This window comes from Nelumbo lutea, chromosome 2 (genome assembly GCF_056320005.1).
Source record: "Nelumbo lutea isolate HS-2025 chromosome 2, American lotus-T2T, whole genome shotgun sequence".
In the NCBI taxonomy this organism is placed as follows: Eukaryota; Viridiplantae; Streptophyta; class Magnoliopsida; order Proteales; family Nelumbonaceae; genus Nelumbo; species Nelumbo lutea.
Window position 1 is genome coordinate 69,868,259 of NC_142685.1, and position 72,089 is coordinate 69,940,347.

General features: G+C 36.6%; 1 protein-coding gene and 1 long non-coding RNA gene across 5 annotated transcripts; both read right to left on the reverse strand.

The window, feature by feature from the left end:
• Positions 1-11,991: 11,991 nt before the first annotated feature.
• Positions 11,992-17,914, reverse strand: LOC148871420 (uncharacterized). The gene is made up of 3 exons (XR_016107751.1): positions 17,752-17,914; positions 14,605-14,949; positions 11,992-14,535 (listed from the first exon to the last, which is right to left on the reverse strand). It is a non-coding gene; the product is annotated as an uncharacterized LOC148871420 (long non-coding RNA).
• Positions 17,915-20,267: 2,353 nt separating this feature from the next.
• Positions 20,268-30,096, reverse strand: LOC148871421 (E3 ubiquitin-protein ligase RHF2A-like). Of its 4 annotated transcripts, none has more exons than XM_088972307.1 (10): positions 29,926-30,093; positions 29,084-29,221; positions 28,921-28,967; positions 25,252-25,314; positions 25,052-25,160; positions 24,790-24,913; positions 24,522-24,714; positions 24,283-24,390; positions 23,759-24,127; positions 20,268-20,571 (listed from the first exon to the last, which is right to left on the reverse strand). In XM_088972307.1, exons 2-9 carry the CDS (start codon positions 29,210-29,212, stop codon positions 23,812-23,814), a joined length of 1,089 nt encoding a protein of 362 aa, XP_088828433.1. In that variant the 5' UTR covers positions 29,213-29,221; positions 29,926-30,093; the 3' UTR covers positions 20,268-20,571; positions 23,759-23,811. The 4 variants fall into 4 exon arrangements, with proteins under 4 accessions (XP_088828433.1, XP_088828432.1, XP_088828431.1 ...); XM_088972306.1 differs by having other exon boundaries at positions 29,767-29,997; XM_088972305.1 differs by having other exon boundaries at positions 24,522-24,913; positions 29,926-30,096.
• Positions 30,097-72,089: the final 41,993 nt, after the last annotated feature.

A 72,089-nucleotide genomic window follows, 5' to 3' on the forward strand; every position in this document is an offset into this window, starting at 1 on the left:
TGTATTGGGGGTCTGACCGGTTTAAGGGATGGAGGGGTCCTAGACCGGCTCCCCTGAACCAGTTTTGAAAAAAAAAATAAAAAAAGTAAAAAAAACAAGTACCAAAATGCTTGATACACCCCTACCGATGTATCAAGCGTATTGGTATTTTGAACCTTGGTATTTCTGTATTTCTAAGTATTGATATGCCTCTGCCGATACGCAGAGGCGTATCGATACTTTGAACCATGTTTGCCATTGGCAACTGACGACAAGCTAATAGTCTCTCTCTCCAAGAATTGCTTTGGGAAATCGCTAGATGTGCAAGTCAATGTTTTCAATATGCCGCTGATCCGGTCGATCGAACCATTCGAACCGTCGTCCGGTCAGGATTTCGGGTCTGGTTCAGTCAAGACCTACTAGACAGTAAAAAACCATTGACTTAGTTAAGAACCGTTCGACTTGGCTGATTGAACTGTTGACCCATTCGACCTGATGACCAAATCGCAGGTTGCACACTTAATGCGCGCAAAACTTTCAAAGGCCATAACTTCACACTCCAATGTCTAATTGGGGTGATTTTATTTTGATTGTGGGTAACTTTTCAAGATCTATGCATCCCAAAGAGCCAAAAAATCTCTTTTTTGGCTTCAAATTACAATTTTTAATATTTTTATAAATAAAAAATAAAAAATATAAATTAAATATAAAACAATACATATAGCATATCTAAAATATATTTATACATTATTTATTGCTAAAATATATATTTAACACACATATATATACATGCGACAATGTGACACACCTGAACCGTTCGACCCAGTAACTTGTGGCCCAGAGGCAAAAATGATTCGACCTCCAGGTCAATTTTTAAAACATTGGTGCAAAATGTGCTGGATTAGGTTGGATTGAGGTCGACCCTAACCGAACCTGAAAACTTGGAACCGGGTTGGATTTGGGTTGGTTGATTTCTATGCTTCCTTTTGTCAAATGTTATTAATTCCTAGAGTCAGTGGTCCATGTTAATCTAATATTAGTATTATTATACTCATTATAATATTTATAAATAGTTGTCATGATTTTGATGCATATCATAAAAGTTAAATTCGATATATAATATCAACTTGTATCTATTTATTTATCAACTTATGTATATAAATTAAAAAAAATATTTGCAATGAAAAAATGTATAAATATAACCTTAAATACTTAGACATACTTACATACATATTTATAAAATATTTAGACATACAAATTTAAAAATTTATACTTTTCAACCCTAACCTTAACCAAAACCACAGCTCAGCCCAATTCTTTTGGGCTGGGTTTGGACTAACCCAATCCAAGTTACAGCACACCACTTATCACATATTAGTGCTTGTGAATGTGAATGTAAATGATATTTCTTTCGCTGACATGACAATGGTTTTTGTTTTAGAAAACAAAATCATTGACATTACATGGATACCCTCTTAACATTTTAAAACCAATAATAACCCCTCATGTCCATGTTTAAATGTTTAAATAAAGAAGAAACATCAATGTCCACTCCAACCAAGTGACCAACAACTCAAACTTCAGTTATACAGTATTGTTCAACCATAGAAGTAAGATCTCATCCAGATAAGGTCAGATCAAGCTTCAAAGGTATCAGATTTCAGACTTTCAAATGCCACCTGAACTTTTTATAAAAAACACCTAAACCTTTATTAACAATTTTGTATGTTGAGATTTCAAGGGTTATATGGTTTTTTAGTGCATGGTTTTTGAACCGTTGTTGATTCAGATGGTTGGACTATTTAGCTTGGGAATTGTCTAGGCAATCGGTTCTATTTTCCTTCAAATCTAGTCCTTATCCAAAAACCATTGAATCAGTCAATGACCCGCTAACTTAGGCGGTTGAACCGTCGATCCATCGACTCATTTAATGGTTTTGACCATTTTTTATTTTTAATTATTTTTTTGTTAAAATAAACCATCTATTCAAAACAAATGATCAAACTGTCGATTCAAAAACCAATAGCTAGAATGATTTTATTTCCATGTCATTTTTTAAAACCATGCTCTAGTAAGCTAGCATTGAACAATCTTGTCTTGTCGCATACTTAAAAAGAATCAGGACCGAATATTGAATGGGTTCCAACTACAACTATAGCTATATATTAAATATCAGTTTAATCATGATTTTTAATATAGTTATTATTTAAGCATTATTCGCAGAACTATCGAGAAATCACCATCCATTTATACGCGTTTATATGATAGGGCTGTAATTTGTGGCCCCACTTGGGTGACATCTTCCAATCTGGGTCAATCTGACGGTGGATTCGCATTAAGGGGATGTTGGGCAACAATATGATTTTGTTGTTCAGGTTGCATTTGGGTGCAATTTTATTTGCACTATTACGATTACATGAGAGTGCAAATGAAAAAAAAAAATACAAATTCTGGTTTATTTTGGTTGTGGGTTTTGTTTTATTCTGCCTCCAATCTTATTTCACTTCAATTATAATCAAATAAAATAAGATAAATTTTGGGACACAAATAAATCATTTTGTACTACCATAATTTTACATCAATGCAAATTTGTACTATAACCAAATAACTCAAAAGCTAAAGATTATCAAAGTCAAAACTCTTAACAAGGATTGATTCCTCCAATGGTGGCTTCATATCCATCTTACATTAGATGAGACATGTTAAAAAAAAATCTTTATAATAAAGCACAAATGTGCAATAAACTATTCCTTCTAATACCAATGGGATCCCATTTAGGGAAGTCCCATTCACAATAGAATAGGCATTCTATTGGACTCTCTCTCTACATAACAAACCAATTGATTATAGGGAACCAGTCAGATTCCCAGACTTCTCTTGTCTGTTTTCTGGGTAGATGATGTTACACTTGATGCTCATGATGCAGAAGATCAGAAATCAGAATGCATGTGGAGTTATGTCAATTCATCCTTGATCAAATTGTAGTATCAGGCCTATATATTATCATGATTATTTAGTAGCAATAAACACTTCATGTACCCACAACTATGTTTTTATTATGTAATGATCAACTTAACACCACGTTTCTCTCACTCTCTCCTTTCAACAACCATTTGTTATATTATACCACTCTGATAGATCTATTCTGCATTTTCTCCACTTTTTAAGAGTCAAATTGTAAGCAATATAAAACCATTTTCAAGATCATGCAACTAGGGATTGTCGGCTTCTACTGTGGCCTTTGATGTTTCTCCAGCCTGTTCATCAAAACTTTTAGGCTGCATTTGGATCATAATAGGGAATGGAAAGAGAAGGGAGTTTAGGACTGCATTATTCTGTGATTTGGTAGATTTTGCTTTTCATGGCTTTCAGCCGATTTTTGACCGATTGGTTGGACCGGTGATTCGGTCATAATTTGACCTTCTGACCCAGATGGTTGGACCGATTACCCAATCCGTTCAATGGGTTGTCGTTTTTGCATTATCTTTTTGAATTTTTCTATCATTATAATGTTATCGGGCAATCTGTTGACTTAGGCGATTAAATCAAGGTTTTAAAAACTGATCCGGAATTGGAACTGCTTTGGCCACTGGTTTCTAGGTCAGCAGGTCGATCGTCTAGTCCAAACGGACAGCCCATTGCAATTTTGAAAAAAAAAAATAGTCAAAACAAAAATGGCCAAAGTCATTGTTTGGGTTGAATGGTCAATGGTTAAAACCGTCTGAACTAGTGGGTAGAACCAAGTCAACAGTTTTTGGTAAAAAAGTGATTCACGGGTAAAATGAAACCAATTGCCTGAATGATTTCCGGGTCAAATGATCCGACCTTCCGTATCAAGGATGATTTGAAAACCATGAATTAAACCAATGGCTCATCTACCCGAAGGGAGAAGTGATTCATTCTCCTGACGAGGTTTCAAATTCAAAACATTTGTTAAAAGTTTCCAAGTTTACTACTTTACTAAGAACGATTAACAAACTGGTAGAGAAATCAAACCGATTAAAAGTTTGCAACCCTAATTCAGGCCCTAGAATTCGTTCATTTTCAGTATCAGTAGCTAACAAAACCTACCACAACAACTGAATGCAAGTAAAGTGCACTGACATTTTTAACTTGGTAAATCAATCTCTTTGGCTTTAAATAAAGGAATAAATGAAGTCACAGATAGGACGAATTCATGTTAGGTGGTGCAGTTATGTCAGAATGAAAATCCTCTCGAACGCTTGTGACATAAAAATCCTCTCCAACGCTTGTGTCTTGTGTGTCGGTGGCTGCTACAAGTTTCCTTCTCATTCTTTGTTTTGCTGGTGTGTCTCCCTTTGAACGATTCTTTGTTTTGTCATCATGTGGCAGTGGAAAGGGCTAACTGTGTGTTCTGACACATTACGAACCCAGATTCAATGTTTGATAAAATGGCGGAGAGGAATGGATTTGAATTTTGTTTCTGCCTCCTTTCCATAAAAATGAAATGACTAGCAAACGCTGATAGGAATTCTAATTCCACTAAGAGATACAATTTTTTTCTCTGCATTTTTCCAAGTTCCATGACACCCAAATGGCAGAATCCAGAGATTTTGCAGAGCATTTGCTTGATTGACACGACCAATTCCATTCCCAATTACAATTGGACCCAAATCCAAACAAATTGAGCATCTTATTTGTTGAACTGGGGTCCACAAACTAAGACCTGATTCATAATTCAGGTCCCATTCAAGCCTGATTAGCAGGGACAGATTATAACTATAAATGAGTACATGTAGATTCCAATTTATGAAGGAAACTGAGAATTCAGGTTTGTTTTAACCATTTCTGTATAGTAAGATCTAAACTTTATTATTTTCTATAAGGAGTTGTCGATTTTCATATATCCAACTACTACCAAGTACCAACTATATTTCCTTGGTCGGATCTGGATCTGGATTTTTTGATTTTTTTCCACTTCATATCTAATAAAGTGGGTATAATTCATAGGTATCATAAATGAGCTCCACCTATCTTTTGATTTGGGAGAGGCAAAACTCGTTGGAGCAGCCTTTACTGTCTTACATTGAGAATATCTCCCTATGAAATAAAACACATAAATATAGAGATATTCTTAATGCAAGGTTCGTGAAGGCTGTGGGAATGGTGTAGGCATGGATTTGCCCCGATGGAAGCCGATCTTGGTTTGAGAGGGCTTAAGACTTGATTGGACGGTTTGAGCTGAACTGCTTTTAAGAAGCCACTAAAAGAATTTAATGGAGAGACATGCAAGTGGCTGAAGAGTAGTCAATTTGGGTTTTTCAAAGTCCAGATTTTTCCACCAAACATTGCTTATAGGCTTTTAGGGTGAGCCCCATCTTGCAAAACTAAATGCAGAAAAAACTTCCTCATATAGGTTGGTCTTTTGCTGAGTACAGTGAGACCTCAGCTTGAGATTTAGTCAGGGGCAAATTAGTTGATTTTAAAAGAATTTATGAATATATTTTTATATAGTCATTTTTTATTGGGTTTTATACAAATTATATATATATATATATATATATATATATATATATATATATATATATATATATATATATATAATGTTCATATAATTTGAACAAAAGATATAAAAAAAATGCATGTGTTATAGGTTGAATGATCTAACCCATGATTAAACCGATAAAACTGTGACCCAGTGAGTTTTCCAACTTTTGGATGGTCGGAGTCTTATCACATTAAACCATGGCAAATTGCTGGTGTCAAACTAAGACAAAATGTAAGGCTTTAACATGCACTTGACCCACCACTAAGTGCGTATCACTGCCATAGTTTTGCATCAGTGTAAATTTATTTGCATTGCAACTAAATACAGCCTAATTTATTTGTGCATATAATCAATATATTCATGTATATCCTTAATCATTCGATTCTGTATTTATGCATTTTCATCCCAATAGGTGTTTCAAAATTACCCCTCTGATACACTTTAGTCTTTGCAACACCAATGCTTAATCCATTTTCAGTATAGAAGGTTTAGTTAGCTTTCCTCTTTTCATATCTATGTTCAGGACAGAACAATAAAGATGTCAACTCCCCTATACGATGTAACAACTGGGAAACCGATTTCTTTGACAACCAATCCAGCCAGTCTCATTGATGTCACTATATGACTCTCTCAGTTCTTAAATACTACTCATTCACGTTATAAACAGACATGAATCAAGGCATCCAATGCTGGTCCCCTCTACCCGGGATCTTCATAGGCGTAAATTAGATATAGACCTAACCTCCAGCATTTTTTTGTGCGAAACGGCACTCTCAGACTCGAACCCATGTTCTCATGCTTGTAAATCCAAACGTTTACAATTGAACCAAGCAATAAACAATGTTCCAGCCCAACCCGACCTGAATCAGTTGGGCCCTGTTCTCTTTGTTAGATCACATTAGAATGCAATACATTTAGGTTGTGTTCGGTACTACTAGTGTTTTAACCTGCAATGATTTTAGTTTAAACACCATTTATACTTAAAACCCAGGTGCAGGCAGGATTCGATCCTAAGTCTCTATTATAGATATTTGATTGTTTTAATTCAAAACGTCACCAATCAAATAGAAAATTGACCCTTGAACCCAAAACACCTATTAGCACTAGTGTGGCTTATAACCCAAGCCCAGCCCAGCCTATAACCATTATCATTGGTGCTAAGCCCGGTCCAGCCTCACCCTTAATCCGACTGACCCGATTAATTGGAATAGGATGATTAAACCTGACCCACCCCATTTTATGAATGGGGTTGGATTTGGGATTTGGGATGGGTCAGCTGATCCTAACTTAGACCCGAAACCCTCAATTGTTTCTAATTGGATTTTCTAGACTGTGTTAGAGTTTGCAAATATCGTCGAAAAATGTTTCACCATATTAGAAACCATCATAATGATGCAAATGCCATAAAAAATATACATACATATGCATATAGTATGTATGCATTGTAACAATAATGATAAAACTGAACCAACCTCGACGCTTGAGTTTAGGAAATAAGAACATTTGGCAAAACGAAGTAGAGGAATTCAGATCAACCTAAACACAGCATGTAGTTTTCAGGTTAGGTTGACCACAACCAGACCTAACCTGGCCCAACTTGCACCCCTATAGCTCACCCAGGCCTGAAATATACATATATTATATTACATTCGAAGTTTGTAGCCTCAGAAACCTGGCCCAGGCCCCCGTTAAACTGGACAGGGCTGGAATATGCTCTTATCATAGGTGCTAAGCCCGGCTAAGGCCTGGCTCACAATCACCCCTGAAAAGAGTCGAGTTCTGCACTCCTACATGGGTGTTTCCTAATACTAACCAATGAGACAATCCCACATCAACTTAAAAAAGAGGGAAACTTTCACTAATCAAGGTTATTAGAGCTACCACCAAACCTAGATTGGACTCTTTAACTTTGACAGGGACTCTGTTTCTTGTTTCTGGTTGACTTTCCCTTTTACACTTACATGGAAATTATTGATGTGGGATCATCATCTCACTGGTTGGTATGAGAAAACATTCAATACAGAGTTATTAACCAAATATAACTCATTCAGTTTCTTTGGTTACACTCCCTTTCTTTCTATTGTCCTCAAGTTTTCTATCCATGCCTATCCATAAGACATTACAGCTGTACATTAGGAATATCTCCCATACTTATATATTGTCATTCATGACAAAATATCTCTAATTCATGGCTATAATATCTTGTGGGTAAGTGTGGATAGAGTTCTTATAGGTAGGAGATCCGGTGGTCTTTATTTGACCTTCATTTCATATCACTTAACCTTTGCTTGATCTCCACTTTAGTATTTTGATAGTAACAATAACTTCAGAAAAATAGAACTTAATTTACAAGGCAAATCTTTTATAGGCCAGAGGTGTACTTTCTAGGGTTAAACTCATGGTGACATTAGAATTAAACCTAGAGAGCACATTGGGATTGGGTATTGGGACTTTTTATGTACTTTCTAGGATTAGTTCTAAACTACTAGGGTTAGTTGAATATTAAATTAATTTGATTCAAATTCAACTGATTAATTATTTTAGGTAATTAATATTTATATAATACAAATATTTTAATTATATGAATTATATAAATCTATAAATTATTTATATTGTTTAAATATTATATATTCAATCGAATTCAAATATTTATTGAATCAAATCAGATCATATCCAAATTCATTTTGATTAATTAAACAGTATGAATAGGATATTTGAATTCAACCAGTTATAATATTTGAATTATCCATATTCATTTTGGTTTTGTCAAATCTCAAATTTGAAATCATATTTTTGGATACCATTGACACCTTTATTGAAGAAGTTCTATTACATTGGGCTCAGGTTCAAGCTCAAACCCATTAATAAATTCACAAATGTTCAACCCAACCCGACCCAAGTTGAAACCCTATGTTGGGGTTGTCTAATTATCATCTTCTAGTCCACTATTATTATTATTATTATTATTATTATTATTATTATTATTATTATTTTACTATATTATTATTATTATTATTATTATATAAGAACAAATTATTTTGGTAAATGGGGCACAAATGTAATAAAAATATGAGGAAGAAAATAAATTTTGAAAAGGCAAAAATACATACCTGTAATGATTTTTGTTAAGTACTGGTTAAACCATTGGATCAAAACATTCAGCTGGGATATCAATAGAGTATATCTGAAAATTATTGTGTTAGATTCTAATAACCTCTCATCTTGGTTCATTGAGAATGATAATGGAACAACTGGAAAAGATATGGTATGGGAAGAGTTCTGACCAATCAAAACCCACCCATGAATTTTGATAAATAACACCTGTTTGGTTACCACGTTTATGATTCCAGTTGACTGATTAGAAGTTTTTCAGATATCATATCTTTTCCATATCATAGTTGGAACCCTAGAACCCGTTTGGCTACCACGTTTATGATTCCAGTTGACTGATCAGAAGTTTTTCAGATATCATATCTTTTCCATATCATAGTTGAACCCTAGAACAACTCGTCGTTATAAAAGCAAAATGCTTAGGTCTGAGGCCCCATAACTTGTCATGTGTCCCATGGATTAGGGCTATGGGTGGCCATTTTTCAGGTCAGTCGGATCACCCATTGTTCCCCCTTGTTCATGAATCATGATCTACCATTTCATGGCCCCATCCTAAAGCTTATTGGGCCAAAAATGGGCTTGAAATATATTGCTTTCTTGTATCAAAATTTTCTTTTCTTGTATAAAAAATGGGCTTGAAATATATTAGAAACTTCGCTGAGTAGAGATAAAAACAAGGATGCTTCTCTGGAAAATTATCTACTTCTTTGATGGTTAGAGCCATTCAGTGAAGTTGGTCTTTTGCCAAAGTGAATCTCCAGCATAAACTCTACCTTTAAACCCAAAAAGATTTTGTTATCCCAACAAACTGGCTGCTACCGTACTTAGTACCACCACATATAGGAGAGCAACTTGGGTGGGCTTATGTTAGGATTTTGTTAAAATTTGAATGGGCCTGAAATCCAGGCGGTCAGGCCTGATGAAATCGACCATAATGACATTGATATAAGTAGAGTTGTTTCATCAAATTGATGAAATCGACCAATCTGATCTGAATTGGTCAATTTTCTAATTATTTTGGTTTAATTTTTATGCTAACTTGAGAGGTCAGGTTGGTTTTGATTTGATCATTTATAAATTGACTAAAACTGAACCAACCTGACTATTAATATATATTAATATTTTATATTTTAAAATTATGTTTTTTAATATGAGAAAGTGAGAAAATTTCAATATTCCCTAATTTAAAATATTTTATGTTGTAATTTGATTTTTTTTTAAATTTACTTTTTAATAATACCTTTACAATTCTTTAAATTTAACTTATAAATTTAATTTTTTTAACTGACTGACCAAACTGAAAACCAACTCAATCTGAAACAATCCAGGTTGGCTGCTTTTGGCCATTGATTAATCGGTTTCGGTGACTAACTCCCCAACCCGATCAGGCCAATTCAGTTGGTCAAATAACTTAAAACCAAATTGAACCGAACCGAACTAATCCATGAACACCTAGGCATAAGAATACAATTTAGGCAGGGTTGGATCGAGAATTTGTTAAAACTTGAATAGGCCTGGCATGAAAGCCTAGGACCAACATTGTATGAGTTCCTTAAATTCGGTACCTAACTTTAACCCCTAGCTACTGAAGATTTTCTACTTTTACATAGTAACTTGGTAGCAGTCTGTTCTTTAGAAAGGAATTGACCTTGCTCTGGGGTCGGAGTAACTATCCTATCCATTAGAATTTGATTCAGTTCGATAGACGATCCAATTATAAGTTGGTTTGAATGTTGTGTTTTAATTTATTTAAGCCATTCAATATCTGATTGTGATCCGAATCTAATAAAGAGATGATGTGATAAAGAAGATGTTGAAGAAGAAATAGGCGGAGAGGAAGCCATGGATGTGCTGACTGGGAGAAGCCATGCCAAGACGAGTTCAGATTTGTGCCTCACAATGGGGTGCCCCACAACGTCCCACAGCACATTCCCACCAGGTATTGGAAACATTTTCCGATGATAACATCATTATTTCTGGTACTACCATTGGAAGATGTTTCCAATACATGACGGGGATGTGCTGTAGAACATTGTGGGGTGCAGATATGAACTCTGCCAAGACCAAGGCAACAAAGAGATGGCTGGGGCAAATCACTTGGGACTCAAAAACAGTAAGGCTCAGTTTGGAAGGAGTATAAATACAAATATGTAGAGTGCAAAATCTTATATTTTGTATTATTTTGTATCTATTTATATTTATACTCTTTCCAAACTGAGCCTAATGGAAAAAAATAGATAGAGCCCTAGTTAGCAGTGAGTGGAGGATTGGATATCCAATATATTTTTAGAAATTTTGCCTTTTTGGCTTTGGATCATACTCCCCTATTTCTTAATTTGGAATTGACCCAAAATTTTGATCTAAGCCTTTTAGGTTTGAGGCCATGTGGGCAGATAGACAAGACATGAAAGAACTAATTTAAAGAATTCGGAATACCCACATTATAGTGCCGGTCTCGAGGAATTTATTTTGTAAAGAAGAGAAACTTTTTAGCATAGGAGATTAAAAAATGGAACAAGTAGGTTTTTTGAAATATCCATTAAAAAAAGAGAGAATTACTAGAAAATCTAAAAGAAATGCAGAAGTTGATAAGAAAAAACCCATCAAATGGGGCTTTGGTCAATAGAGAGGTTGCCCTTAAAAATCAACTAAATAAAATCTTATTACAAGAAGAGGTGTCCAATTGGATCCAGTTAGATAGGTAATAAAAACAACAAATACTTCCATATTCTTAAAATGATTAGGAGAAATGCACACAAACCATTTAAACCAAGAAAGTAGAGGTGGATTCTAGCCGAGCCAAACCGAATACTTGGCTATTCGAGTACGACTCGTTGAAATTCAGTTCGAGCTTGACTACAAGCAAAGTTTTTTTTAAATAAAAATTATATATATAAAAACATTTTTTATTTTACATACAACAAAATAAAAATTATTTATTATATATATATATATATATATATTTATATATTTATATGTATATGTAGTATGTATGTATGTATGTATGTATGTATGTATGTATGTGTGTGTGTATATAATAAAAGACTATTTATTTATTATACTAGGCTCACGAACCTCACGAGCCAAGTTTCACTAGGCTCGAGCTCGACTCGAAACTTGGTTTAAACTGAGCTCGAATAGCTAGCTTGTGAGAAGCTCGACTTGTGGCTACCCCTACAAGAAAGGAAGATGGTAGTAAGGAAGTGAGGATTTAAAAAATTTGTTTTTCACAAAGTTCAAGGAAAATTCAAGCCTGAAGGACTTAGAAAACAATGATTGAGGTGATATGGTTTGTCAATCCATGCATTAACCCAGAGCAAAATGAAAATTTGGGAAAGGATGCTTCCTTAAAAGAAATTTGGAAAGTTATAAACTCAATGCAAGATCTCAAGTTCCCAAATCTGGACGGTCTTATTGTTTTATTCTTTAAAAAATATTGGGATATCATTGCAGAATTAGTGAAAAGGATGGTATGGGCTTTTTTCATTATGGAAAATGACAAGAGAAATAAATACAACATTTGTAGCCCTCATGAGAAATGTGGCCACCCTTTCACGGCTATGTTGACACCGTCACCCAAAATCGCGTGAAAGATGGAAGCGGACAAGAAGGAGTGTCCCATACAGACAAGGAAGCGAACTTTGCCGGGGAAGGGGGAACCCCCAAAGACCTTGACAGACAACCTCATCCCAGCAACCCTAGAAGCCCTATCTGACCCGAACATGGACATCCAACTATAAATAGGTACACCACGCTCAAAGTAAGGGATTTTTGGACTCAAAACTCAATCAAGCACCCTTCTTGCATTCACCTCAGTCTCGACTAACCCACATACCTCAGTTCATCATGACCAATCTCTTTACCACTCACTAACTTGAGTGTTAGAGTGCCTACCCGAGGAACAACTCCTCGGGCCTTTGATTCTTCCTGTGATCGTACACTTCGGTGCGTGGCTTCGTCTTTCCACCTCAGCCTCATCCAATTGGTAGGATTATCTGATTGCAGCCTTAGTTTGGTAAACCTATGATTGGACAACATCAGATTGGCATCGTCTATGGGAACTGTACAAAAAGCTGATTCCCTAATGGCGTCGTTCGACCGCTATGCAGGCCACTCTTCGTCTCAGGAATCTCTCTCATTCCGTACACCTCTACCTCGAAAACCTCAATCATAGGCTATGGTTGACCACGAAACCAAAAGCTTCCATGACCTTTGCCACCACATAGAAGACCTCATGTGGTGTGGATAACTCTGTGGGTTCATTGACATCAAAAAGCATAAACCCATAGAGGAGCCACACCATGCTGAGGCACCCCTAGCCTGAGCTCCTCCTATCGGGGTCATCGGCATCATCTCGGGTGGAATGACCTTCGAGGTAGAGAATAGCTAGGCATGGAGGACCCACATCGAGGAGCTGGAATGTAAAGAACTTAGAATAGCATTGTACAAACTGTTGACAAAAACTCGTGTTGAGCTCTAATTGCCATCGGATAACATTGTACAAACTCAAAATAAATAAAAGATTTTTCTTCAAAGTGTGAATGAGAAAATTCCTGCACATAGTCTAGCCAAAATCTAAACGGCTAGGGAACACCAATCCATTGCACACATGCGCCAGCCCAACCAAGCTCCAACGAACAAGGTTATTGACCCATTGCGGCACAACATACACCTCGTCAAAGGTCCGATTGACTTCAAACGACTGAGGCTTGACAATCACCACATGAGAGACCTGACCAACTATAAATGGTCGAGGCCAGGACAATCCCTACCACAACGGCAAGAGGACGACCATCAAACTCTGTGCACCCGGCCAACCGATAGACGAAACAGAGCTAGTCAAAGACCATGGCTAGCCTAGTCAAAGAGCATAAGGCTCTCCAAGACCAAGTGCCACTAAGCTTCCAATACCGTTGAGAGCTCGGAAGAACCTTGGCCAACATGAAACCAAGGCCACGAAGTCGAAGACCTCGGCAAGCTCAAGACCTCAGCTAGCATGATGCCAAGTTCGTGAAGTTGAAGACCTCGACCATCTAGTGCCAAGGCTAAGACCTTGGCCAACATGAGACCGAGGCCACGAAGCCGAGAACCTTGGCAATCCCAAGACCTCAACCAACATGAGACCAAGGCCGCGAAGTCGAAGACCTCGCCAAGCCCAAGACCTCAACCAACATAAGATCAAGGCCACGAAGCTGAGAACCTCAACATGCTCAAGACCTCGACCAACGCAAGACCAAGGCCATGAAGTTGAAGCCCCCAGCCACAGCGTCAAGTCCGAGACCTTGACTAGCCTGAGAACAAGTACAGGTGCATAGCCTATGGACCCTACCGACCAACCTAATTCTGTAAAGGAGCAACTTAGAAAAAGAAGAGAGAAGCGGGTACAATGATTATAAGCCCAACATACCGGGATAAATACAATGGCCCTAGAAAACGAGGGGGGAAGAGACAATACATCAATTTTCCACTAGGAGGTCCTCGACACGCTCTTGGGTGGTGGCAATGATAGCATCTTCATGAGTAGGCTTTTAGGTATCGAACAAGCCAAACTCTTGAACAACCCCAACTACCTCTAGGAACTGTCGCATCACCCGACGCTGACAAAGAGTGAATCTCTCTTGCCAAGAGTCGGTAGTGTAGTCATCTAGCTCATTCTGATGGGCCTACGAAGCTCTATACTTGGCAAAGCCCTCCTCCTTCACCTGAGCTATCTTTGCCTCGGCCTCATCAATCCCCTTCTTTCAACACATCCTGCACCTCCTTGAGATCATGGATGCGACCCTTCAGCTTGTGGACGGTCTCGCCCCTCTCCTCGATGCCCCGCTTCAGCTTGGCCAACTCCGTCTTTGATTGGGCGTTCTTGACCTCTTGTGACTCATAAAATTGCTGTAGCCTATGGAGAGGTGGTCGACAAGGCCGACAACTAAACAAACCGACTGTAGGGAACCGAATAGTTAGTACAAAAAAAAAGAAGAGAGACTAAGAACAAGTAAAGCAAAACTCACCGCCATGATTTGATGGAGAGCCACACTCTCCAAGAAGTTGCTGGTGTGGCTACTGGCTTCTTTGTTGCACATACAAACTGGCTGACCCTCAACTGAAGCATATCCCGGAGCATCCTCCCTAAGATGAAGACCGCTTGAGTGGAGTCGTGACCTCCTCAAAGTCGACCACTATGACCTCCTCTATCAACCTCGGCCTCTTCGCTTGTCAAGATGTGCACTCTGCCGAACGGCATTGGAGCTCTGTAACCTTGCATTAGGCGCCCAAGGTTCTAGCTGCCTGTGCCTTCATCGCAGTTGTGACTTGCATTTGCCAAGCTCTCTCCTTAACATCAACTATGTCTAAATCTGCACAAATCACTACAAAATTAGAACCAAGTAAAGACAAACTCATAAAAAAAAGAGACCACACAATCCAAGAATCGGACTGAGATTGTTCGGTTGAAGGGCACATCAGTCCAGCCAAGGTCAGCAATCGGGGTGATGTGTACTCCCTGATATGCACTCGCACTATCCTCCTTACAACAGTTACCTCTTCCTTCAATAGCTCATCTTGGGAAGGACTCTTATCCTTGTTTCCTCAGAACGGATAGGGTGAAGGAGAACAATCAACCTCCTCGACACTTCACGAAGAAGAAGCCCTCTTTCTAGTGTTTAATGGAAGAGGGAGCTCTGATGAGCACCTTGGTGTTCGGCCTAACCGATAGTTAGTAGCACCCTTACTTGTGATTCTTCAGGTGGAGGAAGTACCTAAACATCGATAGGGTAATCTCAATTTCCTAGAGACTGTAGTAGCCCAACCATGTAGCAAAATGCGTTCGGCATCAACTGAACATGGAGGACCCAATACCACCTCAGGATAACTACTACCCCGAGATCTAAAGGGAACCTAAGGCCTACGATCAGACTATATACGTAAACACAAATCTCCTCAAGACGGGACAAAGTGGCCTTCTCCCCAACCAAGACACCTCAGTTCATACTCCTTGGGAATGCAATACACTTCTCAGATTCGAGCCAAGTCAGCCAGAGGGCTTGCCCTTCTGGCTTCGCATCGACTTTAGCAACCTCATCAACACTAGTCTCCTAGGCACCAACCTCTCAGACCTCAGTGTTGCCCTTGTCATCAACCTTGGCCGTATTGATGTCGGTCTTTGGTACCCTAACCATGATTGCCTCGCGTCGAGGACTACCCTCACTCTCTTCCCCTGAAGTGTACCCAATAAAAAGGGAAGATAGGGAAGACACAGTGGAAGACATTTTATTAAAGAAAAATAAGAAGCTCGGGACACCTAAAATACCAAGCAAGGGACGTCAGCCAACTCCAAGGCATAGACTCTCTCCAAATGACAAAGTGAAATGGCTCACCTACACCCTTTTTATAAAGGCATCCAATGGTCTAGATCAAATCAGATCAATGGTTTAGGATCGCTGCCACACTTCGCTCACGCATGACCTCGGGAAGATGAAATGACGCATCTGCCAAACCGTATGAAAATGGTATGAACGTCAAACCACCTAGTCTGCCCACCAAACAGCCTAACCATGGACCAGCCGGCTTGCAAAGTGGAGTTCTTCAGCGAGGACTTTAGAACTCAATGTATTTGTATTTGTACTCTTTACTAGGTTCAATTTGAAAAAAGTACAAATACAAATATGTACAATATAAATACAGACTTAGAAATATAAAATATAAGGTTTTACACCGTACATATTTGTATTTCTCCTCTGTCCAAACTGAACTTTGAAAATATATCTTTTTGGGAAGCAAAAGCCAAAAATAAGATTTCTTGGGAGAAGTTTTAGCTCAAAAAGAGATATGCTAGAAAAATGAGCGAAATGGGTTATTGGTAATGGACATGCATATTTAATCTATGGAATGACACTTGGGTTGGCCATTCCTCTTTGAACACCCAATTTATGGGCCCCATTCAAAGTACTGATTTGAAAGTTAAAAAGACTTAGGTAATGTATGGCATCGGTGATGATTTCTTAAAAATCACTGCCATATTTAATTGGTCGATTTTGATAATTTTCAAGAAATCAGCCAAAAATTGATTATTGAAATCAGCCCTTTTCAAGGATTATCTTTTTTTGTGATTTCCTAATTTCTAATTGATTCTGATTTTTGGAGGATGACATGGCATCCAATATGGCATCAAATAATGGCTTTAATACAAAACAATTGGCCCTTAAAAATCAGTACCAAACATACTCAAGGCCGATTTATCAAAAATTGATTTACAATGGCATAAATGATACCAAACAACAAATTTTAATAATTTTTCAAAAATCACCGATTTCTGGATAATTGGCAAGGAAGAATGATCATCGATGCCACACATCACCTCTTAATGAAAGGAATTAGGCCTGATTGGAATGAAAACAAAGTGTGTGATATCCTCAATGAAGAATTATGGGCAAAAGTAAAAACTATCTTTATTCCTTCCGAGGGGAAAGATGATTGGCTAATATAGAGAAAATGCAAATTTTCAATCAAGAGCGGTGGGAGGAGATAGGAAAAAGTAGCCAGGATCAACTAGGGAAGACCAGGACTGTGTTGAGCTATGTTCTATGGTGGATTTTGAAGAACAAAATCGGGAAGATTTTTAAGGATAAAATCCTTCCCCCCCCCCCCTACCCCACACCCACACACACCATTATCATTGAAAAAACTTTATGGGAAGCTCACGAGTTTGAGGAAAGTTTTAGTTCAGTTTGGGAGGAGTACAAATACAAATATGTACAGTATAAATGTATATAAAATAAAATAATAAAAAATACAAGGATTTCCACTCTACATATTTGTATTTGTACTCCATCCAAACTGAGGTACAATTATAAATACATACGGTGTAAATACATATAAAATAATACAAAATGTAAGGTTTTGCACTGTACATGTTTACATTTGTACTTCTTCCAAACTGAAGCTTAGTAAAATTTTAAGTAAAGAAATGAACAAGATTTGGGTTTATTGGAACCCTTCAAACCAACATCAAAATAAATTTTGATGCTTCCTGTAAGGAGAATGGCTCGATAATCATTGGTTGTATTGCACGAGGTAATAAGGAAGTCTCATTTCGCGTTTAAGTAAACTGTTAGATTTCTGTTTTATTAACACTACTGGAGCATGGGTTATGAACTCACCTTGCATCATCGCGTTTGGCAAATAACAATATCGCAATTGAAGGTGATTCAAAGCTAGGCATTGATAGTCTGAAAGGGGCGGCTGAACCCTCATGGAGCATAGGAGTTGGTAGAAGAATACTTTTATATAGGAAGGGTACATGGGCTGAACATCCAGTATCCACGAATCTACAGACAAGTAAACTATGTTACCGATTGGTTGGGGAACGAAGGGAACATGTCAAATGTTGCTAATGCTTTGAGGACTTGTTTTAATTTCTTATATGTTTGTATGTAGCCTATTTTCCTGTATTGAAAGAGATCGATTTCAGTCAGTGCAAGACACGTTCGAACACCGCTGGAACAGCCTTTATAGCCTTGCATTGGGAACATCTCTGTACTTCTGTATTTTATTTCATGAGAAGATGATATTCCCAATGCAAGGCTATACAAGTTGTTGGAACAGGCCTTGGCTTCATATTGGAAAAATAAAGAACCCAACATAAATCCAATTGACTTTATTTAAATTTATCTGTTTTTCTGTATCTACATCTAATTTGAATTGATCTGTTGCAACCCTAAAGAAAATGCTTAACTCTAGGTCGCCCAAGCTGCATTCCTAATTTCGGTTGATCAATTTATCTTTCTTTTTGTAAAAAGGTTGATCAATTTATCTAAATGGATTGATTTCTAATGTAAAAGATGTTCAAATTTTGGTTATTACTTATATTACAAGGTTTTGCACTATTTTACACCTTTCCCAAGCTGAGCTAAAAGTACAAAGGAGATAAATCCATGAAAACCCAAGACAGTGAAAAGAAAGTGATCGACCATTCACCAAAAATCTAAACTATCAAGTGGTCTCTTAAGTAAATTAATGTCAACCATTCAAGTGATATACCAAGATTTCAACCAATTGGCATCCAAATGATTTACCAAATCAACTCAAAAGCCTAGGCTGATTAGAAGCATTGGGATATCAACCAACCTAAGGCATTGCTGCCAGTTATCTGCTTTGTCAAATCAATAAATGAATAATGAATCTCGACCATCTAAGGTCGCATCTGGAAATTTTGAACTTTGATCTAAAAAATAAACGGTTTTCAGAATAAATCTATGGTGCCATGAACCAAAAAAAACATGAACCAGTAACAAAGCGGGCATGTCATGATCGAATCTTTAATGGTAAGTACACCTTGTAAAACATGAACCGATAAAAAGTGAAATAAACCAGATGGCAACATGATTGCTTGAAATTTTGATTTAACACGCAACAAATGTTTGAAATGCACCATTTTGGACTCTAGCTCTAAATTATGAACAGTGAAAAATTGATGTTTATTCATGTTAGTTTACTTGTTTTAGGGTTAGGTTAAGGTTGACCTCAACCCGACTTAGATGCAGGTTCTTGAGTCCAACTATTATAGGGTTGAGGTCCAACCCCAACCCAACACTAGTTCTAATAATTAGGAATCTTGATAATTCATGGTATTTTACTTGCTTATTGCTAATATATAATAGAAAATTTTGATCCCTGTTCATGTTACATGACAAATCTAGACCCAACCTGTACTGCCCTCAACTGTGAGAAGGGTTGGGTGAAAGACGGTTTTAGGGTTTGGATTCCAAAAATCTAACCTTCTAGGGTTTTGGGGTAGGTATAGGTTGGGAGACCTAGAGAGCAGCTAAGATTTAGATTTTATAATACCTGTTGATATAACTAAAACAAACTAGAAGTCAACATGAGTTGCAATTAATCAGGCCACGCGGCAGTCCCAAGTATGAGTTCACATCTGCGCCTGCACCCCCACAAGGGGTGCCCCACAGCGCAACCCCACTGCATATTGGGAACATCTCTCGATGATAATATCAGAGCCAATGATGTCATCATCGGGAGATGTTCCCAATACAAGGCGGGGATGAGCTGTTGGACGTTGTGGGGCGCCCCACAGATCTGAACTCCCCAAGTATCGAATACTTGTGATTTGAAAAACTTTGAGTACTGATTATAATGGTTGGTTATGGGTTTATGTGTATCAATTGTTTATCATTTTGAAATGGATTAGTGAGTTTAGAAATTGTAATGATTGAGCATGGTTTAAAATGGTTAGGTACAGGCATGTGACAGTTTGTACTAGTATTGGTTTCTAAAAAGTATGGATTTGCAGTGGGGTTTGTAAAAGCTGAGTACAAGTGTAAAAAAGTTCAAATGGCTTACAGCAGTTGGATATTAGTTTGTAATAACCGAGTATTGAAAAGGACATCATACATACCAATATGTGGTGGATACTGTAAAATTTTTGCCGAAACCCATGATTTCTATCATGCCATGTATCAGTATCACTAAAACACAATACGTATTCAGATCGTATCATTACTTTAGACCTTGGTTTTTCGACTTTTTCCCAATCAAGGGCCCTGTTTGTGTAAATATGCCACTACTTTCCATGTCCCAAGGATACCTAGTTTCTGCAATGGAATATATTTACACAACAAGAATTATGGCTCATAAAAATTGAATGGAGTCATTCAATCAGTAGACATTCAAAACAGGTTTGAATTCCTTTTACTTCTCTGATTAAGCAATGTTCAACCGTCCATGAGGCATAATTAGTAAAACATATTTAAGAGTAAGTTTGATGTATAGACAAATTTACAAGTAAATATGTATTTATAGTCCAAGTGGGGAGATTTTTCTTTTCCTACTATTTTTATTTCAGAATCATACCACAGTAGTAAATGCTCTTTAAATATCGATACATTACCCACTGGCCTAAAGGATATGATCATATGAAAGTGCATCATGTCCTCAGCATCCCATGTCTGGATAAGTCAGACCACCTAAGAAATACAAAAGGAAACTCAGTTCATAGGGTGGAAATCCGAGTTTTTGCATGAAATAAGAGAACAATAAAATTGAATCAAGACAATCCACAATTGGTTAACTTGATTAGACCTACATAGCTAAAAATAAACCATAAATCAGAGAAAACCTTGTTAACTCAAGGATCCCATGAATTTGTGGTGATATGGCCAAAGATGCATGACTCCAAATTTTATGCTAATGCAATGTTTGCCTTTGTACCCACATAACAAATTCTCATGTATTTGGTCAAGTTCTGTAAAGTCTTTCATGAAAAAAGAAATCAATATTTGCACATTAATTCATAATCAGGGAGAGATTGTGGAGGATGTTACCCAAAGAATTAGAGCAAGATGGACAAAAGGGAGGGGTACATCAGAATTTTCATGTGATGGGCAAATACCACTTTGATTAAAAAATAAAATTCTATAAAACAGTTGTAAGGCCAACAATGCAGTATGGAGCAGAGTATTGAGCAGTTAAAAAACATGTCCAGAAAATGAATGTGGCAGAAATGCAAATGCTAAGATAGATGAGTGGGAAAACTAGAAAGTATAAGATTAGGAATGAAGCTATTCAAAGAAACCTAGGAGTAGCTCCAACTGATGATAAAATGAGAGAGAGTAGGCTAAGATGGTTTGGGCATGTGCATAGAAGACCACCAACTGTGGCAATTAGAAGAAGTGATGTTACACATTGAAGAGGCTAGAAGAGTTCAGAGTAGACCAAAAAGAACATGGATAGTAGTAAAAAATTATTTAAGCACTAATAATTAAACAGAATATGGCATTGAATAGAATGGAATTGCAATTAAACAGAATTCATGTAGTGAACCCCACAGAGTTGGGATAAGGCATGGATGATGATGCTGAAATCAATATTTGCATGTAATACCGTTTGCATGAATAAAATAACCTACGTGGTGATATTCTCTTTAACTGAAAATTAGTATTCTCAAGGCCCACTTCTAAAATCAATGGAAGACAAAGTCCTTGAAAAAGTGCCAAATAACAACCACATAAACCTATAATAATCTCGTGCATTCCTTTTACAGTTTCTTGCTTCTGACACAGACAAATCTGGCTAATTCTTATTTGCAGAAAAGAACTAATGCACCTAGGCTATGATTGACCAAGTTTCCATTTCCATGGGTAACGACATGAAATTTTACCGGAATCGACATATTCCCTAGCGATCACTACCAGCACTATGTGGAGTACAAGAGATAGCATTGTAACATAAGTTGGTGATAATTTTTCTTTTTTAATAAATATAAGTTGGTAATAGTATTATAGATATGTGGAAAAACAATGTTATTGCCCGCCTTACGTGATTAATAATTAGAGCTAGCTCAATATTCATTTCAAGCATGAAGTTTAATATTGGTTTTTCTTAGTGTAATAGATTGTTTGCCTGATCTATTACAACCATTTACATTTTCTGTGAAGTTTAAGTTTTGCTTTAACTCATCATATCATGAAGTATTGAATCTTTATAGGGAAACTTCTGAACATATTCTCGTCTATAATCTTAGTTTTTCAGCTTTCTTTAGTGACTTGGAACAAGATAATAATTTAAATTTTATCATTTCATAAAATACCGTTGTATATTTTGCATATTTTACAATCTTTCCACCATGTCTATAATTTTTAAAATATTTCCATAGGATATTTCCAACATGTTTCTTATATTTGGACAGCTGGTATTTCCACCGACACCAACATTTTAAACCATACCATAAAAGGACCATTACCAAATGATGGTCTTAGCTATGTATGGTCTTGGGAGAGGTGAATTGGATATAGACCTAACCTTTGGCATGTTTTGCACAAAGTGGCAGCCCTCAAACTCAAAAATATTTACATTTGGAGATAACAAAATATCTCTGACCTCTTATAAATAATGAGCCAACCTCCAGGGGCTTTCTGCCGTCTCCCCTAACCACTTTATAGTATTATGTCAAGTGCTAACCCAAGCCCTGTGAATTCCAAACCAAACTTGGATTGAAGGTTGATAAGGGCTTCAAGAAAAAGATAAGGCAAGTTTGCAAGCCTCTAGATAATATGGCATTATGGCTGATACTCTTTTATTATTTGGGCCAAAAGTATGGTTTTTATGGCTTACACTGTAATGAAATATCCATGTGTTTTGAAGCCTAAGACACTGATCATGACAATGCTGTATGGTCGCCTTTTAGCTAAGGCAATGCAGTGGGCTGCTACTTTCTAGTCCCTAATTGTTGACTTAAATACAACTTAATGATTTCCAATATAGTAAAGAAAGAAGCAATGGCTTGGTGTATCTCCAGACATTCCATGTCAGACTCTAATGTATTCACTTATTATCCAGTCACTATCAAAATGTTCAATCCCCAGTGGATATGAAACTAATAGAAGGGTTTTGTTCCCTTGTTGGGAGAGAGAAGGGGTGCAAATGTTTTTGCACTCATATCCAATACCAGGTACATGTGTTTGGGTCAGATACTGGTACTGGGTATTGGGCCTGGAAACCCACATTGTAAGAATTCATACCGAAAAAAAGACATAACCCAGTGTTGGTTCTTAGCTATCTGAGGTCTTGGGAGAGAGAGGCAGGATATGTATCTAACCTCTAGAACTTTTTACACCAAGTGACAATTCTCTAAGTCCAAGAAAAAGAACCTGCATTCTCATGCTTGCTAACCCAAGGTTTCATTATTGCACCAAGCAATGGCCCCTGAAGTAAGAATTCATACAATTACAGGAATCCATGAATTCCAGTCACCTAAATTAATCACTATTGACAGGCAAGGAAGGTGAGGATTTCCCAAAACTAGGTCTGAAGAATACAAAGACCGAGTTCACATCCACTATGAAAATGATGGTCACGGGGGAGGTGTGGAAGAAGAAAAAAGGAGGACCAAAGGAAGAAAGGAAATCAAAGAAACAAAAAAAAAGGCAGAAAGCAAGAAAAACTAGGCAAATATAGCAATTATAAAGATATGTGACAAAACCATACACCAAAATAAAGAAGGAAAACAATCATGTGATAAAAACAAGTGTCATTGCTTAAGTTAAGAAAACTGAATATCTGATTTATATAAAATTCATATTTAAAACAAAAGTATCCAAACATGCAGAGATTTAATATACTGTCAAGTGCCAATGCACTGAAATCAAGACTCACCTTCAAGATGGAGTACCGAGGACACATCCCTTGTTGAAATGATGTAGAACAACTTAATTTGAACCTGAACTTGCAGCACAAGAAGCTGGTGTATTGCTGTCAATCAAAGGACCACTGCCATGAGTGGTCTCTGCAGTACTCTGGTTACAAGGCTCTGTTACTGATGAACCCTCAAAGTTATTTGCTACAGAATCTGTGGTGGATCTACTGTTTTCTCTGGTCTCCAGGTGTTCCATCATATGTGATACACTAGCAATTCCTGCATTTACTTCTCTCCTGACTTCAGAACTAAGATCTGCCATTGATGTGCTCCGAGAAAACAACCTCTCCTTCCAACCTCTTGTGCTCTTTGAAATGGACTCTTTGTATCTTAAATAAAGATTCAACCAGAAATCAAATAGGAACCACTAAAGTAAACATATTAAATAATGAGAATAAGATTCTTTTTCGGTAGATGGAATAGGATACTTTCTATAAAGGGGTGTTTTCCCTCGAGAAGATTATGTGCTTCTTTAGGATTTTACCTCATTGACATTGCACTGAATCGAGATTTTAGAGATTCTGAAAATGATTGGAATTCTGAAGGCCCTGCTCTGTCTTGATTTACTGGAGGAGATTGACTAGCAGAACCCCTACAGGAAAATGATCAACATAACAATGCTTCAGATATTTTTTCACAAGTATGCTTTAGATACTAAAGAAATGTAAAGATTTGATCAAGCAAGACAAGCAATATGAGAATCAAGTTGAGAATGATGCATACCGATTGTTGAAGGACAGTCCAGATCGACTGGATCCAAGAGCAGTAGATCGAGATGCTGAGGCAGGAACTTGTCCAGTTTGGGCAGAAGATAATTCCGGGGCTTGATTGGATGGTTGTTCTCCGACAGCTGTAAGAGGAGCAGGACTGGAAGCAGTAATTGCAGGAGCCAGTTCATTTTCCCCTCCCCTCTGAGCTAAAGAAGAAGAAACAGGACCATCAGCTGCATTGGAATGAGTAGAGAACACCAAGAACTGTGGACGACCTTGACCTGCTGCCCTACTGCGCTGTCCTTCCCTTCGGGCAATATGGTGTGCTCTCCCCATTGCAGCAGCAGCAGCCAAATGCTGGATTATACGTTCTTCAAGTTCAGCATCATTAGAACCTACTGGTAACTGCAACCAGGTAGCAAATAGAAAATTGGACCAAATAAATAGGACAAGTCCTGATGTACATGGTATACAATTTCTTGGTTTTATTGATTAAAAAGAAAAGAAAACCATAACTCCAACTAGCATAGATGAAGCACAGACATGTTGTAATTCAAAATCCCCTAGGGTGGGATGATGAAATATTGTGGCATTTCGTGATGGGTTAAAACGAAATTTCCTCTCCCGTTCTACTGCCTCAAGCAGTTCTTGGCTGCAAACCAAACACGGTAAATTGTTACCATCAAAATCACTACTTGTGAGATAATTAAATAAGAAAAAAGCATTGAACAGACAAGATGAACCTGGTTGGATCCTTCAGACTGATGGATTGCCAACACATAGGACACTGTGAACTTCTCTGACACCTATAACAAGGAAGAGAGACTTGAAATTATTTTATTTTCTTCCCTTTTCTTTCCAATCAGAAAATTTGCATGGATTAAACAGATGAAGCCCTAATATTTAATACCTTCCAGAATTTTTTTGATGAATTAATATCTTCCAGACTCCATAGCCCATTTTTCTGGTTTGACACTTTTGCATTCTCCTTTTTCTTTCTATTCTCATTTTGAATATAACATCTAGCAGGCATTTAATCCTATCATTTCTTATGAAAATCTCTAAACATTGAACATGACATTGTTATATTTATGCTTATGCCCTTGTCCACAGGTACATGTTAAAATTAAAGAAAAGCCCCAGTGCCCAATCCATCCCAATAAAATGACAATTATTATATGAATTCTACATTACTAAAATATACTAGTTAACCCACATCCCATGTTCTAAGGCTTCAAAATCAGATATTCCCATGCATAAGTCAACTAGTACACCAACATAACTGGAACAATAATTCAAATTTCATTCCTTATTATTAAAAGATCCTAAATTTTCATTAATCAAACAACATAAGATACAATCATGACCTCTTTGCCTACCATTCAATTAAAGACTGCAAGTGGAGATCTACCCCGTCTATCCTTTCCCTAGCAAGTAGCAAGCTGATCTGCTCTTCTAACCCATCTAAATGAAATCATTAGACTCTCCTCCATCCCCCACTCTATCCTATCACCACTTGTTAATCCCCTTCTATTGCCACTGTATTCAGTCTCAAAGAGAAGAATAACCTCAGTCCTTTAAGGAAGATAAGAGTCCTTCCCATATATTGAGCTTCCCTCTCATATAAGACCAGAGTACATCAGTATGATTGCTCCATTATGGTTTCTGACCACACCCCCCAACATTTCAAATTTTCATTTTGGATCAACATCAATAAACTTCCCTCCTATGTGGATTTACAAAATTTTTTAAACAAAGTAAAATAAAAGTTGAATGACAGGACAACACCATTGCCCAGTTTGAGAATTCATGGAAGTTACATATGTAAACTGTAAATCACCTCAAGAAGTTGAAGATAGCTCGTATATTGAAAGAGGCAACCAATTAGATCAACAAATTTCAACCCACACATGTTAATAGAACCAGGCAACCAGAACCTAAGAAAGCTTTCTTTCTTTTCTATCTTAAAATAAAATCATTACAATCACTTATCTCTATGTATTTATTGATAGAGGAACAGGAAAGAAGTGTTGTATGATTAACTGGCCAGTTTCTTTCTATAGCATATTTAGTCTATTAGGATCCATTTATCCAAAGATTGATCAAGGTATCAACATGAAATGTGACTCTTCTGAGATTTTGCATTCATTAGGATAATTATGAGGGTATAAACTACAAAGTAACAGTCACCAAGAATAGAAGAGGAAAACCCAGATTACTCCTTTCAAAGAGAGAAATTTAAAATTTCCAGCAAGTAAATAGAATTCCGTGAACATATAATTGATATCAAATATAGGAAGAAGATTTTCCCTGGTTTTTTAAGAGAAACAGGTAAGAAGTAGAAAGACATTCAAGTTTCAATTAACTACATACTTGACCTCTCCAAAGGTGTAAGAAAGAAAATGGGTAGAACTTCTAAGAAAGAATCATAATTTCATCATGTATCAGGGTGAATTGAGCATATCCTATCGTTCCAGCAGCACCCCGATATGCTTAAATTACAATATATTTTGGTTCTGGGTAATTTCAGGGGGTGTTCAGGCCTAAGACTGACACCCTGTAGACTTTTGAAATCAAAAAAAAAAAAAAAAGGCTTGTGTGCTTTAGAAACACCTGCTACGCAAGGTTCATGCGTATCAAGTCAGACAGGAAAATAACAACTAAAGTTGGACAAGGGAAACACCAAAAAATTTGAAGGGGGGGGGGGGGGGGTGGGGGAGTTAAAGCATCCAAGAAATGACTATTGACTTATAACTTGACATCAACAACTCTGCCTTAATCCCAACCATTTGGGGTCAGCCATAAAAATCCTGCCCACCAGAGTCATGTTTTATGTCAAATTACAAGTCTTTAAATTACTTTTTACCACTTCAGACCACATTTTCTTGGGTCTCCCCCCTTGCTCTTTTAGAACCTACTTGCACAAATACACTCCTCACTGGTGCATGGTTGTCATGTGCTAGGGAGTAAGGCTAGGCTGGGCAACAGGAGAGTGCTTTGTCACATAGATGACTAGGCGCCTATCTAGACATTACTTAGGCAATGATTTTTGTATAAAACTCCTGGTTGGTTTAGCTTCTTTTATGGGTAGTTTGTTCCCCGGTTAAATTACACGCACTCTTTGTTTTAGTTCAAAAAAGATACAAAAAAGAACATCTATGTGCTTGTGTATGTGATGAATCAAAGAATGGAGTAAAAATATGTGTGTTCAATCCCTTTAAGTCATTCATATTCTGCAACTTCCTCATCATGATAAACCCAGCTGATCCCAGAAACAGGCAAGTAATCCACCTCTGATCCACAAACACCAAGAAATTAGGATGCCCCATCCACATATTCTCAAACCTAAGCAGCTTTGGCCCCTTCAACCTTGTAACATCCCACAGAAAAACAGGATTGTGATCCGAAACTGAAAACACTAATGCCACTTACATCAGCCCCTCAAACATCATCTCCCATTTTCTATTAAGAAAAATCAATCCAGCCTCCAATAAAATAGGAGAAACATGCCCATTTGACCACGAAAATTTAGAGCCTACCAGCCCAAATCTTCCAACTCATTTCTTCTTATGAGATCCCAAAATTCCTCATTGCTCCAGACATTCTCCTATCCCACCCTCTTTTTATCTCCTCTACTCTCCATACCACTTTGAAGCCCCACCTGCCAGTCATGGCTTGAACCCCTGCACCATGAAACCCCTCCAAATTTTCCAACAACTGATCCCACTCCCTATCCGCATTCAACCTAAATACATGTGAAATCAACATCCTTCTTTGAAATCACATGTTCTACCACCACAGTAATTGAAAACCTTACTTTAGAAAAGCCATGTTTTACCTTCAGCCCATCTTTAGTTATTTTAATAAAAGCCATATCATTAGCAAACAATAAATACATCAAGAGATGCAGGCTAACTGCTAACCCTTATGTAAACCCATTTTGATTGTAAATCTATTGTCTACCCTTCCTGAGTTCTTAAGCCAGTTATTGTCCCCTTATATATATCCCTAATGATATCAATATACCTACTGACTTGATAGAGAGGGAAATTTCTGAGTATACATCAAGAGAATTAGAAAATTAATAATTTTCTGTTTAAACAAGTGCGGAGCAGTCCCATTTTCATTCCATTCTTGTTTGATGGAGCAATGAACAGTTTCATCAACCTGAACCGTAAGGAAAAAAATACAACCTTACTACGATAAAAAAAACATTACAGGTAGAACCAACATATTCAACCACAAAAACATGGCAATCAAATGCTAGAAAGATATCAAACATAAGCGGCACGTCAAATGAAGAGGAGTTTAACTAATCCATAGTCCAATGTTCCTGAAATATCCTATCAATCACATGAAAGCATTGGGGGAGGGAGTATATAATCTGCTTCAAATAAACAATCAGAGTATACCACTCAAGAATGCATTGAAGATGAAACTCATGCTTGCAATTAGTGACCTGCACAAAAAAAAAAAAAAAAGAAAAATTGGTCTTCATAATAAACAAATCCCAACAGGCAACACAAGGAGGAAAAGAAAAGGGTATAAATAAAAAGGGATAATCAAATTTCTTACAGTTGAAGGATCGCTGTCACAGAACGCCTCAAGGCATATACTGCAAGCGTCATCACAAGCGTCCTGTATTCCCCCTTCCACAAAAGCAGCAGCCGATGTCAGACTCTCTATCTTCTTACTCTCATCCATCGCTGAAACCTAAGAAAACCCAAAACCCAATAGAGAAAAATCAAATTTGATCACACAGTTGAAACATGGGCATCCTCCATAAATTCAATAGAGAAAAATCAACTAAAAAACGCGTAAAACTAGAAATTTTACTGAAATTTATCACCAAATTCAACAAGGAGCACCCCTTCAAATAAAATTTTGCCAAAATTCAATCGTCAAAATCAGAGTCAACTCATTACAGAAAACCCCGGCAACCAAAACGAGATGGGGAAAAGAAAAGAAAAAAGGAAAAAAAAAAAAAAAAACACAGAAAAGAAGGATAATATCAGAAACACTCAGAAGGCAAGAAGATTAAAGATTACAAAAAGAGGTAAGAAATGAGGGCAAATGGAACTCCTGACGAGCAAAACCGCAGCAAAGATAACCAAAACATAAAAAGCCATCAAAACTAGAAAACTAGGTCCGGGTGACGAGGGAACTGAAAGCTAGACGGATCTCAATTTGAGAAAAATTGTATAAAGAAAAATCAGGAAAAATAAAATATTTAAGAAAGAAAAGAATTGGGGTTTTACCTCCATTGGAACTGGTCCCGAATTGGGGGAAGGGGGGTTGAGGATTCGAGAAATCACCCTTGAATTTCAAGACCGAGCTCGAATTTCAGAGAGAGATCGCTCGAGATCCATCACCCAGAGAGAGGAGGAAGAGGAAGTCAGATAGAAAAAGGAGATTACCTAGATTTTAGAGGGTAACGAGAGACCGAGAAAGATGAAGCAGAGATGGAGACTCGTCCGTCCCTTGGCCTCTTCTAAAAATAAAAAGCAGCTAAGTTGGAAAAACAAACCAATGCTCCTTATTCTTCTTCTACTTCAAGATCTCTCTCTCTCTCTCTCTCTCTCTCTCTCTCTCTCTCTCTCTCTCTCTCTAACAAAACAAATCCGGGTCTACTCTCCATGTTAACCCATATTTTATGTGGGCCCTCTCCCTCTCTCGTTATTAATATGACAATAATATCTGATTAGATGATCCTTACCAAAATAAAACCGGGTCTAGTCTCCATGTTGACCCATATTTTTTGGGTCTTGTATTAGTTTTTTTGGGCTTCCTCTCTTATCATCACATAATCAAGTTTTATCATTATTATAATTTCGTGTTAATACGATCTGTTTGGATAAACTTTTTTTCTTTTTGGTTTGAGCTGTGAAAAGCATAATTGAACTAAAAAAGTATTTTGGGCATTTGGCAAGAATTGCTTTTAAAAGCATTATGGTGTGAGCCTAAAACACTCTTAAGCCCCAAAGCATTTGGGATTTGCACTTTTGAGCTTTAAAAAGCACAAGCCTCAAGACTTATCCAAACGTAACCAAAATTAATCTGACTTTTAAGCCTAATGTCTTAATAAAACCAAGTAGGCTTTGTTCATTGGATTTCTTAGTTTATTTAAAAACAAAGACCCATTAGCTGACTCCAAAGCATCCGGCTGATGTGTCATAGCATGATTGGCCTCACATCTTTGGGTTCTTGTAGATGACTTGAAGTCAACATCAGTCCCTTATTAAATATTATTTTCTAATGAATTTCTTTATTACCATATGGGTACATGTATTTTTTTATAATTTCTTCTGTATGAGAAATTATAAAAAAGGAAGAATGACGGTTCAGCCCAGGGTCAGAATTTTTAGCTCAAATTACAGTTGGGTAGATGTATTTGATATTTTGGATGTTTATAGATCTACAGTGGATTTCAGAAACCTATAATGGGTCTGTCCGTATTTTTCCGTTATTTTGAAAGTTCAATTAGTTTTTTATAAACTTTGAAAACTATCGTTACCAAACTCGTGTTCTCTAATTATTTAGCATACCCAACAAATAAAAGAAAATTTCATAATAACTAAAGATTTCAATTCAAATAAGTTACCCTTGTTCAATTAGATTAAGAACATTGAAATCAATTACCCTCATCTCATTCATTTGCACTTTAGATAGATGACTCCAACTTCCTTTTGGTGAAAAGAGGTAAGATTTAATATATATATATATATATATATATATATATATATATATATGTATATATGTATAAGATAAGATAAGAAGTAATTGAATGTGAAACAGCATTAAGTCACATTATAGGTTCAACCTACATAGTTCTTTTAAGAAAGAAAGTGCTTGGAAACTTCCAAGCTTGGAAGTGCTTTTGATGTTTTTCGTGTTAAAAACAAAAATGCTTTTTTTCCATTTCTTTGCTTATTATTTGTTTTACAAGTGTCTTCATGGAATATGGTTGGAAACTTGGACTTCTTTCTACTAGGAGAAATGTAAGAATGTCATGTTCATATTCTTTTATGTTCTTTTTTGAGAATAAGGAAAGTTTTTTCCATGAGAAGAAGAAAAACAAAAATGAAAGAAAGAAATCCACCAATTTAAACCAGGATTTCATTTAGATGTGTGAATATGGCACATCCCTATGGCATACCCCAAGTCAATAGATCAAAAATGTTTCTTTTCAAAAAGACAAAAATACCCTTATTAAAAATTAGTAAATAGGGGTGTTTTTGTCTTTTGAAAAAAAAACATTTTTGATCTATTCACTTGGGGTATGCCATGCTTATAAAAAATGGGATGTTTCTTAATCATCACTCTTTGATCTATTGAAGAGTCACTTAAAAAGGATTTGTTGCATTGTCTTGCCATGTACAACTATATGTCAAGTTAGGGTTCAACTATAATATCGGAAAAACTTATAATCAATCAATTAGTATCATAAAAGTAATAATCAATCAAGTGGTATTTATCAAAATTCAAGGATAGTTCTGATTGTCAAAGCTCTTCTGATATCATGTCATTCTGACAACATAGACTTTTCTGGCAAATTAGTGCTAGAGCTTAAAAATCCCCAAAAGACAAGCATATTCTGGTTTGATATAGTTGTATTCCTATGGATATTTCTCTTACTAATTGCACAATTACCAATAGTTCATTATAAGAATCAATATAGGGAAATGCAACCATATGAGATGATAGACCTCATTTTTTGATTAAAAGCTGAGTCTAAGACTTCATGGTTCTTATAGACCTAACTCATTGCATTGAAATTCCATCTAGTAAAATAGAATAATTATAAATCTCCAAGACAATAGATAAGAATATTGCATATAGAAAAATTGTGATGCCATCAAAGGGGTTGTTCCCCCTATATAGGAGATACATACTTTGCCATATTCTAAATCATCATAATTAGTTTTGGATTCCTTAAGTTAATCTTTGATTGTGGTGAGGCCCATCCATGTGGTCCAGTTGCATGTCGTCATGTGTCTTTGGATGAAACACTCAAAGAACTCGTTGATGACTCGAACCAGTTTGGCCAATAGACCCGACCGATCAGATTCACCCAGATGTCTTTAACATAGTTAGATCATGATAAGGACAATCATCAGGAAACTTGGGCTAGGCTTAATACTGTCTCCTAATAGGACTAGAACTCCTCAACAAGGACAACATCTCTTCTATAAATAGGTATATACACTTTGACACTCTCTCAGCCTCCACTTCGCTTTTTTTGCTTTCTTTGCACATGCCTTCAAAGTAGTTTGGTTCATCCACTCAGTCCTCAGACCTAGATTTCTTACTCACTTTTCCTATCCACTCTCTACCCGTCGTGAATTACAAGAGAGATGTGTGGCTGTAATTTACCGCAGATAGAGAGTGGGTAGGAAATCCCGTTTGCCGGTCCTCAGCCTGTTATATAAGTTTCCAACTTTCTCCCCTCTCATTTGTTGCCCGATTTCAAAATACTACAGATTAAGTTAGGGATGCAAACAAAATCAGATCTAATGGGATAAACTGCAAACCTAGCTAGGTACAAATTTGATCTATTAATGTTAATAAAATCGAGCAAAATATTACATTGTATTAATAAAATGAACCAAAATGGCCTTGATATTTTATATAGTAAAAGATAATTTGAACCCATAGGATGAATACTACAAGTTAGGGCATTAACCATTTTTTGTAGGTTATAATACCCTTCCTTGGAGATTTCCTGACTTAATTCATGAAATAACTAAAATATCATCCCTTTGAATCACAACATTCACAATCTTTTGTGTCTTGTATGTCTAGATGCTTTGAACCTTGTTAGATGCCAATGACCCACTAATTGAGATATAGGTCACTTGGGATATGCAGACTCTCCATAGAAAGGTCAATTGACCTCACCCCCTTATGTTCCCCTATGATGTATATTATGCAATACCCAAAGAAAACCCTTCTTAAATAAAGGAAGGGGATTAATAGGTTGGTCAACAGAAAGGAGAATCCTTATAGTCTACATTTTAGGGTTTTCTCCCTAATGTGTTAGTATTTTGTTCATGCCACACATAAATCAAGATACAAAATTACTGCTTCCAATTAAGGGTGTCAATGGACCGGTTTTGGATTGGACTCTGTTCAGTCCAAAATCAATTTGGACGGATTGAACGGACCAACAAAACATATTAGATTGGACCAATCTGGTCAAAATTATTTATTAGATTGGATTGAACCTAGTTTGTCCGTAATAAATTTATATTGGACTGAATTGGATTAAGCCAATATCTGGTCCATTGATATAAGATAAGAATATATGTGTTAATGGACTGAATTTGGATTGAAACCAATCTAAATCAAAATGAATCTGAACAATTTGGACAGTCCAAGTTAATCCAAAACATTCATTAGATTGGTTGTCCATTTATAATGGACTCACATTAGACTGGATTAGATTAGACCAAATCCGGTCCAATTAGCACCCCTACCTCCAATTTTCAATCTATCTAATATAACCAGACAACAAACATTAAGAATGAAAAGAATACGAAGAAGCAAATCATAAAGTGGGGTCATCTATTTTTCATTACAAGGACACTTGGATGAATATTTTCATGTAGTGTGTGATATTACTTACGTGAATAAATTCTATTCCTCAATTTGATTGGTTGTAGGTTGAAATAGGTGGCCTAATTTCTCCACGTCTCCTCATCACCTACTCAATTTGATTGGTTCATAGTCGAGCTCGAGCTTATGAGCTTTTGACTCGAGCTCATGTCTCTAGCTTGAATCAAGCTCGAGCTTCATATTTTATTAGTAAGCCGAGCTCGAATATCTAGATATTCAGCTCAATTCGGCCTAAATCCACCTCTCTCTCTCTCTCTCTCTCTCTCTCTCTGTTTGTCACTCCCTCTCTCTAATCTCTTTGTATAGCCCCAATCCATACAAATCGTGATATGGAAGGAAAGCTTGCCTAAAACCCAGCCCTTCCATTTTGCCATGTGGTAGCCCTCTTTTCTTCACTAGAGTTCCACTCCAACTATCTCTCCCATATTCCCAATCACTTAGCCAATCCCTCCTAAACTATTTCTGCCACCTAAAATTCCTCCTAAAACACTTCTTAGTCTATATCACATGCCCATTGAATTATCTAAAAACAAAAAATGTGGTTAAATTAATTTGGGAAATATTTTTGATATTTTCAATAGTTACTGTCATTTTTTAGTATTATTTAGTAAATACCAACACCTGAACTATAATTTTTCACAATTTTGGTAATTTGGAAAATTCAATTACTAAAAATTACTTGATGAAAATTACTGTTGGTAGTTTAATTTTTTGAAAATTAATTACTGATAAATTTATATTTATCAGTAATTTTTTAGCAACAAGTAGTTATTGACATTTCAGTAATTTTGGTCAATTTATTAATTTTTAATGATATTATCAGATAATAATTAAAAATTTTCAATAATTTCTTAGTGGAAAATTAATTTCAATAAATAGAAATTTATTTTTTTTTATTTTCAGTAATTTTGATCTTTACTAGAATTTCTGAGCAATAATTACCGCTTTTGGTAATTTAATTTATTGAAAGTTAAATTATAAAACTTCCAATTATTCAAATAAATACTTAGGAAATTTTAATAGTTTCCATAAGTATTGGATACTACATTTATAATTACCATAATTATTGGAACTATCTTTATGGGGTTGGGGATGACCGCCCGCTTAGGAATGGCAATGGGCAAGTTCGAGGCGAGGATAATACTCCCTATCTCAACCCCAAGTTTTAAATTAATCCCCATCTCAAATCCAAATCCCTGTCGGGATGGAGATGGGTTCCCCATTGAGGACTTGAATGCCCGAATTTTTTAATTGGGGTGGGGGCAGGTGTGGATTTCACTCCCCATCCCCGCCCCCAATCGGGTATTCCTATTAATCCCATCCCCACCTTGTCCCTGCTAGGGCAGTCTCCATCCCCATTGCCACCTCGTCGGGATGCCAAATACTCGATGTGGGGATGGATGGGAAAAATTGCCATTCCTACCCCTGGGTTATGTATCCCCATAGTGTAATAAATTTCAAGCCTAATAAGCTCTAACATCTTTTTTCCATGCATCACATGGGAGCCTACTAATTATATGTATAGTCAGTTTGGGTCTTAATCAGTTTAAAACAGCCAAAAAAAATTGGTACACATAATTCAGATACAAATCCTATATATTTGATCAGTTTGTAGTCTGGATCTGCTCCTCACATTGACCTCACAGGTACATCCCACCATGTATCAGGAACATCTTCTGTACTTATGTGTTCTTATTAATGGGAGATGTTTCCAATGCACGGTGGGATGTGCCTGTGATATCGGAATGAGGTGCGCTTTGTGAGGAGCAGATCCCAATTCATCAGCTTGGGTCGCTTGACAATCATACACTTTGGCATGAAATGCAATATTTAATATTATTTCAAATATATGTAGGTACCATACCAACCAATGGCTGACACATTGGTGTGTTAGCTTATTTGTTCCAGCGTTAATGCAGAATCGAGTCATGCAAACAGCACTTTGGAAAAAAAGGGGTATGGGGGAAGTTATTAATTATGATGCGTATGTAAAACCTTGTATTTTGTATTATTTTGTATGTAATAATAAGGTTCGCTTTTTTTTCTTTGAGATTTAGAGGCAAAATTCATTCATCAAATACAAACAAGATCAATTAATCAGAAATAAAGCCAAACAATAAAGACTGCAGGGTACGTAGATGAAACATAGAAAATAGAAAAAACAACCAAGAAATCTGAGTCTGTACTAATATTTGAGCCAATGGGAATCATGTTATGTTTGAAAACTTTTTACCTGACTGACTCGTCAACTCCCCTTTTTTCCTGGGCTTATGTCTACATATTCTAGCTCCATTAATAGTCCGGTCTAGCAGATTGACCCACATGGTTGACTGGAAGCGGTGGCCTAGATCCAGACAAGGGTCTTTTTTTTTAGACTCATTTCGAAAAGAAATGTAAATACAAATTTATTGAAAGGTTTAGAAACATTTGAATTTACACTCTTAGTAAGGTAAGACTTGGGCTCAGTTTGGAAGGACTACGAATAGAATGAAAAAACCTTGTACTTTGTATTATTTTATATATATTACTGGTTGAAGAAGCTAATATGAGACAACATGAACAAGGTTTAACGAAGTGCTACACAAGTCGGGGGAGGGGGTAACACCACCCAAACTATCAAAGAAACAAATATAAGCTCGAGACTTAGGGATGTTGCTTAAACGGATAGACAAAGAATCTAAAACACTTGGTTGCGCCTTATGAGCAAGCAACTCTGCAGCTTGATTAGCTTCACCATATAGCTATAAGCAACCTGGTTCGTCTCTGTTAAACAAAAATGGATGACATGTACATTCAACAGCAGCTAAACGGTTCTTGATATGAGGACTACGCGCTTTATGATCGGATCCAACCAGAACCGCCCATTATCATCTTTTTGCATGGTTCGCATTACAATGCCCATTACCTTGGAATTAAGGCCACACCATTATAGAGCAAATTCTTCTTTTTCTTTGGTTGCAATGTAAACACATATATGTACATTGTATATTTACCCTTTTTTCGGTTCATGAATATAACCAATGTTCATATTTTAAATCGTTTTTGCACTCATCTTGTTTGTATGAAATCGGTGTAAAGTGTGGATCCATCATTAAATGCTTCAACTGTCTTATGCTCCAATGCCTTAACTTTGGTCAAAAAGTTAATTATTAAATTAAGGAATACAAAATTATATCCAAAGAATAGGTACAGTAATGCTCTATTCTCAGAGTACAAAAGTGTCATAAAATACATTTTTGATCTGATAATCATTACTTTTTTACATATCAAATAGATGCTCACAAACACAAACCTTGGGGTTTGTATCGCAAAGAAACAGAACTAGGCTCCGTTTGGAAGGAGTACAAATACAAATATGTAGAATGCAAAACCTTGTATTGTGCATGCATTTACAATATACACATTCATATTTATATTCTTTCCAAACTGATTTAAAAAAAGTACAAATACAAATATATACAGAACAAATATAGAAGGTTTATAAATACAATATTACAAGTTTTTGTAGTGTATATATTTGTATTATTTATACTCCTCTCAAACTGGGTCAAGTTCCAATTATCTCAATTCACAATAAAGGATATTAAATTGCACCGCCTTTTTTAAAGGCCAAAAAGAATGAAAAAAGGAACAAACAATGCAGACATGAAGGACAAACTTTATGCAATTTGGTGTATCAATATCTCTTAGTAGCCCATTAGAAAGCAAAAAGTGACATAGAGAGAGGCACCGAACTTTTCAAGAAAGAGAGGTCCACTACTACTCAGGATTGGTTTTCAGTGGGCATTCCATGCTCTACTTGAGAGTATGGAATGGTGTAAATTTTCATGGAGTTCATTTTCACCTTTTGTTTGATAAACAAACACTTCAATTTCACTTGAGCCTAGTTAATGACCAAGATGTACTAAGCATAGGGAAATTATTAGGTTTTTATTTGAGTCAGGATTTGAATTAGGCAAATCTAAGGTGTAAGTAATTTACCAAACTCAGGGGGGTGATAAGTTTAGTGTGTGTGTTGCTATAAGAGATAAGCTTTTGTTTTATGTAGTGGCTTACCATATCATTTGCCATTTATTTATCCCATCTTTTCTTTCTGAATGGGAGTCTATCTAATCACTTATTTCAAGGGAGACCCTTTTGACTAGAGGGTTGTATATAGGGGTGGCAATTTTTTCCATCCCCGATGGATACTCGGGCTCCCCAACTCGACGGGATCGGGTATTGGGAGTATTTTGGCGGGGTTAGGATCGGGGATGGGGCTATCCTTGAATCCCCGATTGGGGGTGGGAGCGGGGATGGGAAATGCAATCCCCGCCCTGACCTGGCCCCGGTTAATCTATATATATAATACTATATATTATTTATAATATTTTATATAATATTATATATCATATTATTATTCATTTTTTATTAAAACTTAAAAAACACTCGAAGTGTCTAGTCTTCGAGACTTCGACAGAGAGATTGACAGCGAAGAGAGAACTCTAAACCCAGAAGGGCCAGAACCCACTCTTCTTCTTCCTTCATCTTCATCGTTGATTTGCTGATCACCATTGCTATCGCCACTTGCCTGTTGAACATCAGATACGTAAAAAAGGGCCAGAACCCACTCTGAACCCGTTGCCATTCCTGAACCCGTTGCCATTCCTAGTTGTACATGGGAACTATAAAAAAATGGGAATATTAAAGAAAATTTAAGACTGTGTTTGGAAACATGTAAATATGTGTTTAATGCAAATATGTAAAGTGTAAAATGGTTCATATAAATTGCAAAATTAGGTTAATTTTGTATCGACAAACTTACCTTGTTACCAAATAGACATTTAGCTGTAATGAATGCAAACACGAATTCCAATAAAGCATATGCTTTATTTTTTATCAAAATCCCACTTGAATGCAAATTTACTTCTTTTTTATTGATGTACTTTTACATCTTATTGTCAATGTAAATATGCATTGGTTTGTCATTTATCAATACAAAAATGTAATGTTGCCAAACACAGACAAAAGTGAGCCAGAGTGCAAATTTACCCTAAGCAGGAATTTACACTCAATTTGCATCATTTTCAAATGCAGCCTAAGGCTCAGTTTGGAAGGAGTACAAATACAAATAGGTAGGGCTCCGTTTGTTTGCGATACAAATGCTGAACCGGGGTATTTATGTACATTTATGTACCCCAATTCACGTTTGTGAGCATTTATTTAATACGTAAAAAAGTAATGATTATCAGAGCAAAAGTGTATTTTCTGACACTTTTGTACTCTGAGAAGAGAGCATTATTACTGTACCTATTTTTTGGATACAATTTTGTGTTTAACTTTTTAACCAACGTTAAGGTATTGGAGCATAAGATAGTTGGAACATTTAATGATGGACCCACATTTTGCACTGATTTCAATCAAACAAGATAAATGCAAAAATGATTTAAAATGTGAACCATGTTTGCATTCATAAACCAAAAAATGGGTAAATATGTAATGTACATATTTGTGTTTGCATTGCAACCAAACACAACCTAGAGTGCAAAACCTTGAATTTTGTATTATTTTGTATGCATGTGTACTGCATGTATTTGTATTTGTACTCTTCCCAAATTAAGCTTAAGGTCATGTTTGGAAGGAATACAAATACAAATTTGTAGAGTACAAAACCTTGTATTTTGTATTATTTTGTATGCGTCTGTATTATACATATTTGTATTTGTACTCCTTCCAAATTGAGCCTAAGGCTGAATTTGCAAAACCTTATATTTTGTATATATTTACGCTGTATGTAAATATCTACAACATAAAAACATACAAAATAATACAAAATATAATATAATATATATACTAGTGGGGCCTTGTGCGATTCATGAGAAACTCTACTATCAAATACTATGATGGAAGGAATTAAAGCAACCGTAATCCATACACCATTCATTCATTTTGGGGAGAGAATACATGATTGAGAAAATCCTAATTTAATTTAAGCTAACAAATAAACAACAATTGAGAAAATTCTAAATAAATATATTAGTAATTTATTATTAACTAAAATAAACATATGAATACCCTACTTAAGTTGTTTAAATAGGTCAAAGTAGGGGAGAGGTTAGTCAAACAACAAGGGTGGTTTATGTAATTTACCCATTAATATAACTCGACTTAGTAAATGAGAGCTTGACGTACCATCCAATCCACTGCTTGGTTCACCACCCTGAAAGAATGAATGTAAGAAATACCATGAACTAGATTGCATCCCCACAAGCTTCGAACACTCTTTGATGATGGTCTTTAGTCTCTACGGGACCTCGGCCAGTTTCCTCAAGCAAGAGATCACGACAGTAGAGTCTCCTTTAATGTAGAAAGGATAATTCCTAAAATTTTGGGCTACATTATGAGCTTCCCATGTGGCTCAAGCTTCAGACACATTAATAGTGGTGGTGCCAATATAGTGGGCTTTGGCTTCCATTATTTTCCCAGTAGGGATGGATTCGAGTCGAGCCAAGCCGAATAGTATCAGGCTCGAGCTCGGCTTGAGTCAAAAGTTTATAAGCTCGAGTTTGATTTTGAGAAAAAATATTTTATAAAAATAAAAATTTATATATATATATATTTATTTAAAAAATTAAGAATTATAATAATTATAACATTTTTTATATATTATTTTTTATAATTTTATTATATATTTTATATTATATATATATATATATATATATATATATATATATATATATATTCGAGCCGGCTCGCGAGCCTCACGAGCCGAGCTCTAATAGGCTTGAGCTCGACTCGTTTAATAATCGAGCCACTGAATTGAGCTTGAGATCGGTTGAAACCGAGCCGAGCTGAACTCGAGCAGCTTATGAAAAATTCAGCTCATTGCCACCCCTAATTCCCCACTATGGTTTCTAGCGATGCATGCTATAAAACATCCCCCATCACTATTTCTAGAAGCATCAAAGTTAATTTTAATTGAACCATACTTAGGGTATTTCCAGAGGACAAGTCTCCAATTTTTTATGACAGTTTGAGTAATTTTTAGCAAGAATTAGATTAGCTTCCTTAAACGAGCTAGTAACTCTTTCGATTAGATCCAAAGGGGCTAGAATTTTATTCTCAAAGACTACTATTTCTATTTTTCCATAGAGACCAGAGAAAAGGAAACTATATTTTTCATAGATCCTAACCCCCCTAGTTTACAAAATTATCTAAAATTTTCCACCAAGTTTGAAAAGAAATACTTCCATCGTCTTGGCTCACCAAACTTGGATTAATGAGATCCCAAATCTGCTTAGGAAAGGGACATCTAATAAAAATGTGCTCAATGTCTTCAGTGTCTCCACACAAACCACAACAACCATCCATAGATAGGCCTTAGGAAGGCTTTAGTGGGTAGGCGATTGTTCAAAGCTAAGTATAGAAAGGTTTTGATCTTTGGGGGGATTTTGAGACCCCAAATCTTACTGAGGAACGTGATTGTGCCACCCTCACCCCTTGCCATGACACTAGCCTCATTATAGGCAAACCTAATGGAAAATTTTCCCTTAGGGTCATATCTCCAAACCATCCGATCTTCACTTCCTTCAAACAGGATTAAAATGGATTTGATGTTATTCCAAATGTGGGTAGGGACAAGGTTTCAAATCTTGTCTTCCCTCAATACCTTCCTATCATGGTTAATGAAGTCCCATACCCAATCATCACTATTCTCATTTGAGGTATTACTTAATTGATCCTTAATGGGATCACCATTGGTCCAATTATCTTTCCAGAAGTTAATATCTCTTCCATTGCCAATGCTCCATCCAATACCTTTACACACTCCATAAATTATTAGTTTCACTTCATAAATTATTAGTTTTAAGGCATTTCTGAATTACCACTCTGACCCATTGGTTTTGTTTGTCTTTCAAAATCTTCCAACCAAGTTTTGCAAGACATGGCTCATTGACCCAATAGAGTTTTTTTAACCCGAATCCACCCCATCTTTCAGGCAAACACACATTATTCCAACTCATTAAGTGGAATGGCTTGCTTTCTTTCATTCCCCTTTGACCATTTTCTTACTCTTATTAGTGTCGCTAATGACATTGTTTGGTATTTTAAAGGATGAGGCATTGAACTAATAGTGGAATTAATTAGAAGAGTAACTTTACCGGCTAAGGAGAGAGTTTTCTTTTTCCAACCCCTAACCTATTGATAATTTTCTCTCTAAGCTCACTAAAACTTTCATTTGACACCCTTCCATTCAAAATTGGATCTCCCAGATAGGATTCTGTTTTCCTCTCGAAAGGGATTTTCATTATTTTGGATAAAATCTTTTCAAGTCTTGATGGGACATTCTTTGAGAAAAGTAAGGCTGATTTGCTAAAATTAGGCCCTTGACCCGATGCTCTAACAAAATTTGATAAAATTTCTTTAACCTTCAAGCAAACCAGAACAATAGTTTTTGTGAAAATTAGACATATAAGGTCCCCCTTTTGAAGCACTACAATTAATTGGGCTCCCAGGCAACTTAACTTCCTCAATAAAATTCCTAGAGAGAGGGATCACTCTGTCTAATGCCCCTTGATGGTTCAAACTTCCTTCTTGGAGAATAATTGATCAAAATTTTATAAGAAATAGATTTTATGCATGCCATCACCCAATCAATCCATTTTTTATGGAACTCAAATTTGTTCAAAGACTTTTTGTATGAAGTCCCATTCAAGCCTATCATAGGCTTTTCCATGTCTATTTTGCATGTCATAATTTTAAAGCTTCCTTTTTTGTTTTTCATGTATGCATCATCTCATGGGCAGTTAGAGTATATATTATCATTCATATATATCTGTTAGGAACAAAAGCACTTTGAAACAGGGAAATAATATCATCTAGAAAAGGCTTTATTTTATTAACCAAGACTTCGGAGATGATTTTATAAATAACATTACATAGATTTATAGGTCTGTAACCATTCACATTCTTTACTTTTGACATTTAAACCATTAAGGCCTGGGGCCTTGAGATCCTTCATTGAATTGAGGGTCTCCTGGATTTCCTTGTTTGTTACCTCCTTACAAATCTCACTATTTTGATTGTCTGAGATGGATGAACGATATATCTAATGAAATCATCCACCCCGGAAATATCCTCATATTTGAATATTTTTTTCATAATATCTTACAAAAAAATTCTGGAATTTCCATATGATCATGAATCCATTCACCATCCTCTTTCCTAACTTTAAAAGTTCTATTATTATTCCTTCTAATGGAGACCACTGTTTGGAAAATTGTATTGTTCTTATCACTGAATTTGATCCCGTCAATCCTAGATTTTTGTGCCCAAAACAACTCTTTATGCTTAAGAATATTATCCAAATAATTTTGAAGGGGCCTTTCTAGGTTAATTTGGGCTCTATCATTTGGGTTCTCTAGGATCCTTCTTTGGATTTCACCGGTTTAGATCATGAGATTATTTTTCTTTAAAAATATATTACCAAAGTTTTCTCTATTCCATCTTCTTATATTTTGAATAAAGAAATTTCTTTAAATTGGAAAGCTCTCAATCCATTTACATTCAGATTCCAAGATTAAGCCACTACATCTGCACAACTGGGATCCTCACACCAAATTGCTTCAAATCTAAAGGGTCTAGGACCCCAAGGAATTCACCAGTTGGTGTCTAAGAGAATTGGGGAATGATCAGAAGATAGGAAGGGAAGGTTCTCAAGGACTGCATCAACAAACTCCCTACTCCAAGTGTCATTTATGATGACCTAGTCTAGTCTTTTCCCATGTTGATCTATTCTTCCACATGAATTGATTACCAACCATATTCAATTCCATTAGATTGCAGTCATTTTGGAGGTTATTAAAGTCCTTGGTGTGGGATGGAAGAACATGTTATCCTCCCTAGCTTCTAATTAATTGCATTGGAGCTAAAAGCATTAAAATCTATTGGATTTTAATCTCATTAGAGACTAAATCCAATGAGGTTTGACTGATAAATTATATGGAAAACACACCTACACACATGTCTTGAAAAATAGCTTTTTCTTTTACTAAAACTAATTTTTAACTTGTTCCACATTGAAAAATTACAAGACTTAATTGTTTTGTGTTTTTAAATAGGAGCTTATTTACACTCCTTAGATATAAAGGGGAGAGTATGGAGGCTTGCTACCGCAAAACGCGTGCCACGCATGTGCGTGCGTGTGTGCGGCACAATGAGGTGCTTTAACTCACACTATGCACGGCTTGCGAAGGGCGGCTTTGACTTTTAGTGCGAGGCTGGCCGTTGATATTTTCAATGGTCACAATTCGATCAGGTATGACCAAGAGACACAATTCAAAGTTAACAGTCATTAACTATTAACTACCTTCTTAACAGTTACAATGTTTGAAATTGTGACTATTCAATGAGCCTTTTCTGAACAAGAACCTTTCTCTACTCCACAACTCTTTAGAAATTATTTAAGGAGCGTGATTCAAGAATTTAGTACACCCAAGTCTTCAACTTTGCTGGTTGTAGATTCTCCCCCAAGGCTCTGTTGTATCATAGTAAAGAATTTGCCTATAACCCAACAACAAACTCAATAGGATTGAGTGGGGGCAAATAACGCTCTAAAGACAATGTCTTCAAATGTGTCATAGAACTTCTCCTCTAAGCTTTCAGTGCCCCATTTTCCAACAAAATCACCTATTAGACACCCCACCCCACTAGTGTTATCATCTATATTTTCGATCCAACCCCTTACTATTTTTTGCTCATTTTTATTTGAAGGAGCATAAACAAATGAGGAAAAACAAATATTTTCCATTAGAAAACTGGATTAATATTGTTTCTATCTCATAAAATCCATAAACGACCAAAAAAACCAATTGAGTGAACAATGAAAAACTCATTAAAAAAAGAAAATAAATTGACGATTTTTCTTGTTCTAACAGGATTGACTCTAGTTTCAATAAAACAACAAATATTGGGCTTGTGATATTGAATTAACTCACTATCCTAGAATCAGTGTTCTTTAGAAACTTGGGGTTTTTATTGTTCAATCCACCCCAGAAATTTGAGTTCTGAGGTGGACTGCAGTCTACTTATCCCTAGAAACTTTATTAGTTAATTAATTACTACTAATTAGGAATGAAAATTGAGTGGATTTAAGGTGGGGGCGATACTCACCATCCCCATCTCTGATTTCTAAAGCCCCGTTCGCTTTTTGGTAAGTTATTTACCCAGGCAAATGCAATTACCTAGGTAAGTTTTTCCTAGGACACACTTACCTAGGTATGTGCATTTACCTATGTTCTTTTATTTCTCAAGTAAATAAGGCAATGACCATTTTAGCCATAGAAATCCATTATTTAAAGGGACATTTTTGTCCCATTCAAGTGTTGGCAACTTCCCCTTATATGGGAAAGTTATTTACCCACCTTGGAGATGGGTATCACTTTCCCATTCAAGTTTCCACTACAACCAACAAGAAACCTTACCAACCAGCTAGTTGGCCACCTTCTACCACTAAAAGAGGAGAAGACTACTTGGGTTGCTAAGAAAACTTTGTTTGAGCCCAACACATTAAAGTTCAATGCTACATATTCAGAAAATGTTGGTAAGAGGAAATTCATTAAAACATGACACTATCTTCTTTTCTTTATTTTAATATTTAACAATTTTCTATTCATTTCCATCCCTTTATTATATTTAGCACTTTTCTAAGTTAATTTATTCAGAAATCAATTAATAATTTCCTATTTTAATTAATGAATTAAGTTAGCTAAATAAAAGTAATTAATTAAAAAACCATGCACACGTTAGGTAGGAATGACAATGGGGTGGGGCACGACTAGTTTTTACATATTCCCATCTCCGACCTTGAACACATATACCCCGCCCTGTACCTAGACTGTATCCCACTAGAGCTGGAAATCCCCGAATGCCCCACCTGCCCCGACTATTGCTGGTCAAAATGGTTTCATTACACTTTACGTTGGACTTGAACTTGAGCTTGCCTCTATCCAATTTGATTTTTTGATAAATTCTTATAAAATTCAAATATCTGTATGCTTTAATTTTTAAAGGGCATGCCAATGAGCCAATGTTTTGATTTATCACTTATCAACTATGATAATTATCTTTTGATATATTCATTCTCAAAAAATATTATATATGTATGTGTATGTATATGTATATGTACGTTAGGGCGGGTTTGGGTGGAGATTAGGGTTACCCCGGATCAAAATAGTTTTGGGTTTCCCTGAAACCCACCCTCGACTCTAGTCAATGGTCAAAAAACTTGTCCTAACCGGTGTAGGGCCCAATGGTGGTAAGTCAAATGACCATCCCTAAGGTTAGGAACACAAAAGTTAACTAATAAATAACTAATTAAATTAAGCTAATGAAGTTAATAGTCAAAAAATATTACTTATAAAGTGAATCTGCATGTATATGGGTTGATCGTAGTAGATTTTTTTTTTTTTAGCTTCATGGGGCTAAGCAATAGGGGGTAGCCCATCCCGTTTCCCTTAACCCCACAACCCTTGGTGATAGCGGGATTTGATCCTAGGTTTCTACTCCGATGAGTAATGCATGGATAGTGATAAGTTGGATTGACATCATGTTAGTTATTAAGCGGGTCAACATGGACCCGAAATATTCTTCTTCTTTTTTCCATATCTATACTATCTATAAAAGTACGAATAGGTGTCCTTGGCTTCTTAGTTTTAATTGGACAACAAATATTCCCTCTCTAAAGTTTGAATTTGAAAACAAGTAAAGGAAAATTTGTCATTTTATATCTTCATTTAGTACTACTTATTTGATAAAAAGATACAAAAGTATTTCTTTTGTTCAATAATTGGAAAACAAGCTATAGCAAAAGTGTCATTTTAAATTTTTCATTTAATGATTTTATACCATTATTAAAAGTGTAGAACTTTTGTTTGACTAAATTATCCAAAATTTTGAATTTGGTCCTTGTCTAATTTTAAGGAGGGAAACGTAATTTGGAAATCCACTTTTCTCCTCGTTCAAATTCCTTTCATTAAGTCTCATATTTAAAGCATTAACCCCCATTAACATTCATTGAATCATTTTTTTTTACTAGAATACAACCTATTTTTGAATTTAGTCCCTCTCAAATTGTGAGGGCACAAAATTTAATTTGAATTACTACATTTCTCCTCCTTTACTTCCCACTCATTAAGTCTTGTCTTAGGGCACTAACTCCCATTCTTTTATTGAATCCTATATTTAGAATATTATTTTCATAAAATAAAAAACAAATAAATTCTATCAATTAGATCTAAATCCAATACTTTTAATGATATAAATACATGTTTTTTAAAATTTACCAAAGAGAAAATCTATGATGAGGAAAAGACATGGTACTGAAAGAGTTTTGACCAATCAAAGCCCATCCATGAATTTTGATAAATAAGACCTTATTGGCTACCACATTTATGATTCCAATTGATTGGTCATACATTTTTCAGATATCATATCTTTTCCATATCATAGTCGAACCCTTTACCAAAAAGTGAAACCATTTTTCCATCATGGTGGCGAGTAAGCAATTCAACCATCCAGGTCAAGTGGAAAAATCCATGATGTCATAATTAAAGAAAAACTTTTAAATATAAATACATAACAAATATAGAAAATTAGACACATCTCTAATGTTATATATATATATATATATATATACCAATCCAAAAATAAAAATTACTTTTTATGGTAGTGGGTCAACAATTCAACCTTGTGAGTCAAATGTGTCAACCCTTGATATCATAATTAAATAAAAATAGAAAAATATAAAAGCACAAAAAGATTATGTAATAATATGAAATTTTGTAAAGAACATTTAGGAACCCATCTAATATTTTATATTAATCATTTTGAAGAAAAATAAGTGTGATAAATAATATAATTGCTTTATTGATATTGGAAGTAAAATATAAAATTTAAAACCAACCCAAAATGAAATTGTTTTCCTGGTGGCGGATCAACAATTCAACCTTTCATGTCATATGTGTCAACCATCGATTTCATAACTGTATAAAATAATAAAAATTAAAAATGATAAAAATACAAAAAATATAAAAACCATAGAAATAACATTTGGACACATCTCTAATATTTTATATTAACCATATTAAAAATTAGACATGATAAACAAAAATTGTTTTTAACTCTTTATTGATGATATAAATAAAACACAAAATTCAAAATTAACCTAAAAGTGAAATTGTTTTCTTGTTTGTTGTTGGTAAACCAGTTCAACATTTTAGGTCAAATGTGTCAACTCATGAAATTATAATTAAATAATAAAATGTGACAAATAAGAATAATTATTATTGACAAAAATATAAAAAATTATAGAAAATGTTAGAAATATATTATATAATATTATCATCATCACAAAATTTGTCACTTGCAGAAGGTACACACATACTAGTATTTAAAAGGGGGCTTAATTAATAAGTTAATTAACTATATTGGGGTTGCATTGCACTAACCTTTTAAGACTTTTATCATCACCATCAGCCTTCATGCTGCCTATCCCACCAAACCAGTTTTTCCTTTTTATTCTACTTAATATTTGGGCTGCTATCAAGATTGATCTCTATTGATTCCTTCATTGTAGGAATGCCAAGATAGTATACTGATTCATAACTTGATATTGTCATTCCAGCTTCTCTTCTCCCTACCACCAGTAGTGGTGGCAATCGGGCGGATTGGATTGGGTTTGGATTGGGTTGAGCTTCAACTCAACCCATCTAATCCACCAACCCATTAATGACCCATTTATATAAAATTAAATGAGTTGGGTTCAACTCAAACCCGCTTTAATCCAATTCAACCCGTCCAAACTCATTAATCTTATATTTATGGACTTAAAAGACAAACTAACTCTCTTAACAAATAAATTGGTCATAGTTTGGTGGTAATAATATTTACTATTTATACAAGTGGTGAATGTTCAAATCACATTACATGCATGTTATTTTTACACAAGCAACAAAGCCATTTGACTATGTTTGGATTTTGGGTTTGACCGAACCACTTAGGTTCAAACCGGTCAGACCAGCTTGAACTATCTAATTGGATTGTCTTCGAGCTAATCACATAAAGCGTGATTGAACCATTTAGATCTGGATCATTTTGGTTGTACCAGACCAGACCAGTTCAGATAATGGCCGATTGACTTGGATTGGCCATATTAGGTTTGTGCATGGGTTCGGGACTGAACTGACTGACCCAAAGCAAGTCAATGTAAGTAAATCGGGTTGTTCCAAATTTGGGTTGAGCTATGTGGATATTGGTCGGGTCAGACGGTACAGACCGGGCAAAGCATGCAGACACCGAACCATCCCGCCCTGGATGGGTTGAGTGATGGGTTGATCATACAACCCACCAAGTAAATGGGCGGGTTAGGTACTCCCACCCCTAACCACCAGATGCTACCGGAATCCGGTGACTCAATAGTGGCACCATGTCACACAGGGAGATGCTTGTTCAGCTCTGAACTGCTTGATTCTTCTCCATGGGATTCTTGGTGTTCCCACCGCTTCTATGACTAGAGCCCATGTCTAACATTTGTATTTCCAATGGGCTGAAACATGATTTCTAAAGTAAAGCGAGGCTTGATCAAGTCCAAAAGTTGCTATCTCTGGAGCACCCTTCCAAATCGTGTCCAAGGTGACCACAAAGAAAACACAACATCCCAATCTTCTCATATTTCACTGAAATTACTCTCTCTGCTTTATCAAGCAGTGTGACTGTGAGATCGAAGAATGACAAAGAGGTTTAGATGTGTCTATTCTTACTTGAATGTGAGCAAAATTGAACCATCGCTTTGCACCCTCTACCTTCAGGGATTGTAGGTTCATCAATCCTCTTGGCCAAATGAACTACCATGATAGTTAAGTATCCCATTAATTGGGAGTTTGTATAAATGTATCTACCATCCAGACATTTGTTAATTGGAGAGTATAGGCACCTGGGGTAGTCATTGAATCACAGGACAACAAAGATTCAAATGACAATATTCAAACCCATAATTTTTTTTACATGCATATTGTCTTGATACCATTAATTCCCTTTGAAAGGGAATGCAAATTAATACCTTAAATATTGGATTTAATGAGAGAGAATTGAAGGCAATGAACATCTTAAAATTACATCTTTTTAACTCATTTAATATTAATAACCAATTACCCTATTTTCCCTCATTTTTTATCAATAAATCTAAATATAGAGGGGCAAATTTTGTCCTAAAAAAATTTCAAAAATATTCTTAGCATTCCATTTTCATCATTAATAAAAGTACTTACATTTCATACTTAGTTTTGTTTAGTACAATGAATATACAATATTAGATATATACCCAATTCATTTTTTTTGTATTATATATTTTCTTTATTTTAATTTTTTATTATTTAATTATGACATTATTTATTAACCCATTTGACCACAAATGGTTGAATTTCTTACCCAACACCAGGAGGAAAGAAAACAGTTTTGTTTTCAAAATATTTATTTTTATACTATTAAAATTAATGTTTGAATTTAATTAATAAAATTTAATGATGAGAAAAATATATTTTAGACATGAGATTTAATGAGAGAGAATAGGAAAATTGTTTTATTTCAATATTTCCAATTGGTTTTAAATTTTACATTCAATTTCCATCATTAATAAAAGCAATTCTTATTTATATCATACTTATTGTTGTTTAATATGTCAGATATATGATGTTAAAAATGTTCCCAAATTTTTTAAATTTCTATATTTTTTTGCATTTCATTTATTTTTGAATTTTATTATTTAATTCATTAATTATGGCAACATAGACTGACCCATTTGACCCAAAATGGTTTAATTTCTTACCACCACCTAGATGAAAGCACTATTTTCTCTAGGTATATTTTAAAAGTATAAATTTTATGTTATTAGAATTACTAATTTATTATGTATTGATTTAATTTATAGAATTTAATGATAAGAATAAACAAAAATGTTCAATAAAGATGAATACAATTTAATACCTTAAATGTTGGATTTAATGGGAGGGAATTGAATGCATTGAATATCTTAAAATTATATCTTTTCAACTCATTTAATAAATCTAAATATAGAGAAATAAATTTTATCTTCTAAAATTCCAGAAATTTTCTTGAAATAAATCAATTGGTGCTTTTTAAAGTAGTATAGATAGATATAGATATATTTAAATTTGAGACAGGAATTTTATGTTAACCACATACAACAGTAACGCATGGCTCTCTCTAACGTCAACCCATTAAGTCTTCCCATCAAACATGAGATGGGCAGATTTATTGGGGTCTCAGAGCTCAAATTGCTATGTTAAGGGGACCTCAGGGCTCTGTTTGTCTTAATCCAAGCACAAGATAAGGCCAGATATATGTAACAGATCTGAGATATGATGATAGTTGGAAATATTTAAAGGGTGGGACGATTTTTTTTTTTTCTATTTTTCTTTTCTTTTTATATGAGAGTGTGTGGATCTGGCCTTATATAAGTTATATCACCAGAGATAGCTAGCTGAGGTACTCACGTTATCCCCAAATGAGTGAAGGAGAGTGATGTAAAAAGACTTAGATTGCTTTGTTTGACTTCTTTTGCACTCAAATATGTTTCCTTTGATGTTTCAAAATTTCCCCTCCCCCCTATCACTCAAAAGATACACAAACCAACGTGTGATATTTGGTACCGTGTATGGCTGTCAATGGGTCGGTTCATGGTTTTCAAAACCGGACGGACCGAACGGTCTGACCGAAAAATTGATAACCGTTCTGCCCCTGAATCCGATTATACTATAAACCAGTAAAACCTTAAAACCCGTTGAAATTTTCAGAAAACCGCTGACTCGGGCGGCCGAACCGCTAAACCGTTCGACCCAGGCAGCGGTTCGCGGGCTACAAACTTTATTTTCGCTGATATAAATAAGATAATAAAAATAAAAATAAAATGACCCCATATCTCCGATCTCACCTCTTACGAATGTTTAGGGTTAGAATGACCCCCATTTTCGTTCTAACCCTTCCCTCATCTTAGTCCTCACACCCAACCGATCACCTGCGGCGGCCATGACCTATAGCATCCAACGGTGATACACAGCGACTGACGGCGATTCACAGCAACGGACGACAGTGGTGAGCTTCATCTACGACGGCCAACGTGGATTTTGCAATAGGTCCAGCAGTAACCTAAAGTGTCAACGACTTACAGCGGCGACCAACGATTTTGCAGCGGTGGGATACGAGATACCCAAGCTCCAGAGGCGGCAACAGTTGGTGGCTGAGTAGGCGGTGGATTTTGAACAGTTATGTTGCCGTTGACACGTTGATCCAGTGGAGATTGGTGAGTCGACATTCCTGCAAACACTTGCATCTTCATCTTCAGATACACACTGTGCTGGTGAGTGTTGACTGCTATCCATCATTACTCCAGAGTCCAGATGCTGGACATATGGTAGAGTCACGGGATACAGATCCAGTAGTAACCTCCGTGTATTTTTCTATTTTTTTTTACAAAGTTCTGTGTATTTATGTAGTTTTTTGGATTTTTTTTTGTATTTTTTGCACATATATGAGTTTGATTAAATACATCCTAATTTATCTTTATTTTTTTAATATTTTTTTGTGTTTTTTCTGTACTTTTTAGAATGTTTTTATACTTTTTTGTATTTTCTATTTGCTATGTATTTTGTTATTTTTGTATTCAGATAGTTTTGTTTTTCTAGTTTTTCTGTTTATTATTTTTTTTGGTGTTTTTTCTGTATTTTTTTTTTATTTTTTTTTGTGTTTCTTTCTGTAATTTTTTAGAATTTTATCTGTATTTTATTTTTATATTTTTTTGGTAAGAGTATTTTATTTTTATATTTTCTCTGTGTTTTGTACTGTATTATTATTTTTATTTAGATAGTTTTAATTTTTGTAATTTTCTTTATTTTTTCTGTTTTTTATTTAATTTTGTGCTATTTTTTATTTATAAATATACTTTTTATTTTTAATTTATTTATGACATCATAGGTCGAACCTTTCGACCCGGATGGTTGAACCGCTTGACCGGAAACCGGTCCCCTGACCGGTTCTGTTTCCAGTTCGTTTTTAAAAACCTTGGGTTGGTTCCATGGTTCAAAGTATCGACAAAGGTGTATCAGTTCTTAGATATACACAAAAACAATTTTTTTTTAGTTTTTTTTTTTCCAAAATTTAGTTTTTGAGAGTTAAAAAAGGGTCTTTTTTTATTTACAGGTGTTTCGGGACCCAAAAGATACGATAGATATGCTCAGTACAGGGCATATAATATCAATTTTTTGAACCTTGGTCGGTTCTACTTGACCAAACAAAACCAATTGAATCGATTATGTCACTAATATATTATATATTTTTTGAACCGGTCACTAATATATTTTTTGAACCTTGGTGTTTCGGGACTGGTTCTTGCAAGTCCGAATTGATCCATTATATACTTATCAATAATATATAAATATTTTCCTGATTTTCTTATAATTTTTCTTATATTTTATGTTAATTTAAAGGATAAATTTAATAGATAATATATATGATAACTTTGTTTAAAAATACTTAATTTATCAGCATATAAACCGTTTACTATTTTATTGTCATTTTTTAAGATTATATATATTATAAAAAGTGACGTTTTAGTTGTTATTACCATAGGTAATTATAGATGTGAAGTATAATTGAGTCAGACTTGATTATCTTAATGCACCTTGTCCCATCCAACCCATTGATAGTAAGGGCGTCAATGGACCGATTTTGGATTGGACCCTGTTCAGTCCAAAATCAAATTGGATGGATTGGATGGACCCACAAGGCATATTGGATTGGACCAATCTGGTCCAAAATATTTATTAGATTGGATTGGACCTGGTCCATCCATAATAAATTTGTATTGGATTGGGTTGGATTAAGCTAATATCTAGTCCATTGATATAAGATAAGAATATAGGTGTCAATGGACCAGATTTGGGTTGAAACCAGTCTAAATTAAAACGAATTTGAACAGATTGGATGGTCCAGACATTGAATCGGACCGGTCCAAAATATTCATTAGATTGGATTGGACCTGGTCCATTTATAATGGACTCACATTGGACTGGGTCGGATTGGACCAAATCCAGTCCAATTGACAGCACCACAATGCCTGTTACTACTTAAAACCCTGCCACAAAAGCATCACCTAGGCATCTTGAGTTTAAGATTATGTTTGGTTGCAGTGTAAATTTATTTGCACTAGTACAAATGCCTGAGAATGTAAATTCTTGTTTAATTTTATTTTAAATTTTACTTTATTCTACTTCATGTCTTAATTTACTTCATTTGTAATACAATCAAACTAAAAATAGGTTAGAATCAGTACAAATTCATTTGCATTGCAACCAAACACAGCCTAAATGTCAATTCATTTTATGAATTAAACCACTCATAAAAACATTTCTACTAGAAACATAAACCAAGGGTATTGGGGGAATGCGTGTCGAATTGATGTTTACTCCATAAGCTGCTCATTTGAAACAATGACCTCGCTCCGGCATCCTATGTGTGGTAGTGTAGACATATATTCTGATGCATCGCATACTACCAAAGATGCATATATACTGTCAAATACCCATAAACTCTTCTTTGGTTTCTTTTCTTGGTTCAATGCTTGTTGAACCATTATATCTACATGTAGATATTAATCTATGCGCGATAATGAGCCAATCCCAAAAAACAACTATTTATTTTTAAATTTGATCCTTAGATGAGAATTGGTGTAGTACGATGGTGCCACCAAAGAGGCTTCACATCAAAACGCCTGTATTAACATTATGACGTGAAATACTATAAACATTTGAGTTTAAAATGGCAATGATATCAAACACAACCCAAATATTACAGTGGAAGGACACCTTAAACATAGTCAAATATCAGGTTGGGTCGGTTTATTGGCGTTTTTCCAACTGACCCGACCTGGTTTGTTTATCTAGAAATGAAACTAAAACCGACCCAGTACTAAGTAAAACCGACCTAGTCGGTTTGAATCAGTTTAGGTTGGTTTTGTGAATGATTCTCTCGGTGTGAACGGTAAGAGATTCAAGTCTAAGAAAGCAAAGGCTGGATGCCTCGAAATTAAAAATGATTTGATGAATTAAAACTGGTATTTTATATATTAGAAATTTTATATATAATATGTATATTTCTGAAATAAAGCTGAAATATATATATATAATATCTAAATCGGTTTGGATCAATTTGGTTTATGTTTTTTTGTAATCCAAAATTGACTGGTGATAAAAAAACCGGCCAATTCAAATTGAACCGAACCAGATTGGTCGGTTGGATTCGTTTGGATCTTGTTATGAACAGCCCTAGATGTCTTTATCATCTGCCAGCTAATAAGAAAACAACCATTGGCCGAGAGAATATAATCAATTACAAATAATTGAATCACTTAGTCCTGATTCCAGTTAATTGGATCAATGCAACCAATGAACATAGTTCCATCCAAGTCAACTCAGTTATATTTTAGACACCTCCCTCCCTTAATCACTGCTCTCCCCCGGCGTCACCATTGTCTGTACACTGAAAATATGTCTATCCTGTCATTTCTTTAACTTGAAAAGACCCTTGGATTATTCAAATAAATATTTTTTTGTCCTATTTTCGGCCATATATCAATGTCTTGAAAATGACCCCAACTTCATTATTTATTGAATACTTACACGAATTCGAGTTTATTTACGTAGTATTAGAACCTGAATAATTCGTTGAAATGATATTAAAGCTTGTTTGTCTGGTGTTAAATCCCTGTCACCCTACCATTTAGTTAGTTAAATTTCAGCAGCACAAGGTGTGAATGAGTATGTACACGATAGTCCTTTGTGTGAAGGGCCTGTTGGAGAACAAAGTGCCTATTTGAAAGGGCTTTAAGCAAAAATTTCAGTGTTAAGAGGTGGACCCCATAGAAGAAGCCTGGGTCACTTGCCAACCCTTTGCCAAAGATTTTATACATGGCGGGTCCCAATCTCATGATGAGATGTGTGGTGTGAGATCATATTGACAGAGGGTTGGAATGTGCTTTGTTGGCAGATCTTAACCTAAAGCTATGTTTGATAAAATTCCAAAAAGCTGACACCGACTTTTGTTGAGCCAGTTGAACGATTCTAGAGTGAAGCTACTTTGAGCATCTTATCTGAAAGTCATGTCAGAAAATTAAAGTGTAAGACAAAATCACCCTCCAGTCTTTTCCAAAATTACATTTAATGCCACTCAGAAGATCAAACGACATTGAATCTATGAATATTGCAAGAGAGACTTTTAACACAAAAAATGGCATTTAAGAAACAACACTGCCAAGGTATCTATTCCTTCGCTTTCTTCTTCTTCTTTAGATCTGTTTTTTCCCTAGTTTATATTAGGGTTTTTTCTCAACTCATTACTGTGAAAATGAGGAGATCTTTAATCAACAAACAAGGTAATTTTGATAGAATGCCATGTCTGTTCCTCTCTCTATCTCTCTCTCTCTCTCTTCTTTCTTACTGTTTCACTCATGAAACCATGAAGCTTTGTAGATCACTCCACTAGAACCATTGACATGCTGTCCCAGATTCATTTTTCATAATGGGTTGAAAAATATGATTGGTTTAGGCTTTTAAGCTCCTGGAAGTTGCTCTCTATCAGGATCACTCCGCTGGGACCATTGACATGGATTCATTACCACTGCAAGTGAAAGGATGATATAAGAGAATTTATTGTTAGCAATTCTTAGGCCATGTTTGAGAGTGTTTAAGTTAAAAATAAGTGCTTATTCCAATAAATACTTATTTGCATTTGGCACCTAACTTTTTCAAGTACACTTATTTTACATTGGGCGTTTGGTAGTCTTTTTCTCTAATAAGACTTAAATAAACATTTTTTATTATTTTGTTCTTCATTTTCTTTCAAATTTTCAAAATATACCCTTTGAAAGCACTTTTAATAAATTATTTTTATAAAAACATTTTTATGAAAGTACTTTTATAAAAACACTTTTATGAAATCACTTATAAAAGCACTTTTATGAAAATCATTTTTACAAAATAACTTTTATAAAAGTAATTTTATGAAAGTACTTTACGAAAGTATTTTTACAAAAACACTTTTATGAAAATACTTTTATGAATACACTTTTACAAAATTTTAAGGTACTTTTTTAAAAGTATTTTTCGTAAAAATACTTTTATAAAAGTGCTTTCGTAAAAATGCTTGCATAAAAGTACTTTTATAAAAGTGCTTTCGTAAAAATGCTTGCATAAAAGTACTTATATAAAGTTCAACTAGGGATAATTTTGGAAGAAAAAAATTGAATAAGTGCTTATACAATAAGCACTTAAAACAAGCTGGAAATTTGGGCTTAAAAAATAAACCCTTATTTTGATATAAGCACTTATTTCAGACTTATTTCCCAAATACGAATAAGTGCTTAATGACACAAATACGCACTCCCAAGCATGGCCTTAGTAAAATCATGGAAAAGATGCAAATTGTAGGATCCTCAGCTCGTTTATTGGAGTTGCTAAAAAGAGCAAGAAAAAGAAAAAGCTTGGGAGAAACTCACACGAATGATGTAAGATTTTTTTCTCTAAGCTTAGGTCTTAAAAAATGGATAATAAGATCAACTTTTCATAGAATTCAACCCTTTGGATTCTCTCTTTGTAATCCTGTTCCATGACTTCATTTCATATGCATGGTTCCATTCTTTTCTCAAAGGGCAGGCACATAATTTTTACAATTTTCATTAGGCCTGTCAATGATACCTGAAAATCCAAGACCTGATTCGACATTCGATCCAATTATCTTGGATTTGGATGATGTAATTATGTAACCGGACCAGACTCGGATGATGCAATCTTCATTCGATTAATAATCAGATTGGATTTAGATCCCATCTGATTTGATTAAAACCCAAATTTGATTATATTATAATATTTGTTACTTTAATATATAAATTTTATATAATTACATTTAAAACTATAAAAAATTATTCATACATTATATTATATATAATAAATTTAGTATGCTATCTTTATATTCATTTATTATATGTAAACGTTGAAAAATAAATTTTTAATTTTTATGGTATTTTAGAAAATTTAAAGCATAATTGGATTAAATCGAAATCTGATCTGAGCCTATTAGGATTTGAATTTGAACCCGAGTCTTTAAATCCGATCAGATTCGGATGTAGGTTCTCAATAATCGTATCAGATGTGGATTTTGCTGCATCCAATTCGAGTCCGATCCAATTACAACCCTAATTTGCATGCATCTTGGCAACCTTTGGTGTTTGGAAGCATGCGGAGAAATGGTGAAACTGTGAAAGCAGAGGGTTAGGGTATTTTGGCCAATTAATTTCTCTAATCAGCTTCTAAACATAGTTTTACCATGACTTAGAAAGCTTTTATGCTTTAGCAACTTATACAAATTGCTCAACCAAAGTAGCAGTTCAATCAAAAAAACCTATTCAAAGACCTTACCTAACAGCTTAAGCTTTTAGGTTGAATGGTTCCTTGAGAAATTCCTTTATATTTTTGGGACATATTTTATAATTCACATAATGACATCATCACCTAAGATGCCAAATTAAAATCAAAATCAAAGGTTCCAAGTGGATCAATTGGTAAAGCTTTGGTTGGTTGTAGTACAGACTTGGGGTGGATCACCAAGGTTGGGAGGGGGGAGGGGTTATGGGTTCAGGGATAAACTACCTCCCATATTTGTAGCGCCATGTTTGTATGAATTAAAATCTCGAATACCCTTCATAAAGGTATTGCCATCTCTTGAATATTGTAAGGATATTTGTAAGGTCATGTTCATCCTTTATATCTTATAACATTATTTTATCAACTTCAACTCTTCTCTAAACTTTATTAAACTATGAGTTTAAGTTCACTTGGTTTTTAGCTTTTGCAGAGAGCAAAATTCTTTGAAACCTACATTATTTGTTGCCATTGAAGTTGAAATCAGTGTTTGAAAAACTGACCTGGAAGCAAAACCATTTTTGTCTCTGTGTTGTGAGTCATTGCTTCAATCGTCTGGGTCAAGTGGGTTAGACCATACCATGTTAGCATCTATATATTTTAAATATATAAATATGTGTGTGTGTGTGTGTATGTGTATTGTTGCTGCCAAGGATGGGCCGGGGGCAATAGGATTGCATCTTGCCGATGCCACATGGCACCATCTTAGGCTTTGCCACATGCGCCTACATCATTTACCCCACACTCTCAAGGCCATGTGGGAGGGTCGAATGGAGACCTCGGCTTTGGCCGAAGAGAGTGCAACATCATTACAGGGAGGCATTGGATGGCGTGTTTGGCGAGGACCTCAGCTTCGGGAGGGAGCATAATCTCAAAAGTGCGGAGGCATCGACCTTCGGCTACTGAGGGCTTCCCTTAATCGTCCTATGAAAACTGCTTTGGAGTTGTCTATGCCTTTTGGGAGTATGATGGAGGGCCGAGGGCTCGGTACAGTGTTTTACGTGGATACAAGGTGATTGTGCCCCCTAGCCATGTGCTTTTCAGGCGTCATGGTGGACCCGTGTGCAAGATAGGCATCCGTTGGTCATTGTCGTAAACAGGAAAAGTGTCAGATCGATTTTCTGTAGCCATGTGCGAGATGGGTGTAGGCGTCAGCCGCTGATGACCGTACATGGGACGAGTCTCAATGTCAATTGGTGGTGACCATGCATGAGACGGGCATCAGGTCATGACCGTATGCGCGATGGGTCTCGGCGTTGATTGGTCATGATTGTATGTGAGATGGGCATTGGGTGTGACCATACGTGAGACAGGCGTTAGGTTGGCTAGGTTGAGTTGCTTCTAGTCCAGAGCTAGTGGGTGAACCGAGTGAATTGGTTAGCATTATTTCACATTCCCAAGGTCGACGCCACCTATCGGATGTTGGTTCAGATTGGCAGGTCGATTGCTACGTAGCCGTTGGATCAAAGAAAATATGAGCCGTCCATTTTCCTTTAAATAGGGTGCCGGTTGAGGCAGTTGTCATCATTTGCCTTCTTCATCTTGAACCTTCAGAGCCCTTAGCTACCATCTTAGTCAATCCTTTAGACTTCAGAGACCTCATCCATTAGGTAAAATACTGCATCTTTAGCCATGTCTTACTCCAATTTTGGTCCTGAGTGCTATGATCTCCTTGACTTGTTGGGTGCCTTGTTGCCTCGTCTTGCTACTTCCATTGAGACTTCTAGTAATGAGTCTGATGGGTCACCTTAGAGGCATGAGATCCAAGTACTAAAGGAGAGAACTGTTCCTAGAGGTGTCAAGTGCGACCGGCGGGGCGATGAATCTTTCCATGAAAGTGTTGGCTCTACAAGGCCGGTGGGTTGCATAGCATCCGATGCCTTGGGGTCCCCCGAGGTGTGGAGGGCGATGAGGCTGAAGAGCTGAGCCTAGAGTTGATAGCCGATGCCACAACCCGAGGGGTGACTATAATAAACTATCCACGCATTGACATGGATAGCAAACTTAGCATAGAGCATGTGAAGGCTCTAGATGCCCGAGGGGTTATCAGCTTAGAGTCCCTGATACCGGTAATGGACCTTAGTGGCCAGAGGAGGGGAAGGTGTGCATCCACGAGTGTTAGCGCCCAATTTTTGCTCGATCCCTTCTTTAACCCATCTCCTACATTCTAGATGCCCGATCGGACCACACCAATCACTTTAAAACATGCCTAAACCCTAAGAAACCGAGTTTTAGCCCAAATGCCCATAAATCCACCGTTAAATCTACTTGATTCCCTTTTGATGGTCTTGATTATGCCATATCACCATACCTGATCCCTGATCAAAATCCATTACGTAAAACAAAATCCTCAAACAACCAATCACGCAAAAATTCCAACCCCAAATTCTTGGATTTAGCCAATCATCCATCAGAAATCCCATTTTGACGCACATAACACTACGACGCTCCTCGAACCTAGTACTCGTGATCTGTACACACCTAACTCAAAGATTCTATTTCAACAAATCTTATTGATCCAAATTTGCCAGCCAGAGATCTCAATCTTTACAACCCCATTTGTCTTATTAGACCTCACCACTGTGTTCAGAGACCCAAAAAACTCTAACACACCAAATTTCATTACCAGATTCATCCGTGTGACCTTTAAAATAAAGAGATACCTTTTTGAGATGCATCCAATTGAACCGCCACATTACCTGTCCAACCTAGGATCTTAAGTGGGTGGGGACTGACGTCAGATCCTTAATTAACCCCATTGAAACACCGGGACTAGTGATGTTGAGCCTAATAGGCTTAAAAACCCCAAATTCCAAACAAACCCCTACTTAAAATCAAGAAAAGACAAAATAACATTTACAAGTTCTTCAAATTTATGTTTTTTGCCACTGTCAGCCCCAAATACGGGGCTGCAATGTTTGGCACACCCCAATCCCTCATTGGATGCACAAAACCCATGAGAAACCACCCGAATTCAAGAAGATTTGTTGCACAAAGAAGGAATGGTCAACTACAAGCCCTTGTCTCTCAAAACCCTTGCCCATTTCTATGAAAAAAACTTTGTTGAGCTACAGACACTGTAGCTTAACGAGTTTCAAACCCATTTCCCTTCATTTTCTCTATAAATAGAGGCTCAGCTTGAGCTTGCAAAGGGGGGAGAGCTTTCCAACTTCCATAACACACCCAGTTTGCTAGAAATCTCTATATCCTTGTAGCCAAGCTCAAGCCTCATCCTTTGTTTTCCAGCCTCAACACCAGAAATGCCCAGCCTAGCTCCTACCTTGTTCAAGTTTCATTTGAAGTTCTTTCGGCTACTGGAAAGCTTCTTTCAAGGTCGTACACGAGAGTTAAGCCTCTCATTCCATCATCTCTTTGCTTTTAGTTTAGTTTGAAGTTGCTCAAAGCTCCAAAATCTTGGGAAACCTACATTGTCATCTTTCTGTGGATTGAGAAAAAGAAGTAGAGAGGCAAGGGTCTTAGGGAAACTAGTACCTAAGACCTGATAACATCACCTCAAATCAATTTTGGACGAAATTGGGAACATTTTCGCCAGATTTCAGGAGCTTTGGACTATCTCGTTAGTACATGTTTCTATCTGAATTTGAGCCTAAATTACTCCCGTAGTGGGCTGCAATAGCAACTTGGAGAGAGGGGTGCCTAACACTTTCCCTCTCCCAATCCTTTGAAACCTAAGCCTTTCGGTTCAATGCCTTTCCTTGGTAGAGAACGGAGTCGCTATCAAGGCCAGTAAATCATTTTTCAAACTCGAAAGTGAGGGCCCATTTCCTCTAAAAAATGGGTGGCGATTCCTACTCCTTTGAACCGGCCATGAGCTTCCTGGAGCCCATAGCTGGCAACTCCACTAGGGAATTTTAAGAACCTTTGCTAGGAGATGTTTTGGCTCAAGTTCTTGCTTAATTGTTGTGTGCTTTAAAGTTTAGTTAGTTTTTTTTTTTTTTCTTTCGTTGGCAATTGAAAATTGCACCTCAAGAAGGCTGGGCATGATAGCCCTTCTCTATGTAGCTCAAAACCATGTTTTAACACTCTTTGGCATGGGTAATCTTCTCCTTGTATGCTCAAAACCATCATTGGGATAAATCGCGCCTGAAACTTCACACAAAACCATACCTTTATCGCAACCTAGTTCAGTCTCATTGCAACTTCATCGTGACTTAGGACCTCGTCGCAACCAAACTTCATCACAACCTCATTGCATCCCAAGTCCATCACAACCCAACTCCATTGCAACCCAACTTCATCACAACCTCATTGCAACCCAACTCCATCACAACCCAAGTTCATCGCAACCTCATTGCATCCCAAAGCTCCATTGTAACCCAACTTCATCGCATCCTCATCGTAACCCAACTTCGCCGCAACCTCATTATAAACTAGAACATACTCAATGCACCTCCTTCCCGCTCATCGCACCTAAACCACACTCATCTACCCTTTCCGCACCCTGTTATCGCATCACACCCCTGTCGTAGCACACTAAGTGTCTACCGCGACCAGCCTTCGGTATAGAAAAAACAATCATACAGTTTTCGGATGCTAGGCCCCAAATGTTTTTCCCCTTTTTTGGGGTTTTTTGTCATTTTTTCCTCTTCTTTTCCTTTTGTGGTCTCTCAAAATTTGTAATTTTTCTTTCTCTATAACTGAATGTGTTTAGCTTAGTTCTAGGTAGCAATAAGTTGTTTTTGTTCCTTGTTCTACTCTTTTCTCCTCTTTGTTTAGTTAAAATGCATCAAGAGAACTTAGCTTCTATTAGGTCCCCAAATGTGGCCACCTGGAGACTTGTTGGATTGCTTGAAAACTTAGACATGTGGCTGCATTCTCCCCTTATTTTTTTTTGTTTTGTTGCTTTCCCATTCAATTTTCTTGCAAGCTTGAACGTTCACAATCACACACACTCTCATGTAAATAAAATTAGAATCCTATTTCACCTGTTAGAGGAAGGGTAGTAGGTGTGTGCCCCTAGATTTTGGTCCTTAAAGGCTCCACCAAAACCATCAAACTAGCCACCAACCAAAGAAGCCCATTTGTCAATGGGTGGAGGTTTAAAGGCTAACAACTTTTTTGGAACCTTAAAGTTTATAACTCCCCCAACAACTTCATGCATTGCACTTAGGGTACCCATACATAAGAGCCTTTGATGGAAGTAGGATAGAAGGACCTTAGCATGATTAGGGTTAGGACACTAAGAGTGTTGCACTATGTGGTTGCCATTCTTAGAAGTATGATCAAAATAAACTTTAAATCCCTTAAAAGAAAAGGCTTAATCTCAAAAAAGGGAAAAAACCATCAAAGTACCCCTTAAACTATCAATGTGACACCCAAGATCAAAGTTTAAAAAACTTAATCAAATATGAAATTAAGATCAAAATCCAGTGAGTTCTCCAAATCTAAAGATCTCATTTGAAATACCTAAAAAAAAAACCTATCTTGCCACTGAAGGTTGTTGTTCTCAAGGCTAAGTAGATACATTCCCTTATGATATTAGCTCTTGGGAAGAAGCATCAAAAGGCCAATTTTGACCCCTTATGTGCTTCATCATGTGCCCATCTCAAAGCTAAGTAGATGCATGACTCCATAAACTCAACTCTTGAGAAGTAGCATCAAAAGGCCATTTTAGCTTCTACTATTGTTCATTCCATGCCCATTTCAAGGCTAAGTAAATGCATAACTCTAAGAATTCAATTCTTGATAAAAAAAATCAAATGACCATTTCAACCTTCCTAATTTCTTGGAGTATTTAGTAGGTATGCATATAATAAGACTCTAACCTCTCTTGACCAATATCAAAAGATATTTCATCTCTCAATTGGTGCACTTTTGCTTTGCCCTGTGGCTTTTCTAGGATGTCTAGTAGGTATGTGTATGGTGAAGGGCTTAACATCCCTTTGACCAATACCAAAAGATATTCTGCATAACATTTTTCTAGAGGTATCTAATAAGTACAAATATGACTAAAGGATTATCCTTTAACTAGTATTAAACGATACTTCATTGGGGTTCATGTTCTTCTAATTAAAAACTAAGGGTGTTACAATAATGGCCTACTAATCATCTCCTTGTCTTTGACAGAAAATGGATCAAGCCTTTTTTGAATATCCAGGATGTTGTGCACCCCTCAAAGACTGGATTCTCACAAAAGCATATGACATTAGAGCCATTGAAGGGGCACCCAGTTGGGAAAATGTTATGAACTTATCACTGGTGTAGTTGGAATGTTCAATGCTTAAGGTGGCTTTTGAATGTTGGAATCCAGAAAAATGGTCTTCTCTTTTGGGGAAATTGAGATGTGTCCGACATTAGAAGATGTAGCTTATCTCTTGCAAATGCCCATCGAAGATGAGATTGCTTTCCCAGTTTTCAAGCAGGGGTACAAAGCCAACCTATGCCAATTCTTAGCTTGCAAAAAGCCCCAACTATAAATGGCAGATGAAGAATCCATTACAGTCTAGTTTCTTCTAAACCGCAACATTCAAGTCTTCAAAATTAGATAAGCCAAAGAAAAATAGGGAATGACAGAAAAATGCCTTGTTCATGGCCATCGTAGGACATCTCCTCTTCCTAATTGACCGCAAAAGGATTCATACAAGACTAGTCATAGTACTGCGTCAAGTCAAAGAAGCATCATCCGTCACCTTGGTTCCCATGATCTTAGCAGAAATTCTGAGGGGTTTAACCATGTTGCAGACACATAGAGCATGGCCGTTCCGTGGATCCCTCTAAACCTTGCAGCTATGGTTGATACAATCTGCCACATTTGGTCATCCACACTAGAAAGTTTTTATCTCAGCCCACATACAAGGTAAAAGAAATATTGAGCACTAATCCACAAGTAGCAGCCTTGATAGAGAAACAAAACTTGGCGTTATTGCAAAGGGCTGCGAAGGAAAAGGTTAATTGGAACATTGGGTTGTTTATCTAAGAAGGGTGCACTCAACCTCACTTAGCCGCAGAAGGAAGATAGAGCGTGGTTCTAGCAAGCTTATATGGATTAGCACCATACGTCCCAGTACGAGTCCCAAGGCAACTATGCTTCTTACATTTCATTCCAACTGTCGATAATATCAATGGGGACATGTTTGATTTTATCAAGTATTGTGGGAACATGGAAAGGAGGTTCAAAGAGCACTGGGCTTCCAGTAAAAGGGAATTCTCTACCCTGTTGCCAACCTCCAAGCTGATGTGTGATCATACATACAAGGATTGGGTGTGCAATCATGGTTTCCCATGGCCCCTAGCGCCACCGCCCGAGCTCCCCACCCTAGTAAGGCCGCCATCCAAAGTAGACTTGTTCATGGGTTGGGTAGCCCAATGGCCCGGCCCGCACCCCGGTCGGGCTTGGTCATGTAATTAGGCCCGCAGGCCTGACCTTGGGCCTAACACAGTAAGCCCAACTATGTTTTAGGCCGAGCTCAGGATTTGTCAAAAAAGCTCGGCCCGAGCCCGGCCCGGCTCGACTCAGCATTATATATTTTATAAAATATATAATATGTATTTTATATATTATATAAAATATATAAATAATATAATATTTATTGAAATATATATTTATAATTTAATATATACATTTTTTATTCTTCTCTTTATAATTTCTCTCTCTCTCTCTCCCTCTCTATTCAACCGCTTCAGTAGTAGTAATAGTATGGGCTAAATTTTGGGCTCGGGCCTAGGCCCAGGCTTTGGGCTTTTATGAGAGTCAGGCTCGGGCCGGGCTCGGGCTCGGGCCTTATAAAAATCTGTTAATATAGAGTGAAATCCCGGCCCGACTCGGCCCATGAACAGGTTTAATCCAAAGGTACCATATCAAAGGAATCTCTCAAGCGCCCTTTAGATGATCCATACTTGAAAGCAACACTAGAGCTTCATGAGCAAAACATGATAAATGAGGAGCAGGAAGTAAGGATCGGGAGGCACAATGATTCTAGAAGAGTTAGACTTAAGGAAGGAAATGATGGAATTAAAAGAGAGATTGGAAAGTCAAAGGAAAAAGTTGAGTGAAGCCCAAGCAAGTCATTTTGAAACAATGGAGAATTTATCAGAGTCACTTCAAGAGAAGCAAAGGTTGGAAGTTGAAACCAAGGAAACTCACCGCCAACTCCATCAATCTAGGAATGAGTCTACTAGTGCCAACATCAGATATGAAGCATACACAATGCAAGTGGAAAATCGAATGGTGATACTCAAAGGCACTTTGACTTACTATGGCATTGACATTCCTCCCAACTTATCATGATTGTTGTATCTCCTTTTCTTTTTGGAAAAAGTGGATGTAATTAACATTAATGAAGGAGCTATCTTTTGTTTTGGGTCACTATTGCCTCACTCAAATACTAACAAAATCATTAAATTCATTAGATTAGCTCATCAAATATCAAATTTGGCAAATTAACTCATTAAATAACAAAGATCAGAATCAAAGCAACAAATCAACTCATCAAATAGCAAAAGTTAAAATCAAGGCTAAGTTGTCAAATCAACTCATCCAATCTCGAAATCAAATTTACCAAATTCTTCAAGCCAATTCATCGAATATTAAAAATCAAAGCATAAAAAAAAAGTTTACCAAGTTCATCAAATCAACCCATAAAGTAGAATCAAAATCAAAATAAAAAAAAATCATCATCATCAAAATAAAAAATCAGAAAATAAAGAAAATAAAAATGAATAAAAAATAAAAAAGAGTCAAATCAATCTCATCAAATGTTGAAAATCGATTTCTTTATCTTCTCTCTTGCAACCAGTGAATAATTTTTTACCTACTCCAAGTCAACACGAGGACCAATAGAATCGTGACCCATTCCTTCGCCTACACCGTGGCAACCGAAGGCACAATCTCGGAGGGCTTAGGGCAGCAGGATACGACTAATGTGGAGACCGCTACACCCGTTACCATTTCATATAGTGAATTTCTTCGTCTTCAAGAAAGGATTTCATAAATGTTTGCTCGGGTGGACTCACTCTTAGAAAAAAATTCTACCACCCCCCAAGCCACCACCTAGGCTCAAACCTTTGCCATCCCCACCACTACTGGGATTTCGACCCCGTTTGTATTCACCGCGGGTACCACGTCGCCGACCCTAAGGCCACAACCTACCATCTTCACCAAGCAACCCACAACTCCAGTAGTCAACCAAGTCAATGACTTTGAAGAAAAAGACCTTCGTGTCTCTTAGTCTATCTTCCCCAACAAGCTAGCCTCAATTGCGAGCGATCCTATGAAAGAGGAAATAGAGAAAATGAAGAAAGAAATCCAGAAGCTAAAAGGGGTTCATAACATCGGAACTATGGACTTTAAAGAATTGTGCTTATACCCTATTGTAGTACTCCTAGAGAAGTTTAAATTGCCTGAACTGGAAAAGTATGATGGAAAAGGATCCCCACAAACCCACCTTAAAATCTTCTATAGAGATATGTTCCAATACGGATCAAATGAGAGGCTCCTTATCCAGGTGTTCCAAAAGAGTTTGACAGGAGATGCACGAACCTGGTTCGCCATGTTGGACCCTATGAAGAAGAAGTCCTGGAAGTAAGTTTTTGAAGCCTTTTTGGATCATTACTCCTTTAACATGGAACTAGTTCCTGATCGAGCCGACTTAAAGTACTTGTCACAAAGAAAGGAGAATTTTTTTTTGAGTATGCATACCGGTGGAGGTAAATGGCATAAAAATCGAGGTATCCAATGCCTAAGGAAGAAATGGTAAGGATGTTCATAAAAACATTAGGCGAGCCATATTATTCAATGTGGATTGCCCAGCCTTTTAAAGATTTTAATGAGGTTGTCAGGGGGGCCATCAGGATCGAGGAGGTCGTAAGGCAAGGAAGAATTAACCCCTCAATTGGGGGAGTTGGCTCATCCCAAACCTTTTCCAGAAACCCCCCATCAAGAAGAAGTTAGAAAATGAAGTGCATGTTATTTCCCCATCCCCTCACCAACATGTTCGGCCTAATTTTGTTGCAGCCACTTATTCTGGCAGTCCCCGACCACCGTTTTACTTACCTACACCGTCAATGCCAACACTTGTCACTCCCCAACCATTTCATTCAGTGCCGGCTCCACGACCATACCCGCCACCAATCCCCAGCAGCCACTGATGGTAGCTGTCCAAAATCCTCATATCCAGAAAGAGAAAAGGATAGAGTTTATCCCCTGCCATACCCCCACTCTCAGTTATTGCCCACATTGGTAAAAGAAGGGTACTTGAGTTTGTTGACATGGAAGCCACCGCCAGAACCTAAGCCAAGAGGGTACGATGAAAATGCCCATTGTGCCTACCACCAAGGCCCAGAGCATGCGACCGATAGGTGTTGGCAACTCAAGTATCCAGTTTAGAGGTTGATTGACGATGGACACTTTACCTTTCAAGCAGAGCAACTGAGGTAGCAACCAATGGGGATCACTAGAAATCCCATGCCACCACACGGAGTAGGACAAAGCAATTGCATTTATTGCATTGAAGAAGATAGGCAGTTCATGAACCCCACAGTGTTGACTGTTCCTATAGGGACCCTACCTACAGTACTAATGCCATGCATTCAACCACCTTTCGACACCATTTGCACTATTAGACCTCCCTTCTGCATCCTAGTCCCTTCTACACAATCTACCAATAACCCTTTCATGCCTTCCACTATATCCAATGATCACCTCCCACAAAAACCCTTTATCATTCCCTACTCGAAACTCTATGGAGAAGATTCATCCAAGGTCCCTTGAAATTATTACACCAAGCCTGTGGTGGCACAAGCAGATCGAATTGACCCAGAACATGGAGCCCTATTAAGATCTGGAAGGTTCCTGCCCCCGAGGCCAGTGACTGGGGTAGTGGATAAAGGAAAGGACAAGATAGGGGAGGAGCCAGATGAAGAGAGCAAAGTCAAGGAGAAGGATGATTTCCTGAAGGCCATCGAAAAGTCTTGATACAATGTAGTGGATCAGCTAGCGAAAATACCTGCACAAATTTCAATACTTGGTCTGTTACTATCTTTAGAACATCATAGGAACTAGGTTATGGAAGTTTTCAAGAGGGCTCTTGTTCTCCCAAGTATAGAACCATAAAGACTAGCACAGATGGTTGGCATGATTCTGGCTCCTTGAGTCATAACCTTTTTGGATGATGAGATCCCAGTAGATGGTGTTACTCACAATCTTCTGTTGTATATCACAGTGACTTGTAGAGGAATGAGGGTCCCTACTGTCTTGGTTGATAACGGGTCCAGTTTAAATGTTTGCACTCTCAAAACACTACAAGCACTTGGAATGGGTATACACAATGTGAAGAAGAAACCCATCATGGTAAGGGTCTTTGACATTTTAGTTAGGACAAATTTGGGAGATGTAACACTTAATGCGACTATTGGAAATGATACTTATCATATTTAGTTCCAAGTTCTAGACATTCAAGCATCTTTCACCCTATTACTAGGGAGACCTTGGCTTTATTCTAATGGAATCATGCCACTTTCCCTCCACCAGAGATTAAAGTTGGTCCATGATAATGAACTCATCACTAGCTATAGAATCATCAGTTCAGCACCTAGAGGAAGGTCTAGGTTTCTTCTCTTATCGGTTTAAAGAAGTGAATTCTATCAAGAAAGTTCAAGAGGAAAGGAATGTTCAAGGGAAAATAGTGCCACCCCTCCGAATGATGGATCATATGAAGTTTGACCCTAGCAAAGTGTTAGGTATTGAGCAACAAGGGAGATTGAACCCTATTAAGGCTAAGGGATCTCTCCCTCGATTATAAACCTGATGAACATGACCTGTTTGGCCCATGAAGCAGGAAGAAGAAAGGTGTACCTCTTTCAACACCACTCCATTTTGTCAAGTCTAGTAACCTAGCAGCCATGCCTAAGCCAGCACCAATCCCTCAAGTCAACCCTGAAAACCCCCTTGACATCCCTGACATTTCACTACTTTTTCTTGAAAATCAAGAGGATCGAAAGGACATCGACTCATCATCAAAGGCACAAGAGGATACTGAAGTAATCTACATGACTTGTTGTCCCATCGATTGGGGCAAGGTGGAAGTCCCTATCAGAGTAGAGGTAATTGACGAGCTCAAGGATCATGCCATTTGGGAATCCTTGGATGGGGATGTATGTACGATAGGAGGTGAGTTCATGGAAGACCCTGCCCAGTCAATTGTCCCTTTGCAAGAGCCTATTCATAGCTGGATGTCTTCTCCAACTACCTTGGGCCTAGAGGCCCTTTCTCTTGAGATTTGTTAAGCAGTAATTCTCAAACTAGGGGTTCAGTGCTTTCTACACTATGTCCCAACCCCGAAAGAAGTTTTTGTACTCCATTGATCCAAATGAAATGAAAATCCTTTGTTGAACTACGAATAACATGGTCCCCCTCAAAAGGGTACATAGGCAGCCCTGGTTCACAGCTTGGGCCCAATCGCTTTTTTTTTGAAAAATCTCCTTTTGATCCAATTCCAATACCCATGTTTATTCCTCCTTTTCATCTTATAGGAACCCGAACCCATCTCACTAGCCTATGACTTTGACCTTGAGTTAGACTTTGCTCTCATGGGAATAGAGGAGGAGATCCCTCAAAGTATCATTAATCAGATTGAACGGAAAGAGGAAAGAAGACCAGAAGCTAACTCAGAGGAAGTTAATATTGGAACTAACAATAGCCCAAAGTTGGTAAAAATTGGGAGCCATTTAATCCAAAAGCAGAAACTTGACATAATAGAATTGTTGAAAGAATTATGGGATGTGTTTGCATGGTCGTACGAAGACATGGACACTGACTTGGTGGTACATAAGATTCCCATATATCCCAATGCAAAGCTAGTAAAGCAAAAGCTCTAGAAACTCCATCCCAAGTGGTCTCTGAAGATTCAAGAAGAGGTTAAGTAGTTCGAAGCAAGATTTCTAGAAGTGGCAACCTACCCTAAATGGTTAGCCAACATTGTGCCAATACCTAAAAAGGATGGAAAGGTTACAATGTGTGTGGATTTCTAGGATTTAAATAAAGCTAGTCCAAGGATGATTTTCCCTTGCCAAACATTGACATTCTTGTTGATGACGCGATAGGACATGAAATGTTCTCTTTCATGGATGAATTTTCAGGATATAACTAAATCAAAATGGCAGAGGAGGACAAAGAAAAGATGGCCTTCATAATACCATGGGGAACCTGGAGCAATGACAACACTCTTTCATGACATGATTCACAGGGAATTGGAGGTACACGTGGATAACAAGATTGCCAAAACCAAGAAGGCAGAGAATCATTTACAAGACCTCTAGAAGCTCTTTGAAAGACTCAGGAAATTCCGCCTCAGGTTAAACCCCCTGAAGTGCATATTTGGGGCATTATCAGGAAAGCTATTAGGCTTTGTCATTAGTCAAAAAGGGATTGAGATTGGCCCTACTAAGGTCAAACCCATTATTGATATGCCTCCTTCCCAAATAGA

Bases quoted from the DNA above. Each gene is read 5' to 3' on its own strand.
- LOC148871421 (XM_088972304.1), bottom strand. The intron at 25,315-28,920 runs GTATACTCTGAT...TCCTTGTTATAG, and splicing joins CTTCAATGCATTCTTGAGTG to GTGTCAGAGAAGTTCACAGT. The intron at 24,391-24,521 runs GTATGCATCATT...ATTTTCCTGTAG, and splicing joins GGACTGTCCTTCAACAATCG to GGGTTCTGCTAGTCAATCTC.